General features: G+C 36.1%; 2 protein-coding genes across 2 annotated transcripts; both read right to left on the bottom strand.

Annotated features, from left to right (window-relative positions):
• Positions 1 to 5,584: 5,584 nt before the first annotated feature.
• LOC126817220 (glycerol 3-phosphate dehydrogenase) lies at positions 5,585 to 13,504 on the bottom strand. The gene is made up of 7 exons (XM_050544030.2): positions 13,306 to 13,504; positions 11,671 to 11,824; positions 9,927 to 10,133; positions 9,017 to 9,174; positions 8,198 to 8,316; positions 7,686 to 7,896; positions 5,585 to 6,650 (listed from the first exon to the last, which is right to left on the bottom strand). Exons 1-7 carry the CDS (start codon positions 13,446 to 13,448, stop codon positions 6,407 to 6,409), a joined length of 1,236 nt encoding a protein of 411 aa, XP_050399987.1. The 5' UTR covers positions 13,449 to 13,504; the 3' UTR covers positions 5,585 to 6,406.
• A 7,786-nt stretch (positions 13,505 to 21,290) lies between these two features.
• Positions 21,291 to 48,531, bottom strand: LOC126817219 (uncharacterized). The gene is made up of 6 exons (XM_050544029.2): positions 48,439 to 48,531; positions 45,937 to 47,482; positions 33,523 to 34,620; positions 30,839 to 30,999; positions 25,810 to 26,020; positions 21,291 to 22,111 (listed from the first exon to the last, which is right to left on the bottom strand). The coding sequence occupies exons 2-6, from the start codon at positions 47,465 to 47,467 to the stop codon at positions 21,996 to 21,998; spliced, it is 3,117 nt and encodes a 1,038-aa protein (XP_050399986.2). The 5' UTR covers positions 47,468 to 47,482; positions 48,439 to 48,531; the 3' UTR covers positions 21,291 to 21,995.
• Between the last annotated feature and the right edge of the window lie 23,558 nt (positions 48,532 to 72,089).

The raw sequence follows: 72,089 nt of genomic DNA, 5'->3' as shown, positions 1-72,089 counted from the left end.
AATAACTGTCAGACAAAGTTCATCCGCGATGAACGATACGGATTAAAAGGGAAAAACCAGACTGTTTACCGATTGTGAGTATTCCAGTGTTTCAAGCGAGGACAGACAAATATGCGAGGTTGTGAAAGGAATGTCACCATCCCCTAAAGTGGAGACCATAACTGAAAATAAGCATTTAATATTATCAATTAATATAATTTAATTTACTGCGAGGTAAAACCATTACAATACACATATTAAAGCAGAGATAGTTATATAAACAAGTAACTACTATAAATGTAATTGAAAGTCAGACAGGTAGAATATAAATTTCATTTATTATATAAGATTTTGACAAAGAACATGGACCGGTTGTTAAAAATTCTGTTATTTTAACGATCCGTTACGTCAAACTCTAAAAATAGAGACTTTTGGCAAGCGTAATTTCCTGGTCCGTATCGCGTATCCGTATGGATTTTGCGTGTGACTTCATCAATGCCTGTGTATTTCTCATACGTGATACGGCACACGGATACGGCAGCACGTATGGAACGGCTTTCATACGGAAATGGTCCGTATAACACTGTCGTCTTTTTACCGTCGTTTTTGCTACTTTTAGACGCTGACATGTTGCATCATATCGTTTTTATGAATCTATGTGTATCCTAGAACACGAAGGTGTATTTGATGTGATTTTAACAGTGATAACGACTGCAATTTAATCATTATTTTTGATGAGTTGTTCTCGGAATTTTCATATTTTTCCCGCCTGTCTGCATACTGGTTGATCTACGGGCCAAACTTTCTGAAATGATACATTAGTGAAACCAAAAATTTCTAAAATCTGCCAAAACTCTAAAACTACATTGACGCAACGTATCACGTTTGCATTAACAATAAAATGGAGAAAGTTTAACAACTGTGCAGTCTGTTCACAAAACATGATTGAAGACAAAAAGGATAACTGTACAACTTTTACAGAAAATATTATAAATAAAAAATCTATAGAATACTGTTGTACAATTTGCACTGCAGGTTATTTGAGGTCGTTACTTCCTACAGGTGCCCAAAATTATGTAGAATACTACAGAATTTCGTCCTATAGAAAATGGGACAGCCCCAAACCCACCCCAAAAAACTCTCGAGAATGTTCTACATAATTCTAAAATTCCATTAAAAAAACCTGGTAATCTATACCTTTAAGTGCCTGTGATAGGCATAACGAGTCGTTATTTGTTAGCAGAGCCTTAAACAACCGGTCCTATCGCTGTAACAGTTTAAAAATGGATAATCTAAAATAAATCTATTGAAAATTCCAGTCCAATAGATTTCTGGGCGAAGTTATGGATGTTTGAAATTTTTACAAGAATAGCGTAGTCTCGCTTGGTATTACTACGATAATTGACGAAGTTTCGACTTTACATTTTTTCGCTATCCACTTAAATTGTGCGGGTGGTATAATCCAATTAATATCCAAGCTCTTGGGATTGTCATGTGAGCAAATGTCTAAATAATAATTTAGATAGTCAGAGTTAGCACCGAATCAAATAGGCATTATTTGAAAAGAAGTGTAAAGTAAATATTGATTCATTAAAAGCCATGAAATTCCGTTTTAATGTTATTCTGTATGTTTACACTTACAGGCTACAACAAGGATACTTACCAGCCCAGAAACAAAATAATAACGGTCAAGGCACCGATCCAGATATCAAAATCGACCCTAGCATAATTATAATTTATTGCCATCTAAAGTTAACAAAACTTTCTATAGGCTTCACGTCACTATGAGCAACACATTCGATTGGCCTGTAACCGGTCGACGGATCGCTCATTACTATCCATGTACATCGAACTCAAGAAGGTACCTTCCAAATTACCACCCAAAGAACACTTTTAAGCCTTTATGTTTGTTTATTTGTTTATTATTTAAATAATGAAAAGTGATTATAGTCCTTCTGGCGCACTGCGACTTTGTATTACGGATTCGCAAGCCACAGGATGCAAAATATACAGGGGGCTGTAATAGTAACAATGAGGTAGATAATAAACAGAAGTTTATCCAACCCCAATGCAACCCTGATCCAAGTAATATCTTCAACGCTTGATTCCGAACCCGCTTTGGTGTCAACCTCTTGGTTCGAATCTGAATGACCCACGCGATTACCAGATAAGCAGCAACCGAACCGAGCCAGACAATGTAGATATTTCGGTACTGATGAGTCCAGCGGTCTGTAGTACCAGTTCAAAATGAGAACTGAAAATATGATGGATAGCGAACTCAATACCACGAGAATCAGCACGTACATACCTAGCAGGGATATATTAAAGGATGCTTTGGGCATATCTTCTGAGAAAATAGTGAGGAACACCACGAAGGACAGCATGACGCTAATTGAAAGCGTCATCTTCTCGCCTCCTTCGGGCGGCAAGTAGAAGACCATCACCGTAAGGGCAGACAGAACAAGAATAGGTATAACAATAACACACACGTGGAACACAATTCTCCTTTTAAGTCTGAGATTGAATGTTATTTGTGATATATTCTTTACTTTCAACTCATCCCATGACGTTTTGATTAGATCCCATTGACCATTTTCACTGTATTCATCCAAACGGAAAGCTGGGGTGTCAGCTACAAGCAAAATTTCACTTGTCTCTGAAATTTCTGTTGCAAACGTTATACGGCAAGCCTGTGTGTCGAATAGATAGAATTGTGTGTCCAGTGAGCAACTTGTCGCAAATAATGCACCAGGTCTCCAGGATACACTACCGTCATTACCAATTCTTACAAACATTTTGTCATTTCCGAGTCTGTGTTCAGTGATGACCGTATTCTCCACAATGATATCCGGGGTCCAAATTTTGTCTTGGGTTATCAAAATAGTTGTTAGGTTATCAAAATCACCACTGTTCCATGCCAATAACGGATCAGTCCATTCTAAGCTTAGCCACCCGACTGAGTTCAGTTGTTCTAAGCTCTCTTTTAAATCTGTTACATCAAGAAGCGAAAATGATATTCGAATCTGTAACGGTTCTTGTAAGCGATCAGTAACCATTGGTCGAATTTGTTTATTGTACTTACTGGAAAATAAATCTTGATAGAGTGTATGGTGAACCGTTTGATTTCCATGACAGAAGTAGATGTTTAGGACAAGCACCAGTAATAGCTGGACGAGTATAAGCTCCATTATATTGTCAAGCACACTGGATGTCTCTGTTTAAATGTGAGTAGTTTGTCATGAACATGCTTTACTTATTGGATGATGGCAATCAATAAATAAAGAACAAAACATTTTTATAGTTTGGCCATATATTATTAATGGCTTTTTATCATACATGAAACGGAGCAGAATAATATTCACCTATGGGGAAACATATATTTCGTTTTAATACTGTTACAGTATATTGTTACTTATATTTTATGTATGACTAATCGACAGTCATCATAGATCTTAACCGTTAACTGTCGAGTAATCTCTTTCAAAAGTGAAATATGGTATCCACAGGATACAAATATGAACAACTGACACTAAACGCTACAAACTACAGTATGACCTTTTCATGGATTCTTTTCAATGTTATTTAGTATGTCAAAAGATGATCCTATCGATTTTGATGTCGATCACCGAAAGTTGTGAAATTATGACATTTTCGACTCTGCTGGTTACATTTCTTCGTGGATTCTTTTCATTTTTAGTTTGTAGGACTCCTATCGAAATTTGACTTTAATACTGTCTTTTAGTTCCAGTAAATCCGGACGTACATTTTAGACTTTTAAGGAAGCCTTCAATCTCGATTTAAAAGGCGCATTTTTGACTTTTGGAAGTTTTGGCAAATTGGCAAAACGAACCCACTGACTGATTACGATTGATTACCACCCAAAAAAAAAGATATTACTGTTTATGATTATCACTGAAATCTCAGATCTGTTCAAGACATCGTGGAAATACACTTGATTATTATTTGAAAACGTCTTAAAGGCGAAGAAATGTTTCAATAATAATGTGTACACTTTAACAAATGATGTAGATACAATAAACAAGCGACATTTGGGGCTCATTTTAAAATATACTATTCAAAAAAAGTAGGGGATATTTGATTTTGGGGGCATAATACTAAAATATGCAAATGACTACGAAAAAAATCACTATAGAACCTAACAGAAGAAACATTTCCAGTTACATGTGACGCCCAAACGCACCAATAGCTACCGCATGGAATGCAGGTGATGCTTGGGATCATCTTGGGGGTCCAACCCAAGATTTGCACGACTCTGACTTTGAATGTTACAGTCATTGTGGCATTGAATTCCAGGGTGGAAACATCAGTTTAATTGTTTTAGTGACCAGAAAACAAATTTTGATATGCGTCGGCTTACCCAAAATGAAAGGTTACGTGCCCTTGGCATGCTACAGATCGGCACAACACAGGCGGTTGTGGCGCGGACGATGAATGTTTCTCAGTCTGTCATAAGCAGGCTATGGTCCAGATACCGTGATACACAATCTGTACAGGACAGACCACGCTCAGGTCGACCAAGGGCGACAACTCAAGCCCAGGATCGATTTATCCGTACCTTGGCCTTGAGAAATCGTGTCATCACAGCAAATCAGATCAGCGCTCGTCTTCAAACAGACACTGGTGTGAGAGTGAGTGGCCAGACGATTCGGAATCGACTGCATAGGGGTCACCTTCGCGCCCGACGTCCTCGCGTGATCCTTTGTTTGAGAGATCATCACATTCAGGCAAGACGTCGTTGGTGTAGGGATCGTCAACACTGGGATAATCGACGCTGGAGCAATGTGATGTTTTCAGATGAGTCAAGGTTCACTGTTGATTTTTTGGACAGACGTAGGAGGGTGTGGCGTCGTCGAAACGAGCGCTTCCAAGACGTTAACGTCATCAGACATGATCGATTTGGGGGTGGTTCTGTTATGGTGTGGGGAGGCATCACTGTTGCTGGAAGAACGGCTTTACATGTTGTTGCAGGGCGTGTTACAGGCCAGTACTACCGGGAAAACATCTTGGCAGTCCATGTTGTGCCGTTCGCACGACGTCATGGCCGCCGTTTCATCTTCAAGGATGACAACGCAAGATGTCACAGGGCCAGGATCGTTACAGGTTACCTCCAACAACAGAACATCACCACATTACCTTGGCCAGCACTGAGTCCCGACCTCTCCCCCATCGAGCATGTCTGGGACATGCTTGGACAGAGGTTACGTCAACGTCAACAACGTCCTGCCAATGTCCAAGAACTTGCTGCTGCGTTGCAACAGGAATGGGACAATCTGGACCAAAATGACCTTAGACGTCTCATTAGGAGTATGCCACGTCGGATCAATGCTTGTTTGGCAAACAGAGGAGGATTTACCCGTTACTGACTTGGTTGTGATGCTGTGGTAACTTTGCTGTTTGACCCCGGGTATCATTTTACCCTTATAATGGTCAGTCTGTGCCTTACTTAGTCTAAAGATCATTTGGAATAAATCGATGAATGTGAACTTCATTTCATTTTGTCATTTGTTTCTTCGTCAGTTTCATTAGGTGACTTTAATAACACTTAAAAATCAAATATCCCCTACTTTTTTTGAATAGTATATATGACAAGATTTACCATTAAAAAACATCATTTATGAACAATTAAAGTATTGGTAAGTTGGATTTTTGTGTGATATCTTTAGCCCAATACTAATATAACTATTGTTGAAAATTGACGATAAAAGAAAAAAAAACAATGTGAAGCGAGTATGCAATGAAATGAAATGGGGTTTCACTAGATAAGAATATGAACACGCGACCTCGGTTTTTTTTCGTCTCATCCGAACAATACGTTGTCCCTTGCTATGCTCTCAGTCCTACAACACTGACAAGGGGGAATCACACCTGAACACCCCGATGAAATTTCTAGGCCAACACCGGGATCGAAAACAGGACCTCCGGGTGAGCGAGCCAACGTCTTACTCACCGAGCCACCGCTGCTTCGAGCGAGTGCGAACCGTTCCGCTTATTGGCAACTGTATCAGTAAGGGGTACCAACACTGAACTATTTTTACATACACTACATCTAACTTCACCTGATATTAGTGATAACTTAAACAAAATAATGTAAAGAATTAACCTGTGGATTGATTGCGAGTAGCCTAGGCTAGGCCAATGTAGGCTACGTTTATCAACGAATCCTATTAGTCAGGGGGATAACTCTGAAACTGCTTTTGCGGAAACGCCATCTTTACACCACTACCACTTATTCCAGAATCAAATCAAATTGGTACAAGTAAGTGTAGACGGACTGACGGACGGACAGGGGCGACGACAATATACGACCACATTAACATATGGGCGTTAAAAAAATAAAGTTATTCTGTTTCAAAAGAAATATTCATTCAATCATTCATAGGGGCTATAGTATAACATTTTAAAAATATTACAGCCCTGAGCGGTATTGAGTGCCAAACTTTGTTATCGGATGGGTGAAATCGTATACATTTTGATTCATTTGAACCGAGTTGTTGCCTTTAAAAGACCATTCCATCGGGTCAATAGATTTGACAGGACCGTAAGATGGTTCAATGTTCAAACTGTGACATAGTTCAGTGTTCACCATACTAGCTATTCCAAGACATCCTGATAATCCAGTTGATCTGATACCACCAACACTTATCCAGTTCCTATAATACAAGAGTTAATAGGTTGGCCGTAGCCTTATTGTCAAATAATGCAATAATCTTTATAAGCACGTCGTATTTCTTATTATTTACAAGCACATAAATAAAAAATGACGGTGTAGGCAGGCCTATACTGTCGTCACCACTGTCTGCCACCTGCAACAATGATGCTCAACACTATTGTATTATAAGCTCGATTAGGTTTGGGAGTCAGGTTGAATCAGTGATTTGGTATGTGGCGAAGACAGTTCCCGAGGATTTTTGTGCATGGTGTCCGCTTGTCAGTGGTTCAGGACAGGGGGGCTCAGCAAGGACCATCGTCTAGTTGTTAGAATGGGACGTAAAAGAACCTTTGGCAGTTGGAATTCGATTAATGCATGTAGTATACGCGTCTTCATTATCTCGGTTGGTGCAGAAAAGTAGGATTTGCGCAGCCGAACAGAAATCGGCAAAATATCAAAAGCTACCCTTAATGATTGACAGCTAACTACACGTATAATGGTTCTGACTCATTTATACCATCTCTGAAAACAATACTGTGACAGACCTTCATCTGTGTTACAGTCAGACGAAAAGGTGCGGTTTGTGTTGCAATTTCTACTAGATTATATGCCTGGCTGTGTGAATTCCACTAGGCAGTCCGCCATGTTTTTGTTATTAATACTTCTTTTCAATTTCCAGAGAGAGAGAGAGAGAGAGAGAGATGGGGTTTAACGTCCACTCGACACAAACTAGGTCATTTCGGGACTAACATATGGTTTAATTTTATTTCAATAATTCGCTTGCGCGTAGGGGTCTTTAGCAGTGGGAGGAAACCGGAGGACGCGGAGAAGACCCTCGAGGTTGGACAGGCGACCCTACTCCTTGTCACGTACAACCGGGAATAGAAACCACGCCAGTTGACTCAATGACAGGCCTTATGATACAGCGCGCACGTGCTAACCATTCGGTCATCCAACACCCCGTTTAAATTTGGTGTAACTACATTACATTACATTACATTACATTACCTTACATTACATTACATTACATACATACCTGTCTCTATACGCTTTAATCTGATAATCTTTATATTGCGTAGCTGGTCTTAATCCTGTATAGTGTCCTAAAGGAAAATATTGGCTTAACCCGGGGACTGTTTTCTTGGTATGTGTGAAAAGTCTGCTTGTTATAACACTATCAATGTCAGGAGGAACCGATCTACTTTCTGTATCTTCTGCCGTTGGTCCTACTATTATGTTACCATAAACTGAAATTAAAATCATAGATTGAATTCAGACTTCGAAAAATAAGTTACGATGCATAGTATGGAAGGATAACGTTGCCAATATTATCTCAATGTTCACGGTGCAAAATTTGTAAAACAAAAATACGTATTTAGATTGAAATAATATTGGCAAGGTTATTCTTCCATAGCATAGGAGCAAAGTAAATCTACTTTTTTAAAAGCGGGATTGGGTTGCCGCCACTTGCCGAATGGTCTAATACTTTAGATCATCTGGTCTTTCATCGAGTCAAGTGATGATTTGGTAAAAAAAATAAATACTTGCCGGTTTTAAAAACGATAACACCCTTTGTTTTTTCAGTAGGTACTGGCAATATGCTTGAATTAACCAAATGTGCTGTGTTTTTACCGTAGACTGTAAATTGTCCTTTTCTTGGATATATCCTGAAAAATGTAGAGTTACATATGGTGTTTGGGGAAGTTGTTTGGGGTTTTTATTTGTATTCTGTTATTTTCTATCTTATAGAACTAAAGTATCATCAATCCCGAAGGCCAATGAACACAATATGGGCGTCTTGGTAATATATGACCATATCTAACCACATTTCTTTGCATTATTTAGGCCTACATCAAATATATGCATCCGAGTCTTGAGTATGTGTTAATTTTGTTATAAGTATTTCATCTTACTATACCTCCCGAAACCACGCCAGTTGACTCAATGACAGACCTTATGATACAACGCGCACGCGCTAACCATTCTGTCATCCAATCCCCCCAGGCAAAGGTAGGAGATTCTCACTCTCTCTGAAATGATAATGTACTGATGTACTGAGGGTTGGGGCTGAATTCTGGGAAAACGCGTATTGTCCAGTACGGCGCGTATGTTCGATTCAGGCCCAGATTCGAATCCGTGACATTTCTGAATGTAAAAGAAGGATGTGTCTGTCAAGCTACCACTGTCGGAGTTTAACGCCCGCTTCCATACAAAGTGATATCGCAAACATTGATCTTAAATGGAAATCCTAGGATGGTCACGCACACGCCCAAGCGTGACAGAACGGATTCATTAAATAAACATACACCGTACTCAGGAAACCAAAGGCAAGGAATTACAAAAAGAACTGCAAAACTTCTGATTTACCTAAATGATTGACAACCCGCCATTTTATCCACTAAATCACCATGAAGACCAGAACAATTAACAACGGCTTTGGCAGTGATTGGTCCATGAGATGTCTGCAATTCACAACTGTTGTGGTATAGATGTGAAAACCCAAACATTTCGCATCCGGTTTTAACCTTCAAAATGACAGATTTAAGAAATACTTGTTTCTATGTTATCATCCTCGGTATTCCCGGTGGCATCGCTCCGTTCTAATCCGCAAGTAGAGTAGAACGGAACAATGTCACTGGGGATCCCGCGGATGCTATGATATCTGATGGTAAATACAGTATTTTGTTTATTTGTCGGATGACGCTGTGACAAACCCTATTAAAAATGTATGGAAAATTAAAACGGACTATCGATCCGTGTCGTAGCTATAGAGTTTGTGCCACTCGGGACGGTCCTCGCGTTTTGCCGGACCCCCAACCACCAGACAGATATAACACAACACAATACACATCAAACATACTCAAAATTTCCAAAATAGAAAAAAACCTTTTTATTCAATGCAGCAGCTACCCCAATGCGCTTGACTAGATAAAAGGCAAAATTATGATAGGCAATTCGACATTTCTAAGAATCACTCACTGTGATTACCGACCAAAGGGTCAATGTGATTCAAACATAGATCCTATTTCGTTTCGTTTTTTTTTTAGTTCAAAATGTCGTTGTACTTGTCTTAACTTCATGTAGCGTAGTGGAGACCATCGAAAGTATTAAAAAAAGAAACGAAAATTAGGTCTGTATTTTAATCAAATTGACCAAAGAGTAGGTCGTAACACCGTTGCCAGGGACGAATTTACTCCATAGCACACTTCATTAGCCCACTCGGTACATAACTGTAAGACATTAAACCCTATTTAATACAATTTATGTTATTTCGTACCATTCCAATTCCTTCAATAGAATGTTGTAATAATGACAGTGGGAACAACCAAGGATCAAGAACTGTTTCTTTCGGAATCCATAAACCACCAACCAGACCAGAATGAAGATGGCCTTCACGTTGATATACATCACTAGCTGAGAGTTGGAAGACATCATCAATTCCCTTTTCTATGGAACCTTTATACACTCTATCTAATTTAACCTTCTACAAAAAGAAATGGCTCACATTAAAAAGAAAAAAAACACCTTTCGGCCACGAATCATCGTTCGTACTGAAATGGTCGATACGAACGGAAATTCTAAGATGAAACTGGCGCTTTGACGATTTAACCGTGTATGCCGTTTGACGCCGCACTCTGGTTGGTTAATGGAAATATTTCGGGTAAAGAGTTCCCAAAAATTGTTTCTGGGGGCAAGCTTTGCAGTTCTCCGTGGGAACGAAAATTCGGCCGGATTCACGGTTATTATACACGACTTCATTCATATGTAGTTAATCATCAAATGCGACAGCCGCGTTTGCAGTTGCGGTCGCGCTCAGTATACACGGCCCTTTATTCTACGCACACCATCAGGCATCCCAGCCACATTACCTGTAAAGCATGAACAAACCTTACACGTTCAAAATGATTTGTGGTTGAAGTATTCTCCTATTAACCGCACAAAAAAAAATAATATTTGATACTCTGTAATGAATTCTGTTATAAAAGCGTAAACGAAGAAGTACTAGTAACTCTTTCGACCCATATAAGCAATACCAATAATGGATTGGACACTATTGTTTTTATGAGGTATCAATTATTCAGGTATCTATTATAATAGAAGCAGTAGCGTAGCGCTAGTATAAGTAAGGGGGCACGGTTATTTTATGAGGGATCAATTATTCAGGTATCTATGGTAATACCAACAGTGGTATTGCGCGAAAAAAGAGAGGGGACAGTAAGGCGTTGGCTCGCTAACCAGGAGGTCCCTCTAGCTACGAGAACGTAGCTAAAAACGTTGAGATATAGTGATGTGTTTGTTTTTATCTCTCATTAGATGCCTTTCGTTTCACCTGGCAAAATTAATTTCTTTATTAATGCATGTAACATCTTAAAAATAAATAAATTAATTTTATACTATTAGGACTAATTAAACACACCCGTCCAATGTAGTTGCGGCCCTATATGCGCGAATATCGGAAGGAACATTGTGTTATAAACATACATTTTAAGTTTCATCAAAATCGGATAAAAAGCTAAAAACGTGATTTTTCGTACAGAGGCCATAATCCATGAAGTTATGTTCCGAAACATGCCAATATACCTATATTGGAGGTAAACCTATATTTCAAGTTTCTTCAAAATCGGATAAAAATTGTGAACTGTAGAGTGTCCACAAACAAATTGTGGACGGGCGGACAGACAGGAGTGGCGACAATACACAGTATATAAAAAAACTGACAGTTTTACTATGTGCTTCGCATCGGGGTTCTTCCAGAAAGAACTAGTTAGTTAGTGTTAGTTGTATTTTACGTCCGCTTCCACCGAGGTGATATCGCAGAACTACATAGTACCATCTTTTATCTCGAGACACACAGGATCGAATGGTGAGGTTTCTTGTCTAGGGGGTCCCATGTTCTCTAATTGCGTTGACCGAGAAAGTTCAGCAGGGTTTTCCGATGTGGTTCCCACTTGTCAGTGGTGCAGTATAGAGGGTAAACGACGTATAGTCGTTCGTATGGGACCAAAAATAATAATTTGTACCTGTTGTTGTGTCCAAGCTACCATTGTAGCACCAATCTGTTTATATGGTAATCCTAGGTTTTTTAACAGTGAAAATACTTTCTCCTGACAGATCTTGATGCAGTATGATTCTACACTATTTAACTCGGCATCAAATCCAGTATGTAACATCCCACTTAAACAACCAAACACATATATTATAATAATATAGGCTATATTACCAAAAACAATACCTACATGAGTATATTCACAATTTTATTTATCTAAAGATGTCTCCGAAATACATAATCATCAATTGGTCAACATAGCACCGGGAAAATATATTTCTTAGCAAAGCATTATAGTTTTTACGTTATTTCATTGTTTTTGGCTACAATGTGGCCGCCATTATTTTGTACACGTGCAACGCGCAACAGATGACATGGAACACAATTACTCTTTATTACTGAGTAAAGTTTCGACATGTCTTTTCTAGTCTTTACCAAGCCTGGGGGTCTGTCATTGGGTCAACTGGCGTGGTTTCGATTCCCCGATTGTACGTGACAAGGAGTGGGGTCGCCTGTCGAACCTCGTGGGTTTTCTCTGGGTCCTCCGGATTCCTCCAACTGCTACAGCTAGACCTCTACGCGCAAGCAAATTATTGAAATAAAAAATTCAACCATGTGTTAGTCCCGAAATGACCTTGATTGTGTCGATTGGACGTTAAACCTGATCTCTCTCTTTCTCTCTCTTTACCAAGTCATGATACAATGATAAAGATATTTTGTAATGGTTGAATACACCAGTGGATTACTATGATATACAGTTGTAAAGCTTGTTATATATACAGGCAATGCATGTAACATGATACCATAACTCAACATGAATTAGTTACAGTAACCTAAACAAGGTTTGAAAATGTTAAATGAAATGGAGTCTAACGTTCTATGCAGACTGCACGGACTGGGCTAATGTAGTGTTTTAGATTGACTGGGCTAAAGGAGATAAGCATATGCCATACAGTGTGCTGTGAGGGAAAGTTTGCCTGGACAGCGGCACTACGGCCTAGGCTACTCTTATATCGAATTCCAACTGTCAAGGGTGGTTTTAAGTTCACGCCAATGTGTACACGGGGCCACGGTTTTTAGTCCCCTTCGAACGACTATCCGTTGTCCCTTGCCAGACCCTTTGTCCTGCACCACTGACAGGGGGAAACCCCGATGAACTTTTTAAATTAGGAGAGTGTAGAATTCACGTGGATTGTAAGGGTAACCAGTTTAATTATTCCAAAACCCTGGAACAGAGATAGTTAATTCCACACGCTTAGATCCCACATAAAACCATAAATTGCCACAAAATGTAAGATAGCCGAATTCAGCAATTTTAAGCCGACCTTTTCAGACAGCTAGACAAGTTAAGCCAGCTTAGAGAAAATGTAAGCTTAACATGCTGGGTTGGGTTATTTCTAAATTGTTCGTGTGAAAAAGTTACCCTCGGCCGCTTTACCTAAACGTCGGAACGGCACTTAAAACATTACGATCGTAGAAGTAATTGAAGATTCGTTTAAATTCTAAGAAATATTGTTGTTTATTTTTGTCATCGATGGTATTCCATAACTTGTACTATCCAAAATCACCAAGCTCTATAGTGGTCGGTATAATATCCTAACATAGTTACCTGTTTCCTGAGCTTGCCTCCGACAACACATCTTTATTTTTGTCCAACAGAAGACATTTATAGCCACAGTTTGTAAGCTCAAACAAAGTAGCACAGCCAACAACTCCACCACCTATTATAATAACATCAAGGTCATCCGCCATTGTTATGGTATCACATGTCCTTTATCTTTGCATTAAGCTAGGATTCTATGTGCACGCGATGTGCAGAGTCTCATGCATGAGCACGCAAACACCACACCAAGGGAATGTCCAAAATATAACGTAATGAAAGAGAGGGTATTTCAAGATGCAAATTGAAATGGTGTTAACGTCTATGATATATTGAGTCAACTCGCGTGATTTCGAATCCCCGGTTGTACGTGACAAGGAGTAGGGTTGCCTGTCCAACCTCGTGGGTTTTCTCCGGGTCCTCCCACTGCTAAAGACCCCTATGCGCATGCGAATTATTGAAATAAAATTAAACCATATGTTAGTCCCGAAATGACCTAGTTTTTGTCGAGTGGACGTTAAACCCCATTTCTCTCTATATATATATAATATATCCAAGTGGAGTATGTTATGAACTACATGTAGTTGGCCTATGCTATGAGGGGAAATTTTGACAGGAAATTCGGACTGTCAAGAGTTCTTTTACCTGCCTGCCAACGAGTAAATGGGTGGACCTCGGTTTTAGACTTCTAATTTCCCCACTAGCCCCTCTGACCATGCACCACTGACAAGGGGAAACTTGCTGGAATACCATTAGGCAAATGCAGGGATCAAAGCAAGGTCATACTCCTGGTTAGAAAGCCAAGCACCATTCACATTGAGCTAAAGTTGCTCACTTTCAATTAAATCTGTGTTTCGTTTTAGTTATGGTTCAGACTGTTGTCGGTTTCAATGCATTGGCTAAATTTGATCAGTGATGATGTCTTGGTTTGACTTGAACAGGGACTTTAATTTGGCTCTTTACAAGTAGGCTACACGACAAAGAACACAATGATATAGAGTTCCGTATGAAATATGTAAAGGACTGCAATAGATCAATTCTCTGGTGTTATAAAATAGTTTCCATATGAAAACATGGGTTTCACAAAATATTCTCAGACTTCAGTTAAGATTTAGAATTTACTCAAAATTGTTTGCCTTATTTTAACCAAAATATATCCCTTTATTAAATCATTAAGAAACTATGTGCAAATTTGTGTGTTTCTGGATCAAAGATATTTCTCATAAACAGCGATAGAAAGTTGAGTAAATTCTTAACTTAGGTCTGAGAATAATTTGTGAAACCGAGACCTGATGTTTCACCAGTCAAGTCTCATATATAAGTAATACAGGTACCCAGAAACAACAACAAAAATATTTTTTTCAATTCCATATAAATTTATTTACCTCCTTATAATGTATAGAAGAGACGGATAATCCTACAGACATTCCATATTGAACTTTTTTTTTTAATCAAAAGAAACATTTAATTTTTACATTAAAGATACAAGCAAGGGACATGGAACTTTCTTTTCAAACTAATAAATTTCTAATTAATCGAGTACTAATGACATTCACTCCTCTTAATACGATTGTGTCAATTGGCAGTGGAATTAGTTGCAAACGTTCATCCTTACTTTAATCTACCAGCTGTGTACATAGCCCATACATTTACAATTAATATATCTTGAGTGACATACATGTGCTACGAATAAAAACTCTAATTTCTCAAACTTCGGTGTGAGTATTATTTTGACATTAAAAATATTAATTATTATCAATTAATATATATATATATACAACTGAACACTACCCAACATACCAGTAATAAGTTTGTTTGGTATTAATAGGTTGGACTGCTTCACTGGGGAGGTAATTGCTGTTATTACATTGTGATTCCTCAAAGGGGAGGTAACTACTGTTATTACATTGTAATTCCTCATAGGGGAGGTAACTACCATTATTACATTGTAATTCCTCATAGATATTATCTTATTACCTTGATGTGATGATCTTAATTAGCGTCCATATTGTAAATTAAATCTGAATAATTATGCAACCAAATCCTATCTAATTTAAGAATATTTACACATCGTAACTAAAAAATGCAGGTTTTGAAGAGGCATAAAATATGAAAAAACATTTGGAGTTCAAGTGAGCAAGGTATAACAATGGAATGATAAACATTTCACATAAAATATATGATATAAACAAACAAGAGATCACTTATATAATAACATCATATAGGTTTTTATCATCAAAACAAACAAACAATAAAAACAAACAGAATACTAAATAAAACTAGATATAGCATCAATCACCTTTTCATTAATTAATAAAACACAAATTAGAAAATAATCAACTTACATGTTTATTATATATATATATAATATAATATAGGAATGTCTATATATATATTCAACATAATATTGTGTCAAAAAAACACACAGGAGTTGAAAATAAATTTTCTGGTACATATAAAATATTGCACGAATCATTGAATTAAATACACTCAACAATAAAGCTAACTAAAAATGGAAAGATTTGTTTAAATTAAATGTATTGATATAAAGCAAATTGGAATTCAAGGCTAAAACTTAACTAAACAACATAAAGAAGATATTATGCAGTATATATATATATATATATATACACATGTACAGATATGATCTATTTATTATCTAAAAATTCTGCAAGTATTTCCAGGAATCGAATATTAAATGCTATGGAAACATATCTCCTAGTATTTAAATGTAGATTCCACACCTAAATCTGAAAGAATACGACATGTAGAATCGAGATTAAAAAGGAACGAGCCCTTGTTTTACATCTACCGAACTTACACAGCCCTACGACAATCTATTACACGTACATTATCCACGTAACGTCTATCTGACTGTAAATCCCATCGTAAAATATGCTTTCATCTATTATATACACATCAATATACATATATCATTAATAAGTCACTCCTGATAATATTCTAAAAGCACTTGCTCCTTCATATTACAATCACTAGAAATCATATAGATTTGCCCTATATACTGCATTGATTGTTGTCCCGACATCCATTAGAGAAATATAAACTAATTAATATGTACATAGATTATTTTAACAGGAAATTAATGAAATGACTGAGGAATTCAATTGAAGCCATCAAAATGTTTCATGGATTATCAACATTAATTTGAAAACTACATGTTATTATTTATATCTTCTCTTCTATTTTCCAGTATAGCTCCGGTTAGAATTGTCTCCCCTTTGACTACAACTGATATTGGTCTGAACAAAATAGTGTGCATTTTCTATACACTGTCAGAGACTTTTGTTGAAAAATTTCTCAAAAGTCATTGTGTGATGTGTACCCACACAAACAGCTAGACAGTCAGTTTACCATGTACACACCTGACACTGTCTTGTCCAAAGCAATATTTGTTGCAGTCAAAGTTGAGACAGTTTATGCTGGACTGACAGAGACCTGTATAAACGTCACTGCCTAGTTAAAACATTGTGAGAATAGCAATGAGATTAATGACATTTCAATCAAGACATTTTTATATTTTAAATGAAACTTTGTATGATCATTTAATATTTTAAACATGTGTGAAGACATTATTTCCAAAATACAACAAATTTCAAAATTTTGGAGGCAAAGGTCGGAGACATTGCTCCCATAAAATGAGTTATGACTGGGATTAAGATAAATAGATGGTACTTAATGTTGAAAAATATCAGATTTTTTACATACAATGTAATATTTGACCTCCAATACCTCTTTTAAGCAGCTGATCGTAATTTTTAAGATTTTGAGTAGTCAATGTCTATTCAGTTTTACTTACGTTTTCAGTCATATTTTATAGATATTACTTTTCATTTGTTAAGAATAGTTGGATTTTGAAGATTTGATCAATTGAAAATTTCTCAAAATTCTGCTTCCTCTGCAGGCCAGCACAACCTATAAGTGTTGGTTAAAATCTTTGCTTTTGAATTGGATTAAATGTTAAATAATCAATTTTGAGTACAGATTAACCCGTGAAAAATTAGAAATTGTCCAAAAAATGAAAATGATGATCATGGAATGTAAATGATAAACTGCAAAATTGAGTTTTTGAAATGACTTAGTCGTGGAGCTATATATCAATGACATAACAACACCGCTCACAGTTTTTTGTTTGGAATATTCATGAATTACATAAAATTTGTTATGTAAAAGGGATTTGTCCTATTTTAGAAAGAACTCTTCACATTCTATTCTAGAAAAACTATTCAAGTCCCATTTTAGAAAGAAACTCTCCACTGTACAGTTAGTTGAGCACTTTGTTTTATTTTTTTTAGTAAAAAATGCCTTATTTTGAAATACCCGCCATCACCAATTGAAACATCTAGTCCTATCTAACTGGAATATATAGGTATATTTATATATATTATATAGGTATAACTCTCTATGCTGCCTACTGAGCATATAAATAAGCACAACCAATCCTTGATAACCTACAAGTAGGTATAACATATCTATTATATATATACACATACTGTACAGTTATATATACCAATATAACATATTACTGTCTACACCATATAAATTACAAAATGCAATTTTGCCATCGCTCTTAAACTGCAAATTGCAAGATGGTTATACATCAAAAGTTATATTTATATTCACTTCCCATTCAACTTAATAAAAGTTTTTTCAATTTGTAAACCAAAAAAAAAAGAACTTCTTATGGTTTAATTTAATCCTGGATTTGCACAATTTTTAAAAGGCAACTTTTTCCATTTGAGCAACATTTGATAAAACTTTTATTTTGATGGTTGGGAGACAAATTTAAATACAGAATTGAATAGATATAGAGCCATAACTAGCCATCTGGCAGGGACAGTTGTCTTAATATATAAAACACTTTCTTATGGATATTAATAGTTACATATACAATAATTATGTATAAAGTTCTGTAGTCTACTGTATATATAAATTACTTTATCTAATTGAATATTCATGATTAGTCCTATTATAATTAGTATGCAAATACTGAAAAACATTCAAAAACATTACAACTCATACTTAATCAATTTCTAGACTTTCTCATCTTCAAATCACAGAAACAATCACATAACCCATCTCTTTATTCTAGACAGGCTTCTTTCAATTGGCTCACTTTTTAAAACAGGTTAAAGGTAAAGGTGAACATCCACAGAAATAGTTCTCTGTCAAAACTACCATTCAATTTAATTCATAGAAGGCACGCATATGGCATTTAAGGTGCATTCTAAATATTCTGAATGCATTCTAACTGCATTTTAAATATTCCTACCATGTCCCAGCACTGTACATTGGAGCTGTATTCAAGAGCTAATACACCCAGAATGTGCAAGAATCATTGAAGGCGGGCTGAAACCGCATTCTAAGTATTCAATAAGTTTAGGTCAATATGAAATTCCCTCCTGAATATGACACGAATTTTGAGAATTCTCCATTCCAGTTGGTTCCTACTGATTCCGAATAAGTGTGACAGGGCCTTTATATTTAAACTATTGTCTGTATTAGTGCTGGGAAGTTATACTGTTAAATCAATGTAACTCGATTCATCTTTCACTCTCATGATATATCAACAGAATATTCTAAGTCGACTCACAATAAAATACAAACATCAATGTATTGCAGATCTAAGTTAAGTTTTATTTTTAAGTTTTATTTTTAAAATTTGTAATCTGACTATCTATCACCCGATACCAAGCTCTAGTCTACAGCAGTATCAATGAATTTTGCGTTTAGTTGACCTGATCTGACCTCATCTCTCAATTAGTCAATGTAGAAAATGTTTTTAAACACAGTATTATCCGGGGGTTTATGGACCCTTGATTATGTAACGTTTATAGATGGATTAGATTATCTCATTACTACTATTGTCTATTATCTCTGTCATAGCTGACCATTGTTAATTTACTTTAGATAATCCATCTTGGGTGCCCAGTTATGTGTAAGTCCCTTAATATTGGGTGAATGGCTGTGTTAAATACTACCTGGTCATAAAAGTCAAACTTCAAACTGATTAGAGAACGTATACAGAAGTGTTTAGATCTTCATCGGAAGTTCATATACATGTAGTTTTGACCAATAACAATAACTTTACTATTTTTATAAGTGAGCCAATTGAAAAAGGGTCTAATATTGCATTGTATAGCAACATCACACAAAGAATTTATACAAAACTTTGAATTTTGTAAGCATTAACAGTATTGGTAATTCAACATAAACAAATACTAACAAAATCTGCAGAAAATAAATAATTATTTAAATTAACATAATGTACAGTTCTTTTGTTATTTATGGATAAACATTGTGTAAGCAACAGGTCACATCTACTACAACTACAGGCATTTCGTTGTTATTCTGTCTCTTTAAGAGCCTGAATATTTAAATAAAACTAAGCCCAGCGAACATGTTTTAAATAAATGGCATATTAAAGGAGATAGACAATCTGATTTTACATTCTATAAAATAATAGATATTAATGACAGCTACTCATATCATCTTTAAGAAAACTGTAGGATTACTTATTCCTAGACAAATAGAGTCTAGTAATAATGTGTTTCATACAATGATTCTTCGTGTAAGTTTTTATTTATCCTCAGATATACTTAAACATACATTATGCAAGATGTAAATCTGCCTATTGTAGTTCTTTCTTTAGGCATGAAATGTTATATAAACTATTAATTAGACATTTATTAACAAAACAAGACAATAATCGACTCTCGATGGCATCGGATACTCGAGATCTCAAGATTTTAAATAGATTAGAACGGTGTTTAATTTAAAAATGGGAAAGCGAGGCCAAGTCGCGAATATACCAGTGCGCTAGTTACCACTATGCACACATCTTGTCAAAACTACAAACAGTGAAAATTTGGCTCAGAATGAAGTAATTTGAATGAAATTTTCAATATTTTCTTTTTTTTATCATATATTTTTGAATTATTATAGCAAGAATGACGAATTCTTTATTAAACTCTTAACTAATGTATCTTTAATGACATGAGTATAATTGCTGTTACATCTAGATTGTTGTGCCTTTGTCTAGAACGTTTTTAAAATATTCTTTAAATGGCATTTAGTAATTGGAACATAATTAAATAGAACACTATTTATGGATAACCATAGTAATTGTTATCCATAAATAGTGTTTTCTTTGAAAGTTTTTAAAAGTTGATTCTATTAGCTGTCACCAATATTTACTTATTGTTAGAAATAAGAAAAAGGTGGACCATCTCCTTTAATAGATAATGACTAGACCATCTTAAAACTTTTCTTCATTAATATTTTTAAATCTCTTGGACATTCTCCAATCTCTCATCTATAGGGTTAACCAGTTATTAAGAGATGTAAAATTTAAAAAAAATGACTAGGATCAGGTCTGACTAGGATATATTTAAACTTTTTACAAAACATAATTTTTAAACACAGAAAAAAATAATATTTTGAGAACATGCGATAAAATATCACAGGCAAATACTAATGAAGTCTTTACTATGTGACAAACAAGGTCAAGGGTAATCATTAGGCAAATTATTCAAAGAATTTTCATTTAAATAATCACTCATTATGAATTGCTGGGATTCTAGTCATGAATAGAATACATCATTAAATCGGACTCAAAAGTATAAAGTTCATTTTTTCGAGACAGCACAAAGATGTATACATACTGAACTTTCGGCCTGGTTGAAATTTGATTGAAAATTCCCAGACTATTGTTAACATGGGTAACAGATGCTACTAGTATTCATGTTAAATCTATACAAGGTGTACACTCTTTCTGAGGAGTATTTTTTTAATAGAAGTCTAAGAACGTAAGAACACTAACATTTCAGTTACTATTTATAGTTCTTTCAAGACAGAAATATGGAGGAAAAAAGACACAATAATATCTATTTCATTGATTATATACACTGATTGCTACAAAAATAATGTTATATCATCTTCTAAGCAGTTATAAAATCAAAAAAATGTTGATGAATTGTCTCCCCTTAGTCTTCAGAGGGAAAAATACTACTAAATTGTCTCCCCTTAATCTTCCAGCTAAACTATACTTTAAATATGAACTTTGGTATTTCTTTTACTTTAGAGATAAAGCTTTAACACTGCTGCCATTGAAAACATATGTAAAGCACAATACAGAACAAAAACTACTGTCTTAATCTGATATAATGCTGTCTAATTTTTCTACAATTATATAAGGCTCTTCTATAAAACAATGAACTTGTTATTTTGACTGACAGTCTCTTTTATTTTGTTAATCATTCTAACGGCTCTAGATGAAGTAAAATCCTTTAAATTAAAATAGACCATAAAGTAAAAATTACTGAAGAAACGTATAAATTATCTAATTATGATTAAAACCAAATGACTGAATAATTCCAATGCAATTTCCCCAAATTAGAACAGGAATTATTGTGGCTTTGAAAAAGAGCCCATCAAGTCAGGCATAATACTAATCAATCATAACTAAATTTAAAAAATGTATTAAGGATTGGAAATAATGAACTATTAACAGACAATATGAAAAATTATTTTATGAAATGAATACTCACAGAAGTTATCTATATATAGAAATTATCTATTAATAAATTTGTGTTAAGAATATTTTCCAATATAATTTATAAATAATTCTATGTATCATATATTGCTGTTAGATAATATAAATTAACTAATTTTATCTAGTATTAAGATTCAACGTTATCTGTTTGTTTTTGAGCACCATCAGGGGAGTCGGTTGTCTCTGTACCCGATTTGGTATCCACAGAAATAACTGTTTCAGCTGTTGGAGATTTGGACAGACCTGAAAAATATAATACAATACATTTATTTTAACCCATTACTGATTTTTCTATAAGAACACCCAATAAAAAATGTAGACCACTTTAGTTTATATACAACTTTAGACCATCTTATTGTATATTAAACAGCAGACGACCTTTATTTATATACAACTTTAGACCACCTTACCTTATATACAATAGTGGACATCATTTGTTTATATACAACAGTAGACCACCTTTATTCATATACAACCATAGACCATCTTTGTTTATAATATACAACAGTAGACATCATTTGTTTATATACAACAAAAGACCAGCCTTAGTTTATATACTAGTGTTATAAATAATGTTTTAACATATAATTATTTGACAGCTGCATGTCTACAATATCGAATTTTTCTCTGCTCAGTCTGTCCGAGCTAAGATATGCTCAAATTGATATTCACCATTTAATTGTGAAATGAAATGGGGTTTAACGTCCTACTGTTTTGCTCCGAACTGGGCTAATGAAGACGGGCATACACCATACAGTGTGCTATGAGGGAAATTTTGCCCGGACAGCGGCACTACGGCCTACTCTTATATCGAATTCCAACTGTCAAGGGATCTTTTACGTGCACGCCAATGTGTACACGGGACCTCGGTTTTTCGTCTCATCCGAATGACTAGACAGCTGTCCTTGTCAGGCCCTCCGTCCTGCAACACTGACAAGGGGGAACCACGCCGGAAAATCTGGATGAACTTTCTCGGCCAATGATAATATTTTTAGAGATTCAACTTTTACAATATTGTACCTAGAAAAGGATTCAATATCTCTCAAACGATGATCAGATTACTTAATGCATGACAATTTAACTTTATTCATTTTACTATCGCAATTTATTTTTATAATATAACAATTACAGCAGAGAATAACACAAGCCAACACGTTATTCATACAACTATAACTGCAAAGTGGGTAATGCATTGATTGGAAAATACCACATTCACGTCTGCCTGTATACATACACGTCTGCATACATACTCCATTGTTTAATAAGGTGATGTAATATCCCATTACATGTAGTGTTATATAATATGATGATATTTATCTATAATAGGATTACCGTGGTGATATAGTATACTCTAGAGAATATAGATTCTAACTGATTCATCAAATCAATGTGGTAATGAGAAATCTCTCTATTATTATCACAATATCACAATTATATCATATTTAGTGCTCACACAAATATTCAGATACTTGTATTCAAATAGTTCTTTCAAATCATACATGTCTATAAATTGTATTTTAAATCTATTCAGATACATGTATTCAAAGAGTCTTTCAAAGATATTCAGATACATGTATTCAAATAGTATTTCAAATCTATTCAGATATCTGTATTCAAATATTTTTCAAAGCTATTCAGATACTTGTATTCAAATACTGGCAGTTTGTCAAAGATATTCAGATATGTGTATTCAAATAGTCATTTCAAATCTAATCAGATATGTGTGTTCAAAGAGGTTTTTAAAGCTATTCAGATACTTGTATTCAAATATTTTTTCAAAGCTATTTGGCCTGAATTTGGAGTATTTGCTATTTAATGACAATTAAAAGTAATTTATACTAATAGAATTTGATATACTTTTCTCCTACAGGAAATATTTAATAATATTAATTCAATGAAATAAAGAGAAGAGGGAATTCTATATTCATTTCAAAACTTCCCAATCTAATAATGAAAATGCACAAAAATATTTAATTGGATTGGACATTCAATAATGACTGTGATATTATCTTTGATATTATCTTTGACATTTTTGTTTGTTGGTGGTACTCTGTGTTTTGTTGTCCAGTTATTACTGCACTGTTTGTTAGAAATGGAATGTGCTTTAATATCTCATCATCACAATGAGTAATATATTTTTGATTTCAGTGGTCAACACAATGTGAGGGAGAGAAGTTTGTCTGGACAGTGGTGTTTAAACTTATTTTTCATCAAATTCAAACTGATATGGGTTCTCTTATGTGCTCATCAATGTGTACACGGATGAACCAGTGTTTTTCGTGCCATTTTAACAACTACACACACTTTTTGTGTCAGCTCCGAGAGAACCACACCTGACCTGTGACTACCGGGCTCGAAGGTTCTTCTGAGCCCACCTTCAATGCAAACCCAGGATATTCTGGTTAAGAGGCAATTTCCTTACCACTTAATAATTGCCACCCCTTGTCTGTAAGAATATCTGAATAGTAACAGAATTGTTCAATACAACCATTATTTCTATTTCTGTCATATGATAAAATCTATTCGTTTAATATAACGTGCATTGTGGAGCCACTGTAGCTGACTGAGTATATGGCGCTGGTTTGCTAACCTAGAGGCCACAGGTTCGATCCCGGTGTTGGCTGAAAATTTTTCCGGCATTGGTTTCCTCTTGTCAGTGATACAGGATGTAGGGCCTGGCAAGGAACATCATCTAGATGTCCAAATGGGATGAAAAACCAAGGACAATTTGGTGTGCACGTAAAAGAACCCTTGATAGTTGCAATTCAAAATAAGAATAGGATGTAGCATTGCTGTCCTGGCAAAATTTCCCTCATAACACACTGCATCAAATATGTCCGTCTTCGTTAGCCCAGATGGCTCAGAAAAGTAGGATGCTAAACCCCACTTCATTTATTATAATGCATGTGTATGTAATATTAAAGCCTTACGATGGTGCTCTGTGATTTGTTAATTACCTGTTCTTAGGTCTTTTTATACCATATACTATCCAACTAGTACCCATTTACAGCTGGGTGTGCTACAATATACGGTTAAACTAGTACCCATTAAAGTGTCTTTTACAAGGACATGAACTGACCCCTTGGAATTATCTATGCAACAAAGAGAAGCTCTTTCTAGCCAGCTCCAGGAAGAATCAGTCTCTTGGACTTGGAGAGTCATGAAATATATTTGTAAAGATTTGAATGAAAGGACTGGAGTATAACATCCCATTAAGACAATACTGTTATTTATGTTTCTATAGTCAAGTTTGATAAAGAGGAGAATTTTGCTCAGAAAATAGCGTTTCCACCTAAACAAATTTAAACTATAAAGGGTTCTTTAATGTGTATGCCAATGTGTCCCCATCCAAATGACTAGACACTATTCCGTGGCAGGACCTTCGTCCTACATCACTGACTAATGGAAACAATACTTTCTTCTCAGCATTGTAGCAGAATTTTAGGAGGTTGTAGTAAAAGATTTTGGAGTTAATTACGTCTTACACAGTGCCTCTTTGGTTGGTCAATTTCAAAGTTAAATTTTCCTTCACATCTCCTCGTCATGTTGAAAACATAATACCCTAGATATTCTTTGTGAAGACATCAAAACAAACACTAGCTTCTACCTTTTAAAAGATTTTCTATGGAGCAGGCAAATTAAGCCTAGTCAATGATATCAATCGTTGAATCAAAATATCACGATCAATTTCACAGATTTCTGGTACAAAACGACTGCATTGAAAAACTTTTGCATGACAAGTCATCTGAATATTTCACGTTTACTTTAAGGAATATACAGACATTAATGGACTTAGGATCTAAGTTGGGTTTTCTTGTGGAACTTGTATAGCCATTTGAATCGTATAGTGACACGTATGATAACAGTACTACTAGTCAATAATTTTGAAATTATGTCAAGAAGTGACTGCGTTAATTAATTATTAATAAAAAAAAACTTACTACTGCTACTACTTTCATCCCAAATTTCCAGCAAATATTTTAACACTTCAATATGTTTCTTGAAATCCAATGCAGCTTCATTAGAGGTGATAGGTGAAGGACACAGCAGAACTGGACCAAAACAAATGGCTAAATTATCTAAAGTCATTTTATTTTTATCACTGTGAGCAGCTACCCGTTTTAGATGGTTCAGCACTTTGGTCATAGTTTCCTACAAAACAACAATAAATTAATTTTTTGTGTAGGTAAAAGCAAATAATAAACATATAGAAACTGGATAATTCATTTGTACATGTTGTAAAAAGGGCAGAGTCAGCTCAAAAGTTCACAGCCAAAGTCTGTTTTAGTGAAATGACTACTACTTATTAAAATAGGTTGCCAGACAGTAAGTCATCTCTAAGCAATCTACAGGTAATATAGGAGAGAGAGAGAAAAGGGGTTTTATGTCCACTCAACACAAACTAGGTCATTTCGGGACTAACATACGGTTTATTTTTTTATTTCATTAATTCGCTTGCGCGTAGGGATCTTTAGCAGTGGGAGGAAACCGGAGGAACCAGAGAAAACCCACGAGGTTGGACAGGCGACCCTATTCCTCGTCACGTACGACCGGGGATTCGAAACCACGCCATTTAACTCAATGACAGGCCTTATGATATAGCGCGCACGTGCTAACCATTCGGCCATCCAACCCACCGGTAATATAGGAGCAATCAAAAGTAAAAACTGATGAAGATAACAACTCGACTTCTAGTTCTTCCTAGTGCTAACATTTACTATACAGGACATGTAGGGCTATGTAGGCCTATCTGTAATAATACATTAACATTAACTGTTAGATTTATCAACAACCATTGAAATCCATCAACTACTAATAATCCAAGAATTAGCCTACTTATCAGAAATCTCTTCTGTTGAACCCATTTCTCTCTCTGATCTCAGATGGAAATAAGCCACCTGTTACAGTAACACGCACAAATTCATTATTTGAACCATGGACCTTATAATATATAAGGTCCATGTTTGAACTTAATTCATTATTTTTAGGCCTGTCAGCAATGGAGTTTGGTTCATTTCAAATTCTGCAACGTATTTAATTTGACTCCACACCTCAGCCAAGAATTCATCATTAATGTCTGAATTTGATTAATGCTAAACTTTATATATTCGCATATTATCTTATTTATACAATAAATGACATTTTTCAATTGTCATTTTTCAATTTTCAATCATCATCCCTATCACAACACCTGAGTAATCACACAAACAATAACAAATACCTGGATAAGGTAATAGGATAATTAATGTTTCCATATTAAATTTGATAGCAACATTATTTAAAAAGCAATAAATGTTCACATTGTTATCAGCAAGTTGAGAAATCTAATATAAAAGATAAATAGACCCATTACAACACATTATTAAACACTTATATCGAACATCTGCTGTTTTGGAAAATCAATTTATCAGAAAATAAGAGTTTGCTTTAAGTCATATACATGTACATGTAGTCTGTTACGCCTAGCTCACACCGCAGATTTTCTCGTTAATTATTAGCAATTTTAATAGCCCCCACTACTAGAAAAAGAAGGAGTTGCCAGGCAAGATACGCCCACATGTTGCAAGAGATGGATAGAGAACAAGAAAAACCAAAAAAACAACACAATTTTTCGTACAATTAGGGGTCATAATCCAATAAGTTATGGTCTGAAATGCGCAAATATCAAAAGGGACTGAGATTTTGGGGATATAAAGATACATTTTAAGTTTCATCAAAATCGGACAAAAACTGTGACCTCTAGAGGGTCCACAACCTTCATATTACATACTTTTACACTATTTACGTATAAGGAATGGTCATTTTGTCTGGCAGTTTGGGTCAGATTTTTACGAAATTCGAACTCGTCCTTCATTGATGTGGAAAAGTGATATATTTAAGCGTTTTTTAAGATTGAATACAAATTGTGACTTCTAGCGGGTTCACAAGCTAAAAATAGTACACAATTTGCATACAAATAGTGGCCAATCACAAGGAGCAGCCATTCTGTCGGGCAGTTACGGTCCGATTTTCACGCAATTCCTACTCAACCGTCATTAGGGTGTAACGGTGATACATAGAAACGTTTTTTTAAAAATCGGATAAAAATTGTGACCTCTAGAGGGTTCACAAGCTAAAAACGTGATTTTTCGTATAATCAAGGGCCATAATTCAGGAAGTTACAATTCGATATGTGCGAATATCAAAAGGAACCATGATCTTTGGGTTATAAACATGTATTTCATGTTTCATCAAAATTGGATCAAAATTGTGACCTCTAGAGGATCCACAACCCTGGTATACCATATTTTTACACTATACATTTTGCCCGGTAGTTTTGGTTCGATTTTCACAAAATTGAAGCTCAACCGACATTACAGTGTAACGGTGATATATTCAAACGTTTTTTTAAATTGGATAATAACTGTGACATCCAGCGGGACCACACGCTAAAAACGTGACTTTTTGTACAATCATGGGCCATAATTCAGGATGTTACGATCCGATATGCATGAATATTGAAACGAACCAAGAGTGACCACAAGCTAAGAACGTGACTTTTTTTACTATCAGGGGCCATAATTCAGGAAGTTACGATCCAATATGCGCGAATATATCAAAACGAACCAAGAGTGGCCACAAGCTAAAAAAGTGATCTTTCGTTCAATCGGGGGCCATAATCCATTAAGTAATGGATTGATACATACAAATATTGAAACGAACCAATATCTTTGGGATATAAACCAATATTTCAAGTTTCGTCAAAATCGGATAAAAATTGTGACCTGTGTAGTATCCACAAACAAACTGTGGACGGACGGACAGTGGTGACGACAATATACGTCCACATGATAATGTGGGCATATAAAACTGACCTATGTGAAGATCATTGCGAAGGAAACAGATATAGAGTTATCGTTGCAGCAATGAGTTACCTAAGAAAGAATGATGTTCAGGGACAAAGAATAGTTTGTCACTCTGAAATTGTATATCAACCACTGTGTATGCAGCAGCAAACAATCAGAGCCATGATAATGTATGTATTCAATAGTAAATTTCAAAATTTGAGTGATTTTGAGGCATTATTCATCAGAATATATTTTCAGAATGCAGTCTTTTCACTGGCTAAGAACCAAAATGTGCAGTAGAATGTTAACACTCAACCAATGAAAACACTGCATCCTTCTTAAAATATTCTGATTTAAAGTTTCATGAATAAAGTCATTGTACATGTAATTAAGATGGTGATAATAAATATTTTCACTATTGAATACAAAACAAATAACCATAAATTCCTTGTGCTGATGAAAAAAGTCCAAAATGTTCTCTATACATGTATAAGAGGAGCTGTGGTGGCTCAGTGAGTAAGACATTGGCTTGCTAAACTGGAGGTCCCATGTTTGATCCTGGTCTTGGTTGAGAAAGGTCATTGGGATTTTCCAGGGAGGCCCCCCACCTTATCAGTGATACAGGACAGACGGCCTAGCAAGGGATAATGCATAGTTGTTTGAATAGGACAAAAAACGAGGTCCCATGTACTCATTGGCGTGCAAACATTCGGCAGTTGCAATTTGCGGTAGCAAGGCTGTTTGGACAATTTTTCCCTCGTAGCACACTGTATGGCATATGAGCGTCTTCATTAGCCCAGTCGAAGCAGAAAAGTAGGATGTCAAACCCAATTTCATATCATTTCTTTTTTCTATATAAATTATTTATATCTCCAAGAGTTTTGTTTAGCTTGTCGCTAGAGATTATGTTTTTTGAATTTACAATATTATATGCAACAGAAAAAAAAATTCTACTGCATAAATACATGTATAAAGACCTCTATTACACTCATTATTATAGTGGTTTAATTATTCACAATAAAATCAGCATAAATACACTGCTTGAACCATAGAAAATACCAGGTTGCATTAATAAAACAGCTGGTACTGCATCATATTAAACTATATGTAGTTGAACTTACATTCTTATTGTTTGTGGGGGGGGTTGGATGGCTGAATGGTTAGCGTGCGCGCGCTGTATCATAAAGTCTGTCATTGAGTCGACTGGCGTGGTTTCGTCTAGTTATTCTAGTCTACATAACTCCATTTGATTTGGTGCAATGTGTCTAGCCTCGTTCCTCGAGTCTCTCAATACAACTGGGGCTGAAGCGCATTATGGTACACGATTCGTGTACCAATGTTAAAAAAATTATTTTATCTTAAATATCGGATATCAGAAGCTCATCTTTTCCCGGTAAGTTTACATCATCAATGTTGATTTAAATTGACCAATAATTCGTGTTTTCGATGTCGAAGATTTTGGAGGATTTTGAGTTACGGACTTAGTTCCTTTAAATCAAAGCAGAATAATATCAGAACAAGAGTGTTGTCCAAAATCAGTACCGACTTCAAAAAATAAGAACTGGACCTGACGAAAATCATGTCTGAGTAATATCCTCTTAATCTTAGCTCTACTCTAGCATGGAAATTCAAAATTTTCTAAACGGAAAAATAACTAACTAAAATGGGGTTTGCCGTCCTATTGTTCTGCACTGACTAGGATAATAAAGACTGACATATGCCATACACTGTGCTATGAGGGTAATTTTCCCCAGACAGCAGAACAATCTCATATCAAATTCAACGGTCAAGGGTTCTTTTATGTGTACACCAATGTATACACCGGACCTCGATTTTTTATCTCATCCGAACAACTATAGGTTTCCCTTGCTAGACATGCACCACAACAAAAAATCCTGATGAAATTCTCGGCCAACTCTGGGATCGAACACGAGACCTCCAGGATAGCGAGCCAACATCTTACTCGCTGAGCCACCATGGCTCCTATACTAAAGGGCTAAATGTGATTAATAGTATGATGTCATGCTGTGTGCATTACTAAGCATAAGCCATAAAGTGAACCGTATTTATATAAGCAGCGTAAGTTTTAACTCTGATGATCCATGTATTCATGCTTAGACATTAAAATACAACCTACATTTACCTGATTGGCTTGAGGAAGGCACTCGAGCACACTGAGCATGAGCGTTGCACTACCCTCGGGATCACCAGGCAGACGCACACTTAGTGCATCTAGTAGCATTTGATAGAGGGCGTTGGTAAACAATGGTTCAGGAAGCTCTCGTAAATAATCTTTCAGAACACCTGCAAAATAAAGAATTAAAGAATCGATTAAAGATTATCACAAGATTTTCCAGAACAAGTTTTGTAGTCGTGTCAACTCCTAGACATTTTATGCTGCATCGCTGTATTTGTGATGTTTATGAAAATAACGTCAATATTGTTAGCAAGTAATGTGATTTAATGTATTTTCAAGTTGAAGTAGGTATCTCGAAAATATGACTGGTAACAATTAAGCTTCCAGAGTTATTTTGAAGAAGGAATCTCGAAAATATGCATTTATTCAAGTGGAGAAAACATGGACGTAAATAATAAACACTGAGTAAAATATTGTTGTACAATCACAATGGAATTTAGTTTAAAGGTGCCTTATGTAAGAGCTAAATCTGTCTCTAGGTCTTTCTTTTGGCTTCCAATTAATCAAATGTTACATAAATCATTATTTAGACATTCATTCACAAGGCAAGCCAAAAAATCAACTATCTAGACCACTGAATGGTCAAGATTTAAATGGATTTGAATTTAAAAATTTGACGATAAAATGGATAATTGAGGCTAAGTCTTGGTTGTCAAGTACCATTGCTACGATAATAAACAATGTACACTACATGTACATGTTCAAGCAGTCATAGCTTCGCCCAGAATAAAGTAATTTGAATGAAATTTTCAATATACATATATACAATTTTCATTATCTAGTTTTGAACTATTATAGCAAGAACGGTCATCCCTTTAATCCAAATCCAAATCTTACATACATGTAATGTATCTTTATAAGAAGAGAGAGAGAGAGAGAGAGAGAGAGAGAGAGAGAGAGAGGGGTTTAAGGTCCACTGACACAAACTATGTCATTTCGGGACTAACATATGGTTCAATTTTATTTCAATACTGTGCTTGCCCGTAGGGATCTTTAGCAGTGGGAGGAAACCGGAGAACCCGGAGAAAACCCACGAGGTTGGACAGGCGACCCTTCTCCTTGTCGCATACAACCGGGGATTCGAAACCCCGCCAGCTAACTCTATGACAGACTTTATGATACAGTGCGCACATGCTACAAGTTCGGCCATCCCCCCCCCCCCCCGGTAGGTATGGCACTGGCTCACTAACCAGATGGTCTTGGATTTGATGGATGGTGATGACGGATACTCAGGATTTTCCAATCTGGTTGACCCTTGTCAGTGGTGCCGGACAGAGAACCTATAGCAAGGAACAGGAACTAGTTTGAATGGGTGGAAGGAAAACCACCATAGTCCTGTGTAAAAGAACCTGTCGCGGTTGGAACTCCATATAACAGTAGGCAGAAACGCAGCTGTCCTGGCTTACTGCATGATTTCGTATTATCTTCAATAAACAAAACTGGGATCAAACCAGCAATCACCTCATTATTGAGCCAGTGCCATTCTCCCTGAACCACTGTGGCCCCCATGGGAGTTACGAGCACAAAGGGTTAATGAACCTGTACTGATATATATCCATTGTATTGTTGTTATGTAAATGTATGATATACATGTATGAGTGAGTGGTTAAGCAGACAAGAATGTATAAATCAATACTCTATGCAGAAGGCAACTAGCAGAACAGGAATGTCAAAAATTTAATCATTTTACAATTATCAATGAAGCAGAGAGGATGTCTTTCATGAATCAATATTAAAACTATATATCATTTCCTTTAACTTCATCATCCATGATTTATTTACAAATTACTGCGGAATAGTCAAAAATCAATACAGAAGGTAAAAGTCAACTCCTTCGTGAGAAATTTGCCATAAATTACAGAATTATTTCTTATCATTGAAGCATGATATCTTGAAATATTACGTTACAGTATCCACTAGGGTCCTTCCCAAACATCCATTTTGAATTATAATAATTGATTAAATGCAGGTTTTAGATCAACATTTTTGATACAGTAATTAAGTGTGTTATCGTTTAATCTCTTGTTTCCAATGAAATCAGTTATATATTAATAAAATTTTTGACACTTTTATCATTAATTCTTTGATTTAACTGGGTTGATTGATTGATGTGTTACAGAGTTTAATATATTTTTTAGAGCTAATTACCATAAATTTCATATCTCTAGATATGTTTAAATCCTGATAATTTGGGAGCTTTTTGAAATATTTTAAAACAATTATATATTTTTTGGCATTTTGGCATCAGTCGTTTATGAGAAGATTTTTGCCTACATGTAACATCAGCGATACAGTTTACTTATATTTTGAATTCCAACTGCCAAGATTTCTTTTACATTTACATGCACGGCAAAGCGTAGACCTACACAGGACCTTGGTTTTAAATCCTATCCAAACAACAAGGCAATTTTCCTTGACCAATATCGAGATTGAACCCAGGACCACCTGGTTGGTTATTGTCTTATATAGGGATTGTAGCTACCTTAAGGTTATTTGGAGACTAATTATTCTATGCAATTGGTTATTCTATCATATATCATGCTGGTATAAAGATAGGTTGCCAGGTAAGGAACCATATTACCAACTAAAATGCAAATTAGAGAATATAATATATACTGTCATACACATACCTGTAATAACATGGATGTCTGAAATATTTTCAGCTGATAAATCCACACCCTCTGCATTTTTTTCGAAAGCCTCCCTCAACATGGCTTTCCGTCTGGCTGATCCACATAAACGATAAATACCTATTGTTTCCAATCCCCGTCGTTCAACCTCATCAATACATTTCCGCACAAGAATTGGAACACACGGTGCACATAATCCAGTACTCTCACGTTTTATCACGGTTTCAAGTTCCACGCCAAATAAACCATTTTTCCGAACAGACGGTAGTCTTTGTAAAGATATAGCAGGTTCTTTATATAACAGAGTTAGAAAGAGAATACCTTTGGGTTCCATCTTTATTGCCACAAATTTTTTCTGCCCACTTTGTACGTATCCGGGCAGAAGAACGGAGCCGTGAAAACACAGACGATGTTTATAATTAGGATCCCAATGGTAGATCAGAAAAGAAACTTCCTTGGAGTCTTCCAAATCCACGTCAAAAGCCTCGTCCCAATCAAAGTTGATAGCACCAGTGCGAATCATAGTCCGAGCTTTATTTACAGAATCTACAGCCACGACACAGTATAGATCACGTAATGTGGTTTTTGAAGATTTTAACCCCTGACCCGACATAATATGAATCATGAGCAGCCCGTCTAATCCAGATATTCGACTTATTTCCACACGTTTTCTTATATCTGCCTTGTACGGCTCAAACTCGCTATAAGGTATATGCAGAGGTTTTTTGGTGAATTGTAAATCTTTAAAACGCGATGGACGTATGACACTGGTGTCAACACTTTTAGAACGTTCACTAAAACTAGCTTGTGAGGTAGAAAGCGGCAGACCCCCGCTTAATATTCCGCTACGAGAGAGGGGTAAGACGTTTGCGTATCGTGGCTCCCCACTGTCTGTTGAATCATCCATTTGATATGTTCTATAAACCAGCGGGGAATCCTGACTGGTTTTGCGTTGTAATCGAGGATGTATACCCGGAGTTTGAGTGGAGGCAGCCCTTCGTGATGGACCAGGTGACCCTCGACCAGAGGTTAAAGGTCGTTGTAAATGATCATCTGATAAATTTGCTTCAGGACGAGGCAAAGACATGACTGATGTTCCTGAAAAGATATAAATAATATATTAGGATGTAAAAAATTTGTTAAATAATTAATCTTGAATTGGACTGTTGTGTTCCAGTGTCATAACCAGAGCCAAACGGTCTGCCAGTGGCATACACAACTCCTGTGCTTCTTGTCCCAAGGCAACTAGACGCATTTCCTTGGCAGGTAATCTTTCCTGTACCACTGAAAACAGGAGATTCCTGAATTAAGCTTTCTCAGCCAACACTCTATAAAAATCAGAACCTCTTTGTCAGTGAGCCACGCTAATTAGTGCTTGGTTTTGCCACTGCAGTCACAAAACGATACATATTACGATTCATGTGCTACGATACGATTCATATCAAGATTTATAACCAGGTCAATATTTACCAAGAAAACAACAGGATAAACGAATAATTGATATTTTTAGTCCTGTCGATGTTGAAAAAATCAAACTTGTCTAATATCACAATATTGATGTGGATCAAAATAAGGACCAAAACAATTTAAGAGTGTTTGTGTACCTGTGGATAATGTTTGATACAGATAATTAAGAGTGATGGGTTACTTACTGAAGGGACAAAAAAACATAAAAAAGAATCACAATACAACAATTCAGTACGTGAATCATGAAAAGGTGAATTGCAATACATTGATTTAATGATATATCGTGCCAGCATAGTAATGGTACCATTTCATTTCATTACATAGAAGCATATTAGTGGTACATATACATGTAGCTTTAATCATAATTTAGGAAATGGAATATTTTTGTTTAGTGCTATACATGCATTTTACTGTAAACTGATAAATGAATAGATCTGGTAAATTTATTGATTTCTGAAAAGTTCAGCAGTTGAACAAAGTCTATTACAATTCAAATCATCATATCAAATCAAATAAGAGTTTAACGTCCTACTGTTCTGGACCAACTGGGTTAATAAAAACAGGCATACGGCATACAGTGTGCTATGGTGATGGGGGAAATTTTACCTGGACAGAGGCACTACGACCAACTGTCACAGGTTATTCACGCCAATGTGTACATGGTACACCTCGGTTTTCCATCCCATCTGAACGACTATACGTTGTCCCTTGTCAGGTCTTCTGTCATGCACCACTGACAAAGGGGAAACACACTGAAAAACCCTGATCAACTTTATTGATCAACACTGGGATCCAATATGGGACCTCCAGATTAGCAAGCCAAAGTCTTAATCACTGCGCCACATAGGCTCTCTGATCATAGCAAGTAATGACAATATTGTTGTACGTATATGTCCATTATTTATTATGAAACTACATGTATCCTGTATTTATACAATACTGGCATATATATATGTTAGCTAAAACCTTAAAGATGTACATGTACTCCCTCAAGCTTAATTGGGTCATCTGTTCGACCCCCAAAACTTATTTCTATCTGAAAATATATTTCTAATGATCAGGAAAATTATCATAGAGTGTTAACCACAGAGTTGGTTTTGCTATCTTGGCCTACGCATTACTTAAATGTTACTCTACATGTATGTAACACCGGTTACTACAGGTAACCCCAAGGTTGTAATACATAATTTTCACTACATTAAAATTTCTAAACCGTCAAAAATGTTTCCCTTGAAATATATCAAAAGATGCATTTATTTCTTTGGTTTAAATGTATTTAGAATTGCAACAATCAATGAAATATAATTCCCCCACCTAAATCTTATATTTAATGTCTTTATAGACCTTAATGTCTTCTATAACACATGTCAGTAATTCTAGTAATGTATGAACTTTAATAATAAAGAATTATGGCACACAATATTTTGAAAAGGAATCCAATAATGGCATTGATGTACATGTACTCTATGTACTTATTATTCCCCAGTCTAAATCCTCTTATATACATAATGTCTTTATTGACCTTAATGTCCTCTATAAAATTGACTTTCACTAAGTCAATGGTTCCCGTAAGTTTAATAAGGAACAAATGAAATGGGTTTAACATCCTATTTTTTTGCACCTACCGGGCTAATGAAGATGGGCATACGCCGCGTATTGTGCTATGAGGAAATTTTGCAATTGAATTCCAACTATCAAGTGTTCGTTTATGTGCACAGGATCCTGCCAGGTCCTTCGTCCTGCATTGCTGAAAATGCGGAACCACACATTAAAAATCATGATGAACTTCGTGGTCAACACTAGGAAGGAACAAAAACTCCAGGTTAGCAAGCCAGTGCCTTACTCACTGAACCACTGTGGCTCTTGAAGTGTAATTTGTACTTACACACATGTACATACATGTATGTTATTTAATTATTAACTTGTCGTGGTACATGTAAGGCTATTCTAGGACTATACTTGTAACTAGTACCAGTAAGATTAATAAGGACTTATATATGGTACTACTGTATAGTAGTACTAGTAAACTAGTACAGATAACTTTAATAAGAATGGTACTATAGTAGTAACTAGTAAATTTAATAAGGACTAAGTACTATAATATTAACCAGTAACTTTAATAAGTACTATAGTATTAACTAGTAACTTTAATAAGGACTATAGTATTAACTAGTAACTTTAATAAGGACTTTTTACTATAGTATTAACTAGTAACTTTAATAAGGACTCATAGTATTAACTAGTAACTTAATAAAGACTTATTAATATAGTATTAACTAGTAACTTTAATAAGGACTTATATCACTATAGTAGAAACTAGTAGGGCTAACAATACTCAACTATGAACTAACCACAAATCACCAATATGGGAACATTTTGCATTAAAAATGCCAGATGGAATACCTGTGGCTAATAATTTGACGTGGCACAAATTAATTAAATCATGTACTTGTTTTGGTTTTTTTAATGTAAATTTGGAAAGAAAAAATACAGCGATATGTATCATATGGTGAGGTCCATACCGTGATACGTATCATATTGTCAGGCTAGCGTATTGTTGCAGCCCTAGTAACTAGTAAGTTCAATAAGGATTAATAATAGTACCGTAATAATAATAATTGTAATTTAATTAGCAAGTGGCCTTCCAGGCTGGGTAGAAAACTATGTTAGACCACCGACAGACCCACTGTGAGCCTTTATATCCAAAGACTTTTTAGACAATTGATGCAACCACGGGTTATTGTCCTCCATCAACTTCTCCATGTACCTGTATCATATAATATCCGTCAAAAAAAAAAGCTTTGGTGGGAAAAATCAGACATTTGCCATTAAATTAAAATTTATTCCAGGTTGATGGACAGGTATTAGATTCATCATATAAAAATCTATTCAATATTGATTTCTGTAATAAATTTATTATGTCACAGTGACTTAGCTCACATATATGCATTATCACTTTCATCTAGAAAATACAAATCTTTATAAAACAAATAAACACAGACTCCTCCGTCTTTCAACTATATATATACTTATTGCAGCCTACGGGCATTACACTGGCATGAACATATATATCATGTCTTTTGTACATTCCTGGCATATTTTAATATGATCGCATCTGTATCATAATAATACTTTCTAATTCTACACTTATTTAATATAAAACTATCTGATTTCATTGTATAGTCAAATAACAAAATCACAATTGTTCCCCTTTAATTAAACAAAAAAAATAAAGTTTGAAATCAACACCTTTAAAAGATGTAATGTCATTGCACAATTGTGATGACTCATTTACCTATTTAAAGAACCGGGACCTCATGTCTGTATTCTCATTCATCCAGTACATTTTTGTAACTGAATTAGCTTGATTATCTAGTTTAGTCTCTGACGTCAAGATCTGTTTAGTAATAATTTATAGGTAAATCAATGATTCCATAGCAACCTAGTAGAAGTCTTGTACAACTAATAAAATTTTCTACATTAGATAGATTATCAAGATAATGCCAAATGCTTAAACACTGTTAACTGATGTCCGAATTTGTCTGTACACCGAACCGGTAGTCGGATTCTCAGCGGCATGTCAAGATTTAATACGATAGAAAAATACGCTGATCTCCATTGAGAACTATAAATTATTAAATTCCGTTTGATGAAAGTATTATTGGTCGCTCATGCTGTGAATTCTGATTACAATCAATAGAAACATAAAACTCAATTTAACTGTATGTGGGTGATTTGTTCTAACAAAACAAATCTTCAATCACTGACTCATAATCCAAGAGTTACAATTTATACAAATAGTCATTTTTTGTATTCAGGTACTGTATTTGATACAGTGCTGGAATTACATACAGTATAGGCTTGACAGTCTTAGAATATTAGATGGGAAGAGTGCTCTAGGTCTTTGAGTCTGTTCAAAATTTTTCCCATCCAGCAATTAGAAGGAGTGACGATGTAGTTAAAACGACATAGATGTACTATGAACGGAATTGATGTACAACAGAATTGTTGTACTTCGATCCTACTAGAGACGTTTTACGACATGGCACGGTCGAGAAACAATTTAGCAGTAGTTAGAAAATTATTTTTTTTGTGTCCTTATAGGCCTCAAGATTTTTGTTATAGAGGACTTTAATGGCCTTGAGCTACATGTATTCCACCATTCCTTTTTCTTGTTCAGGGGTGAGATGCGTGTGAGTCTTTGACGTCTTGGTTTTCCTCAAGGACTTCTGCTGCTCTCCATCATATACTGAGGCAGAAGAGTGTGGAGATCTTGAGGGTCCGGGGACAGGCTCAGCAACTTGGGCCTGATCTTGCTAGCCTTCAGAGCAGCTCTAGATTGGGGATCTTTGGGTAGTACTAGTGGCGGCTTTCCCCCAGGCAGTTCTTCTGGAACTTCTCTTTGGAGGCATGATGAAACACACAAAGGAATTGTAGTACTATATATTTAAATGTGTTTATCTGCGCAGCTTGAAGCATTGAAAGGAAATGAGGAAAGGTACACCCAATAGGAGATGATGATGAGTTGGACTGTCCCTGAACGGGGTGGTCGGGTTACAAACTAGTTAGAACTAGATAAATACAGTTGTGGATGTACATCTATTGGGAACGAGGTAGAACTAGTTACCAACAGGATCTGAACTTGAAATGATCTGACTGTGGACAGGGTACAGACGAGATTGACGTATCGAGGACTGTTTGTGAACGAACTAGAATCGTATTTTAGACATTATTTACATTCTACTCCTACCACAATCTATTTTACGATTTTCAAGCATGGGGTAGGGTGTTTTTTAGAACTTGTTTGGTGTGATGGGGGCTTTAGAGAGAGAGAGAGAGAGATAGGGTTTAACGTCCACTTGACACAAACTAGGTCATTTCGAGAATAACATACATGTATGGTTCAATTTTATTTCAATAATTCGGTTGCGCATAGGTTTTTTTTTAGCAGTGGGAGGAAACCGGAGGAACTGGAGACAATCCACAAGGTTGGGGAATTGTGAGGGGCCTCATAAGTGAAATAGCCTAGGGTCACTCTTCATCTAAATCCGGTTCTAATTTGCGGCATATATATTCGACTCCTTACCAAATAATCACTACATATACTAACAGATCTAAATCAATTAATGTCTTAATTTTCTGCACCAACCAATCAAATGTTCTTTTACGTGAAGGCCAACAAGTATACCTCAGATTTTTCGTAAAATCCGAACGACTAGACCCAACATCCTGCACAATTGACTTGGGAAAACCAGATGGGAAAATACTGTACAAGTGTATTCTTGTGTATCTTATTGAGTGTTTGTGACTGAATAAATGAAAACAGCCTAAACAGGAATCTTGTTAATAGTTGGTATTTCTACATTCTTTGGTTAGCAAATAATCAACATAAATTACAGCAGACAATTAATGTAACAAATATTAGATAAGATCCAATATGGATATTGGAATTGACATAAATGTGTCTCCAAATATCCAAATACAGGTAAATCAAGTCTGTCCTTAGAGATGTGATCTGAAGTTGATCTAATTATGACAGGTTTGTAGAATAAAGGTACTTCCTGACTAACTCATTTGAGTCTATATATCCCATGCGTTACCTATGGTATTAATCCCATAATTTATTGTGTCTATAAACAATATACTATGGTAACCAAAATGCTAGTTGATGTTAACTACAATTTATAAGATCAATTGAAAGTGTAAAACAAAGAATAATGGAGACAGGCGATAAGGAAATATAAGACAATATGAAATATATATAAATGGGGGGTATTTAAGGTGGAGTAAGATCCATTAAAATATAGCTTAATGAATTAAGTAATACTGTGTGGATAGTCCATATGCTGATTACACTATTATGCCTGATTACACTATTTTGCCTATACCGTTTTATTAGGACTTGGTTTTATTTTTTTAGCATGACATATTAATCAATTACTAAGGGGTCGAAATTCACCCTACTCTACAATACCATGGAAAAACCCATACTCAACGAAGTGTTTCGTTTGATTAGACCTAATCCCACTCAAACACTGCAGTAATGAAAGCAAATTTCTGTTCCAAATTATGACTGGTCAATTGTCTGATTAACAACCAACACCTAATTAAACAGGTATGTTTACATAACATTACGTCATGATTCGCGAAATTTATTATGCCAAATTAACCAGTGCATAGCAGAATATTGCAGAAAAACTAATTATGTGACAAACAAGACTATCAAAACAGCTACTATGTAAACAATACTGCTTGGAGACGAACAATAATTTCGCCAGTTTTAATACCTTAAATCACTGTCCAAAGTTTTAAGCAAGACCCCAGATTAAACGAAGGGCTGTCATGTTGCTGTACTTGGGATAGATTTGATTGAACGAGAAAAATAGACACACTCCCTCAAAAGCTCATGTATCAGAAGTCAATCCAGCAATGGCCTGAGAGGGATTTCTCGGCCATTGCTTCAGGGATATGGGAAAACACCAAAGTCCTGGACACATACTAGCGTGAACGTACAAGATCCTTTGACAGTTGGGATTCGATATACATGTAAGAGTAGGCCGTAGCTCAGCTGTCCGGACAAAATAGACACACTCCCTCAAAAGCTCATGTATCAGAAGTCAATCCAGCAATGGCCAGAGAGGGATTTCTCGGCCATTGCTTCAGGGATATGGGAAATCACCAAAGTCCTGGACACATACTAGCGTGAATGTACAAGATCCTTTGACAGTTGGGAATCGATATACATGTAAGAGTACATGTAGGCCCTAGCTCTACTGTCCGGACAAAATTTCCCTTATACATGTAGCACACTGCATGTCTGTCATCATTACGATAGCCCAATCGGAGCAGAACATAGGAATATTAAATCCCATTTCATTTCATTTCATATTAACTTCATACATGTACTAGAGACAGAAATCTATACAAAGAGACCATGAGAATGAATTCCAAAACATTTCTCCATACATCAATAGCAAACGCCAACCTGATACCTGTTTCTAATTTAGAACGTCTCTAGAGGAAATAGCCTGCAAATCTGATGCATTGACCGGTTAATATACTATTAAATCACAATTCAAGAAATGAGCCTAGATTCGAAATCAAATCAAGCAAAATGGCTTAAGAATTCTGGATATGATTACTTGAAACAATTGCTGTACATGACTGACGACTACTAAAACCCATCATAATTGAATAGCTTTACTTCGTCACAAGCGAATCTACGTCTCTTTGTACGTGCTGTGAAATATATTGGCTTGACTAGCAGACGTATTGATTTATAAGTTGAAGCAAGGCGCGTTGAAATTGCTAGACTGTCAAGAAAATGACCAAATCCTATCTGCTAACAGCAATGCACATGTAGCACCTTGCTGCACAAATTCCGGATGAGACTGTAAGTCTATTAATCTCCTTTTCTCTCTCAAGAGACTTACGATTCTACTTCAGTCATTCAATAAACCAACAAAGTTCACACATTTATCTTTACGTATTGTAAATATTATATAGCCAAAGCTTATCTTTAGAACTCAAATGTTATAAATGTAAACGTTAAAAATTACCTATTAAGAAAATATTTCCTGAAACTGACAAGGACTTCTGGTGATCTAATTCTGGTTTCTGTTAACCCCAACTAAATATGTCCCACGTACAAAATTTTCAAACAACATCCCTGATGGAATGGAAAGGGTTTTACATGTACATTTAAAGTCTACTATCTTTTCTGTGGGTTCATGTGCAATTTGTGAGAGAGATAATCTTGCCAGGACAACAGCATTCTTTGAATTCCAACTGCCTAGGATTCTTTTATACAAATGACAATATAACACTTCTACTAGTGGACCTAACTTTTTCACTCTATCTAAACAACTAGGAACTCACTATCAAATAATTCTTACAGAAATTCCAGATTTAAATTAATATCTTTTCAAGAAAAAAAAGTGTGTATGTATTTATTTCTACATTACTGTATATTACTCATAACAAATTAAGGACAATTTTAACGCTCAACAACTGTTTGCAAATACAGGTAGGTAATTTACATACATTAGAATTAAAATATTCAATATCTAATTTTTTTATTTTTATTTTTACATTGACAGATGTACAAGTACATCTACTTGAATAAACTTGAATTAAAATATTTGAGTCATGCAAAGTTGTACACGTACTCAACATTTTGCCATGTGGTTAAATTTTCAAAGAATATGATAATTCTCAGCATTTTAGCAATTCATTAATCCATTTTAAAATGTTTTTACCCAGAACAACTATACAGTATTTAATCTTTAAATATGAATTTTAATTTATAGCATGAAGTATAAATGATGGGTAAATTCTCTAGCTGGTACTAACCAAATATAGCCTTTGGTCAGTGGTCACCTTATTATCAACATTTCTAAACTGATGTGATGTTTTGGACACAATAATTCGGGATGCATATTTGGAAAGGAAATGGAATGAAATGAGGTTTAACGTCCTACTGTTCTGCACCAACTGGGCCCATGAAGATGGGCATACGCCATGCAGTGTGCTATGAGGGAAATTTTGCCTGGACACCGGCGCTATGGCCTAATCTTATTTCAAATTCCAACTGTCAAGGGTTCTTTTACGCTCAATGTGAACACAAGACATTGTTTTGTTTTTTTTGTCCCATCAGATCTCCGTCAAAAACCACTGACAAGGGGGTTCATGCTGGAAAATCATGATGAACTTTCTCAGATCTCTGTTTCAGGAAAGAAAGCTGTGTGACAATTCTTAAAAACTCTGAACCCTCAAATGCCACACTGAAAGCAAAATTGGTTGGGGTCACCATAATTAACTGACTGCATTTACTATTATATGTATATTGTAACATCAGATCTGAAATGCATTCATCAGTATTCAAGAGCCTTTGAGCATTCACAAGGTTTGGGGATCAAGGGCCATAACTCTGCACAACAAAATCAATATGCAACTACATGTACACTCAATAAAGGTCATCCCCTTCTAATAATATATGGTAATACACAAGAAATATCAGGACTAGTATTTTTTATTTACCCTACCTTATCTGAAACAAAGAACTGAATACTAACTCCAATGACAAACCATTATAGATTTAGAGTGAACCATGAAGCTTAATCAATATCAACTCTGTAACTATTATTTATTACAATGTATTTGTCTTATAATCTATTGTACATTTTATCCATTAGATATTACTGTATTGAGGCAGAGAGAGAGAGAGAGAGAGAGAGAGAGAGAGAGGAGGTTAACCTCCACTGGACACAAACTAGGTAATTTTGAGACAAACACATGGTTCAATTTCATTTCAATAATTCACTTGTGCGTAGGGTTTTTTAGCAGTGGGAGAAAACCGGAGAACTCTGAGAAAACCCACGAGGTTGGACAGACAACCCTACTCCTTGTCACGTACAACCAGGGAATTGAAACCCCGCCAGTTGACTCAATGACAGACCTTATGATACAGCGTGCACATGCTAACCATTCAGCCACCCAATTAAGAATTATAAAGTCAGTGTTACTACATAAAGTATACACCTGAGAATTGTATATTTGTCAGTTAGAGAGTATCATTATATAATTAGTGAGACCTAGGATAGGTAGTATAAGGTCCAGGCCCATAACAGGAGAGATGTCCGTCAAATGTCTACTGATACTCTTTATGAACCTTTAGCTTTAGTTTACCGGTATCGTACTACATACCGTACTGTATGTTATTTATATCATATGTTCCTGTAAAGGTGAGATTTGCAGTATGAAGAATATAGAAGTCAAACCATGAGTTGCTTTGTATACAGTCTAATACTCCAACTGTATTATAGGCTGTGTACGTATACATGTACCCTATCATTGGAGAGTACATGTAGATAGCAAAGGTATCTGGTTTAGGTGACCAATGATAAACAATATATATGTACCTTGACAATTGCTTGAGGTATTAATTGTACAAATAGCATGTAACATCATGGAAAAAGAAGGAAGGGTGCAGAAATTGCTTCTACATGTAGTTACTAGATCATACAAGTCCTTTGACATGATTCATTTCTTTTTGGGCCATTAAATTGTATCTTTAAACCACTTTAAGAAATGTTATCTTCATAAATTGACATAAATTTGCTATTTTTAGAGTCACAATAAAATTTAGAACAATATGATAGCCCTACATACATGTACATGTATAGGTTCAATTTAAAATATTCGCATGCAGCAATTCATTCTCAATTGCCCTTAAACTCCCAAATTATACAGTTTAGCTAAAGAAAAGTAACGACTTTTGGTTTTCAACATCCAATATTTTAAAACTAATGGATACACCCAAATGGTTGGTGTTGTAATACATGTACATGTAGGCCTAAATCATTCAATGTTTAATTATCTCTTTATAACAATGCTACATGTAATTATATACATACATGTAACATGTGTGTCTTTTTTATAATGATACATGTACATGTATATAAATCTTTTTGAATTGGTTTAAACACACAGATATAATTTCGAGAAAATGAATGAAATAGAATTTAGGAGTAGAAGGACACATTCAAATTGTGCTCAGAGTAGTAGTATCTGGTGGTTTAAGTTGTGGTGCTCAGAGTATGGTAGACGGTAGTACGTGTACATGTAGGTATAGTGGTTTAAGTTTGGGTGCTCAGAGCTTTCTACTAGTACTAGGTTACATACAGACATACATGTACATAAAAATGTATACACGCCTACATGTAGATGTACATGTCAACATTAATAATTAATTTCGTATTCTGAGCAAACAATGAACATTCCAAGGCCTTTATATATATATATGATTAAATATTGATTAATGAATGAATGCAGGAAATTGTTGTGGAAGTTTACTATTTTAATGTGCATTGGAGCATGGTGAGAGGTGTAAATAATTAGGTACCAGGCATTTTGGTAAATTGCAATAGAAGAATAGAGAATACTTACTGGTCTTATCTCTTGCTGAAAGTTGTCGTTGAAGTTTACTTTGCTCTTGTTGTAGTTCCTGAGATAGAGTAGTAAATTTTTTTAATAAATGGTGCAGCTCCGAGCTGCTACTGGCTGATATATGTGGGACAGAATACACAGGACCATCGTCATCACTTATTGCTCCAGTATAAGCTTCATAGTCTGAGGCAAACCCACGCGGATCAACTTGTCGAGGATGAGAGTAAATGACTTCCGAATCTGAATTATAACACTCTGGCGAACGACTCCTTAATAAACGTCCATACCTAGTTTTGGAATGAATCATATCACGAATTCGTTCTGGGGGTTTCTTTTCTTCGTGATAACCCCTATATGACACATAGTCTTTATGATGTGGATTTGTCATTCCGTATATAGCATCTACATTAACATAAATAGCATGAGGATCTTCCTGCTGCACCATTCGTGGTTGAGAATGAGACACGATGGGTCCCCTCGAAGGAGATTTTAACGGAGGTTTTCGTGCTGTAGTCTCTGGTAATAAATATTTGTAATATTCACGATCACCTGTAAAACTGTATTGTCCCAAAATAGTGGATGATGGGCTGATGTAAGAACCAGGACTATCTATTGATGCTTCCAATGCTGGAGTAGGTTTTTGTCCATGTCTATTAACGGGCAAATCGAGACTCCGAGGCAACGATCCATCACTCGAACCCCCACTATCCATACCCGATTCATCCGGTACAAGCCTTGCTTCTGCTCTTTGGGGTGAAATATAAATACTGGCATAGCGAGAAGAGGTAGGCTTTTCTTGGCAAGCATCTTTTTTAGATACATGTTCACTTTGATGAAACTGATGGGGGACTGGATGAGCATAATGATCAAAGGCATCAGGGCATTTTTCAGTCATTTCTAAAGCAGATGCAGAACTGGAGCGTCCTTTCTTTAACACAACCACAGGTGGGTCCTCTCTTTCCGATAAGGCCAGGGATGGACATGATTTATTTTTATTATTGCAATTTCTTCGAGTTCTTATAGTTAAAACTAATTTTTTAGGAATTGACATTAATATGACAACATCATCTAAGGACATGTGTGTAACAGCCACAGTATTAACTGTCACAATTTCATCACCCACATGAAGTAATCCATTACTTTCTGCTACTGTTCCCATCTGAATACGTGATATAAATACTCCATCCTGTCGATCAAACCCATTTCCCTCGCGTATATAAAATCCGAGAGTTTGACCGGGTCTTTTAATTATTTCAACAGTCTGAACAACGTATGAATCATCTAATACTTCCATACTTTTTATTCCCATTTCAGGAGCTCCATTGGAAGGCCTTGATTTAGCACCGCGGCTACCTGGAATATATTTTCCTTTAGTTGCCTGTGCAACTGTCACTGACGAAGAAATACTCCTAACTGCATGTGGCCTCTTCAATTTAGAATCGTCTGCAATGTGTGTGGAGGAAGATGCAACTTTGTCTGAACGTGTTTTTTCTTCTCGTGTATTTTTATGCCTGTCAGGACTTTGTTCCATCGACTCTTCTTCCCCCTACAATAAATTAAAGAGAGAAACCATCATTGAAAGGCAAAGTTTCAACATGAATCAATTCTACAAGCTTCCATTCAATCGATATCAACACATGGGTCAGGGGTTAAATTATGTACTATTTCTCTCTTTATGACTGAAGAGTTATACAAGGGGCGCTACTATGTTGTTCTTCTCGCACGAGCACCTGCGAGAAAATCTATAATAATTGATATTCTTTGTTAAAGCACGTTACGGTATTTTCTGGGTCAGGTTTTACTATAATTCTTTATATGGATGGTTAAATACTCTCATTAAGTTCTATTTATAACATCCGACATCAGGCGAAAAATCTGTGACAATAGATCACCATTGATTTACTCTATGATATTAATTGATTCCAATTTCATATTCCATTTGCGTGCCGTGAACATGAATATTAACCAATATAAAAATTTAAAAAATGGATAAAAAATGAAAACAGAAAATAATAAAAATGAAGAAAACATACTTTTTTGTCTTTTTTTTTTCTTTTTGTTATGTTATAAATTAATTTTATATTTTCAAAACTTTTTTCTATTTTGTTTTCTTTATAAAATAAGAACTGTTCATATATCATAAATGGCAACAGAAGCGATGTCCACAGAGAGACATAATGCACGCTGTGTGTAGGCAAAGATATGCAAATCAGCTTGTTGGATACGATTTAAAATAACTAAAAGAAAAACATAAAAAAAACACAAACAAATCGCATATTGCCAGGATTGTTGTGCGACGGTCATTGTTGAAAATGGATTCGTCAATCAAATAGACCAAAGGTTGCATGTGTGGAGACTAAAATATCGAACCATACAACCTGTTTCAAAAATGGCATGGATCTAGCATATTATCTATACCGTACAATTTTGTAGCCAAATATAATTAAAACCACAAAGAAAAAAACATAATAAATTCTGTAGACCTTAAAACCCCAGTCTTACTTTTTTCGGCAGTTATCAATAACTGTTGTGTGTTTTTTCCAAAGGTATATAACCTGTTTAGACGAGACTCAGTCTAATTTATTACTAACATCGTATGATCTACTTGTTCCATATATATTCGCCCATGAAGGATGACGTAATCGGCTGAAAAATGTCACATCGACATTCCAAAGCTCCACATAAAATGGCTATGTCTCAACTACTTGTATGATTATATAAGGCTTCTAACAATTCGATGACACACTGGCTTGGTTGTATATACGAGTCAATTTTATATTATCGCTTCTAGATTTATTTATTTTATGGGAAACTATAATTTACTAAGAAACCTTTTAAATATCTGACCATTCTCCTGTTCTACAAAACCACGATGGTATGGGTGAGATTTGTCATTGTGTGTCATCGTTCTGCAAATTGATGCTGCAGGCAAAATAATAACTACTTCCCCTATCAAATTGAAATTTGGAATGCAAGTCAAATTTGTTTATGGGGGAGACAGTTGGCAGGATTAGTTCGAGTATTCCGATACTTAATAATCAATTTTTAAATTATACTAATATCGTAATGTGTATCAGAAGTTACTCCCATAATTTACACAGCAGAGATATTTTTCCAGAACAGCGGCGTCAGCAGGCTACCATAGTTTCTTTGAACACGACTTCGTTTTTGTCCCGTGTAATGTAACTGACTGAAAATGGAACCCGATCAGGAAAATTCACAAAATAAATTACCGCCTGCGTACAATTTAACAAATTAGTCTCAAGCATTGTTTGGCTAAAACTTCTAACTGAAGTTATGTCGTTTCAGTTCATTCACTCATGACGAAGCTCGAATCAAGAGCTTTTACAGGGCAGTGACGTCACCTCCCACCAATTTCACGCAGGGTTTTCAGCGTGCACAGCAAGGTTTTCAACGGAACCTTATTTTTGTCCATCAGTCTTTTCCTCGCATTATCTTACCCGTTGACAAGGGTGTGTGAATGGTGCTGGAAGAAACTTATATTGCATTTCAATATAAACTAAAATCTAGTTCACCATCTGAATCACAGCCCTAACCAACCCGCATCCAACGTAAAATACAATAATGGAACCTTTGGTTCACATGATCGCGTTATTACACACAAGGCCAAAGGGGGTGGGGTGGCTAAAACACCTTCTCAATCAGGACCGCACGATTAATTAGAATTGAAATATCATATACACACTATACTCCCCTGACCTTCCACTGAGAAGGTTGTGATTGCACGTCACCAAAACAATCTTGCACTTGACTGTGAATGAGGGGCCCAGTTTGAAATAATAACAGACCAATATTTTTAACAAGTGAACGTGACTTCATAGTATGTCCAAATGTTTCCTAATACGACAATACATCATCGGAGATTACATGTTCTGGGGTAAACTATATTTTCGAAAATGTCAATGGAAAGATAAGCGGCAAGATTTACGCTCTTCGTAACCTTGGCGGAAGACCTTCTGAAGGTCGCCGTATCATAGTCAATCTACGAGTAATTTGAAGGTTCGCTCTATAAGTATCTTGACTACCTAATAATAGCCTTGGATGGAATCACCAACTTAATGTGTTTTATTCATCAATGAACCACGAGAAGTTCATCCCTCCCCTTTCGATATGAACAAATTTCTATGATGTTTTATAGACTGTAAGACTCCCTTTGCTTCAGGCCTGATTTGGTCCAGCAATTTGATATAATTAGCCTTGCCGATAATCGACGTAGAAACTGCGAGCTGCACTACTTTATTGATGAGCATTATTTCCAGTTTGCCGGTTAGCAGGTATTCTCGTAAACCAGGATTGTAATCCAAATGCACATTTCGATCACTAGACGACTTGAGCAGGCGATAAATAATGACTTAAGAAAATGCTGACATGTTCTCTTAGCCGGGTTTTAGTATAGATTTCGCACCATTCCTATACAAACCGTGTCGTGTGTGGGTGGTTTCTATTGAGAAATGCCGGTACCAAGAGTAATAGTGTTTATTGATCGAAAAGTACAATGTTAAAAGAATTGATGGATTTTTACCGCTAGCGATGATAAAATCCACACAACGGCGGTAAGAGATTGCGTAAAACAAATAGATCCGATCATTAGAAACTAATATACGTTGACTCAATATTGGTAATTACTGCCTCTTTCAGAACAACACTCTAAAATAATCGCGTTCAAACTTGATTAGGAAATGTTCTACATGTTGATAGAATAAAATACTCGTCTACTCCCCACAAGCCGGTTTATAAATTTGAATTGTTCTCCTGCTCAGAAAATCGAATTGTTCTCATGCTCAGAAACCCAAACCTGTTTTTTAATATTTATATCGTGGATGTATATTCCAAGTTTCTCTAATAATACTTCCATTGAAAAAGTTACCCCTCGAAAGAATGATCAATATAATCTAGCGAATTCAATGTCGTGGTTAAGCCCGACACCTGGTTTTTCTCGGTTTCTTGCACATGGGACTCGTAACTGTCTAATTATTTATTTTTTTCGTTGTGATATGGTACCTATCACATCATAATGCTTCATTTTTTTTACCAATGTCTTTATTTATTGTGTATGTCTGTACGTGTTTACTTTGAGAGGTTTTTCTTCTGAAGCTAAAAAAATAAGGTACCGTTCCAAACCGGGTACCTAGTCAACCCTGACACAAGTCTAAAATCACAATGCAACATTGTCCATGCGATATACTCTATGTAACAATCCCCTCGCCATATTAACAGACTTCTGTAGATGATGCCATGTCAACTGTAGTAGACGGTATCATAGAAACTCTATGTAGATGTCACAGACTTACTGTACTGCGCTAAAAGGTCAAATTTCTATCGTGTGACAATTTCAGAAGCTATATCTTATAATGGCAATGCGAGGGAGTTTGACTCGACACGAAACTAGCTTCGTCATGAATCCTACACGATCTTTAACAATGGCAACGTGGGGGATTTTGGAACTTCAGACTTTTGAATAGCTGCTTATCACGAGTATTATTAGTAAAGGTCTCGTATCTTTATTTTATAAAATGTTCTGACCTATCGGGGTGTAATTCTCCCCATTAATGTAATATCTATAAAAACACGACAATTGTTGATCAACGCATTACATAATCAATCTTAAATTGATTGTGCCATAAAAAAAATAGTTTACTTTATGTGCAGACATAAATGTGTCTGCATTTAAATCGATTCTTCTGATTTATTTCAAGAGACTCGCAGATATATATAAATTAAAAGGTAAAGGAACGCCCTAATTGTGTTACTGTGTGATCTTTAAAATTATTAATTTTCTGTCAAAATGTTCTTCCTATTTTTCGAAATCATAGATAAGGTCGCACCATAAGACTCTTCCCGTGTCCCCTCATATTCCTATACACTGAAGAGAATCAAAAGCGATAAATATTGCCCGATTATTACTAAGAATAGCTGACGATAGCAGACCGAGGGGATGGCCAAGATGACAGTTCAATGTCAGTTCAAGGTCACCATGTGCTCGAAAGGTGTAAGTACGCCCTTCTTTGCGCACTTCACCTGTCATATATTTTTATATTTTACTGTTTGAGTATAAATATGAACGGTTACAAACAAACCGATTTAATACGAAAAACATAGCGCCTGCAAATCAGAAGGCCCTTTCTCGGCTTTATCTTTTGGGAGGAAGCTATGTGTGACATTATATTTACTAATACTATTAAAGGCAATAGTTACGGCCTAGATGGCAATTGTTACGGCCTCGACAGCAATAGTTTCGGTGTCTCGATGGCAATAGTTTCGGCCTTAATAATTTATCGCACGGAGCCCAAATTGATTTGGCTATATTTATGGTTAGGGAAATTCGCTATCTTCCTGACCCGGCCCATTGTTTGAAAAAAGTGCCAATCATCATTCGGGTTATTTTAACACTGTAATGTTGCTTTGCCCTTCAAGCGTTCTGATTATTTTTGCACAATCCGATTAAAACACAGATCCTATTTCGTTTCGTTTTTATAGTTCAAAATTTCGTCTTACTTGTCTTTACTACAGGATCTGGAAGAGTTGTTTTCATTGACGTGTTCTGAATGGTGTGAGAGATTAGCCAATGAAACGGTCTGTTACGGCGAGCTTTAGGCGTGTTTCGCACGGAACTGTGGGTAATCCACTAGTAACATCAATGCTGATTGGTTAATCAAATGTTTGACGTCATAACGTCAAAAGCTGCTCGTATGACCTCTGACGCGACCTATCGCTACAACCGGTCAGATCTTCATGTAGTGTAGGCCATCGAAAGTATAAAAAAAACGAAACGAAATATAAATCTGTATTTTAATCAGATTGATTTTTGCAGCATTTTGGATTTCGACAAAAACATCACATAAACATTTCCTCTATATTGTAATCTGTGGAAATCTAACAAAATGGTTGTCTATCAAGAATCCTCATCAGTAATTAAACGAACTTCGCTTTTCCCAGATCAATAAATCAATTATAATTAGAAATACATTAAACCCTTCAGAATACATTTTGTAACACTTAACTAGCAAGAATGGAAAATGAAGTGGCCATTGTCTCTAGATAAAAAAGTTGAATCCGAGAAACTAATTTAGGTCATATTTCTTGATAATCATTAATTTAGTCATTAAATGAGGAATAAAGACACGGAAATCCTTTATCCGCTAATAGACTTTAATAATTAGTAATAAACAAAAGACAGAAAACACCAGCTCTTGTGTTGCTTGTAATCTGCGTTTGAGTATCGTACTTATATTAAAGCTTGAGTGACAGAAAATTTTATTTCTATAAATGTATAAAGTTTCATGCTGTAATATACGTATTTATATCAATGCTTGGGGGGGGGGGGGGTCTTACTTTAAGAACAGTGTTTATACTTTTGCTTAGTAGAGTATAGCGTTTTTTTTACTGTAAGAACAGATTTTAGATCTATGCTCTGAGGATAGAAACGTTTCTAACTGCACAAACGGTATTTATACAAATAGTTTAGGGACAGAAACGTGTATACTTTGAGGGTGGCAAAGTTTCTTACTTATATCTAGGCTTTGGGTATAGCTTCTTACTGTAAGAACAGTAGGTATCTATATGTATGCCCTAGTGCATAGCAAAGTTTCTTACTGCAAGAACAGTATGTATTTTTATGTATGCCCTGGGGATAGACAAATCTCTTACTGTAACAACAGTATTTATATCTTTGTTTGGGGGATACAAAAATTTCTCACTGTAACAACAGTATTTATATGTATTCCCAAGGGATAGGCAAATTTCTTACTGTAATAATGCTTCGACCATAGAAAAGTTTCTTACAGTATTTATATCAATGTTTGAGCGATAGAAGGGTTTCTTACTGTAAGAACAGTATTCGTATCAATGCTAGAGTGATATAAATATTTCGTACTGTAAAAACAGTATTTATATCTATACTGGGGGAATAGAAAAGCTTCTTACTGTACAAACAGTATTTACAACTATGCCCGAGGGATATAAAAATTTCCCACATAAGGCGTTCACGGTAGATGTTTATTGACTAGAAAAGTTGGGAATCCAATCATTAAATTGATGCTTAATTGATAATGAATTTTCTTAATTTAGGAATCCAATATTTTAATTGGTGCTTTGGGACAGTGGCGTTTCTCACTCAATGTGTTATGGACCTAGAATTGAATCGATTACTTGAGGATGGAACGGTTTTTAGGTTAGTAAACCAATCATTAAATTGTTTCTGAATAGTCAAGGAAATTCTTTCTTCAACAGTTCAATCTTTAAACTGATGTTTGAGGGACAGGGCGAGAGAGAGAGAGAGAGAGAGAGAAGAGAGAGAGAGAGAGAGAGAGAGAGATGGGGTTTAACGTCCAGTCGACACAGACTAGGTCATTTCGGGACTAACATATGGTTTAATTTTATTTCAATAATTCGCTTGCGCGTAGGGGTCTTTAGCAGTGGGAGGAAACCGGAGGACCCGGAGAAAACCCAGGAGGCGGGGCAGGCGACCCTACTCCTTGTCACGTACAACCGGGGATTCGAAACCATGCCAGTTGACTCAATGACATGTCTTATGATACAGCGCGCACGTCCTAACCATTCGGCCACCCACCGCCCCCAAGGGACAGAGCAGATTCAAAATTTAAGAATCCAGTCTTCAAACGGTACCTCTACATTCAAACAATAAACAAAGACTCCTCTCTGTTACAGTACAGACTTGGCAAACTATCAATATTGTTTTTTCTCAGGAGTTGGAGAACAATTAAAGCTGCCAGAATATGAGATATAATATTTTCACGACAGCGTGCCTTTGGAAATCAAGGATTTATCCGATCGACAATAAGTAGATTGTCAATATGTCTAGAAAGGAGATATATATCTCAAGACCCTTATCATTACCATACATATTATATTCAGCTAAAGATATCGTATCAAACACGGGTGGTTACAATAACCACCATAAAACCTCGGATATAAAAACAACTGATGTTTGTCTTTAACAAAGAAGGGATGACGAATGGTATTTTCTGTCATACGGCTGGCATCGTAATATTTATATTTCCAGTTCAGAGAGATTCCGCTTCCATCAGCATTATTTCACCCCAGTAACGTTTTGCCAATCCCGAAGGCTTTGAGTAACACATCAGAAATCAATAAGAAGGATTAAAAATAAACCACGATAAGTTGGAAGTGGTGAGAGTTTGGGCTACAACAGAACACCGTCTTCTGAGTTCTGTGTTTTCTCAGACCTATAATCATGTATAGGAGAGACCTTTCTGATGAATTATCTTTACTTGGTAATGGTTGAATGATCGATAAATAGAAGTTAAATTAATTACGATTGTCCAATAAGCTCTTAACACTCTACTATTTTATAGCAAATATATCATTTATGAGTATATAAACTACCCAGCATTTATATACTTATATAGGGCGCCATGGACAGTAGATCCCGTTTACCAAAGCCCATATAGCAGTATGTGCAGGAGGACCGCGTAGCACATAACAAACAGAACAGAACTCCAAAAGACAAACATGTGTATGGTAAATAATAAAAGTACTATTAAATCAAGTGAATAGATCCCATGTAAATAAACCATCCATAGAAGTACTGAAACTTTTTATTTGCATTGATTTAGCAATTAAACACGTGTTCCTTGGGGAGCGCTACCCTCTGCTGAACTACCAAGTAGTTATATCGCAACATTTGTCATTTTTAAATACCATACAGATATTACGTCACACGTTCCCTCTTACTGTCTTTGATATTTACTATAATATTTCATTATATAATTTCAGGAATATAATCTTTTTTTTCCTGGTTGTGGGTTCCAATGTGTGACCTAATTAAAATCAAGAGGCTAGTTCTTTAATATAAGGAACGATGGTTGAAGTCATACAATGACTTTAGAAAACAAAATAAAAACATCAACGTCAGATAATGTCCCGGCTTGGAAATTAAATGAAATGAAATGGGGTTTAACGTCCTACTGTTCTGCTCCTATACTGGGCTAATGAAGACGGGCATATGCCATACAGTGTGCCATGAGGGAAATTTTGCCCGGGCAGCGGCACTATCGCCTACTCTTATATCGAATTCCAACTGCTAGGGATCTTTTACGTGCATTCTAATGTATACACGGGACCTCGGTTTTTCGTCTCATCCGAAGGACTAGACAGCTGTCCTTGTCAGGCCTTCCGTTCTGCACCACTGGCAAAGGGAAACCAAGTCGGAAAATCCAGATGAACTTTCTCGGCCAATGCAGGGATCGAATCCCGGCTTGGAATCAATCAGATTTAAAACAGGTGTACCAACAAATTTTCGCAGACAACAAAATGGCGGCGGGCTTATTACATAGAGAAGCAGCATAGATCGATGAAGAATTTCAATTCCACATATTTTTTATCTTTCGAAATACTTAAACGAAATTGAATTTTCGTGGACAACAAAATGGCGACGGGGCTATTGCACAGCGAGCAGCATAGATCGGTGAAATTTTAGTTACATCTTTAAAAAAATCCAGTTCATTGACATTTGCTTCTGAAACATTAGGCAACTTAGCTGGAGTGATAAATAACATAAGTCCTATTAGGTGAAGTGGAAAAATCAACTTTCTCTGCCTTTATTTGCCGAAATAAAAACCCAGAGGCAACTTAATCCACCTGACCAACATATTAATCAAACACACTAATTGTGGTGCTAAGATTTAATCAGTGGTCTGAAGCTACGGATTAAATAAGGTTGGCCAAGATTCCAAATTAATTGTTCGATCCATCTATACTGACCTACGCAGTTTTCAATCTCTTGAACACAGCCATGCCTTTGCGTACAAGCCTCTTTCAAATCCTACTTAACTGGCCATTGACACGACAGATCACGTGAGTAGGAATAGCAGACGTGAGGATGTATTGTGGATGACATATTGATATTATATACGTCTCCTAGATAATAATTTTTTCGACATTGATTGATAAATTCCCAGTTCGGCAAGGACCGCAATGTCTTTTCTTTGTCGACTTCAGAATAAGAAGACTTTTAGGAAATTCCAATTTGTACCGCAAGGAGATATTGGTCAATTGCAATCGTCTCCATGGAGAAATAGATGACCATAGCTGTAAGTGTTGTCATGTAGCAACACAGAGATAAGCCTAGCAACCGTCTAACATTGTTCATCAGATTGAATAAATAAATTGCGAGCATTAAATAGATATAAATATTTGTCATGTAAATGTCAACTGCATGTCTTGATTTACTCAAGCTTAGCTAAAGTATCTTTAATCAACCTCTTCTTACGTATGGGAGGTTTGTTCTCATTACGCGACTAAAGTATAATCCTGACTTGCACAATGTCATATTCTGTAAGTCAAAATTGTTTAGTGATTTGTTTAAAAGCTTTACTAGGACTTTTGATAGCTCGGATGTCTTTTTCGATAATGTTTCTAATCTCTGTGGTTGTTCGATCATATCGTTAAAATTTTCTTAATATTTGGGATGTCTAGTTCACTTCATCTTGGTCTGAAGACATTTCTTTTACAGGGCGCGTTCAGTGACGCCAATTTGAATGGCAGACGCCATATCAGATACCCATGATGAAGCAAATTCCGCCGAAAGAGCCGTTATCCTGTCGTCGTCACAGTCTGAAAAGCGTCTTTCTTAAACATGTCGCTAGAGCAACCAACAGAATAAACAGAATAAAACCAACAATTAATGTAGTTTTAATTTGATGGTGTGAGCTACAGATTCACTGCTATAACTCCACAACCTGACACGGGTTTAAAACAATCCATGGGTTGTGTGAGAGAAGGAAGACACGCAGCTCAATTAGAGATTTTCAAAAATCAAAATAGTTTGATTCTTATCAATGAAGACTATGACCCTGAAAGTGCATGTAAGAGCTGTGAAGATTTGTTCGAGAAAATTCGCGGGATTATTGAATTAAAGATTATGTCTATGGTGGTGATTTTTAAAGCGATAATTTCATATTTTTAAGTTATATTTTTAAAATGTATTGAAATAAAGCCTTAAAATAGATGGTATCTATAAACAGTTTAAAGAATAATCCTATTAATCCTATAATTCACTATTGCCAGTTGAGAAATTGGCAAAAATATCATTTTTCAACTTCAAACTCAAACGTTTGAAGATAGCTATTCCATGTGTGGAATAGAAAAACATGGGAGATAATTGTGTTATTATTTCCGAGGGTGAATAATTTTTAAGTGTGAAATGATACCTATGGTGGTATAGTAGTGAGTTAACAACCTATTGAGCAAAAAACATAGAAATAATTATGTTTTGACTTTCTTAGAAAATATGAAATTCTCGCTTTAAGGAAAACTCTCTTTGGTGTTTCGGAAAGATTACTCACTGTATTGCGTTATGCCCAAGACATTCAAGTGTTTCAGAAACTATTAAAGTGTTCAACTATTAAATATTGATGTACATATCAAAGATGATTATTAAATAAAATGCTAGTGAGATCCTCGAAGATTCACCTGCGACTCTTAAATTTTTTTGTCGAGTATTTTGACAGCGCATTGCCAACAGTTGTTCTGTACAGGATCCAGGTTGTTTGGTAAGATCTAAATGCCAATTTCTAAACAAGATGAAAATTATACCTCCCTAAAGACTACTGTCATTTTCTGTCTTAACAGACGAATTACAACTAACCGTATAATTTGTCTAGGTTTCATCTGATAGTTTCATAAATGTGATCGGAACTCAAACATTATCTTTCAGTCTACAGTATAACCAGATCTTGTGAAATACCGTTGTGTGACTAAACTGAGTCTATTTGGTTGCTGTCTCCACCTCCATAAGTATACCAAGATAATAGTTACCTGGATTTAGTCCAAATAAAATAATCATGGCTTCAGTTAGTCATGTTTACCATCCTTTGTTATTCATTTAGTCATGTTATCTTTAGAGTCTGGCAAAGTCAGATCACTTCCATGTCATTGGCAAGAAACATCCGATAGATCAACGTTTGTAGTAAGTTCTTAGCGTCACCACCGGTAATCTGGTGATGCAGATTGTGCTTCCAGTAAACACAAAGGTTGGTGTTTCCAGTTACATAATGGATTGGGATGTATCCAGGTTCTTTTCGATCTGTTTGCGTTGTGTTTGAAGATGTGTTTTCGATGAATCTAACACTACAGACCACCATGGCCTTCTAGTAATACGATGATTGTAGACAGTGACAAACATAGCGCAAGGGAGTGAAATCCAAAGGTGAATACAGACGCCAGCAGCAGTAAAAACTGTACAACATACAATATCCTCAGTGATTTATTCCCAAGCTTGCAGTTTTCGCCTTATTGGTTTTTTGGGGAAAAATAGTGGATACGGCGAAGCTACACGCCCAACGATAAAATCAAATGTGGGGTAGGGGTGGTGGAGTTGGTCTGAAGGATTGCGTTGTTCGAGGTGTCCACCTACCCCAATACTAGGGCGGGAATCCTTGCCACCACGGCCTCGCCCTTCTAGTCAAGAATGAACCAATGCACAACTGACGCATGCACATAAAACCATGTCTATAAACCAGCCTTCAGAACTACATTAATCTTCATCAGGGTTGTGTACCACTAAATGATTTTTAATTAATCTTTGTCTAGCTACTTTAGACGTCTTATTTTTCTAATACGGGGGGTCAATCAAAGGTCAGCTAAATTTTCCATCACAGCCACTGATTTAAAACTTACGACACGTCGCCTGCATGGTCGATTGCTACCTTGATCAATACTGTCAGTCCAATCATATTACGTAATACTTGAATTGGCTTTAAATAGATTTATATTTGAGATAAAGCAGAAGGCCAGACAGACTTATTACCTGAAACTGAGTCATTGCTCGCTACATTAAATTTGTATGGAAGTCAAGATATATTCCCAGCAAATTGATGAATTGAGACCATTCCCAGACACACAAATCACGGTCGTTTGTATATTCAAGATTATTATAGTAACACAAAAACATAACATGATATTATTAGCTATGTGAACTTTCCAAATAGATAAGGTGTTGTATCGGGTATTATAGGTGGAGTAAGTATATCCTGAATCGTGCGCACGACAACCATCACTACTGATCGTTAATAATTTGAATGACATTTTAAACTTTCAGAAATAAATGTTATTAGGTCGAAAATCCCCAGCTATAGCGCTATATAGCCAAGTTATGTAAACACAAAAATATAACAGGGAGCCACGGTGGTTCGTTGAGTATGGCGTCGGCTCACTAACCAGGGGGTTTTGTTTTCGATCCCTGTGTTGGCCGAGACATTTCATAGGTGGATCTGATAAGGAACAACACGTAGTCGTTAGAATGGGACGAATAACCGAGGTCCCGTGTACATGTTTGGCATGCACGTAAAAGAACCCCTGACAGCTGGAATTCGAATTGTAGGCGGAAACGCCATTGTCCGGACAAATGTCCAAAATAGCACACTGAATAGCGTATGCACATTGGTTCAGAAAAGTTGGACATTATTAAGCCCCATTTCATTTAATTGATTCATTCGTTCAAAAATTCAGCAAACGGGGTAACAAATTATTTCGCAGGGTTTGGTACGCAGGATTCATATGTCTCGGAAGATATAAGCCCAACCTCATTGAACACGATTTCAGTTGGTTGAATAAGAAATATAAGTATATACAGATATATATCCTTTTTTTCTATTTTACATAAAAGTTTATATGGTCATCCTTCAATCGGCTGGAAGAGAGAATTTTATTTTTAAGATCAAAATCACGAAGGCAATCGGGACTGGTGAAGTTGTTTAAGGTAGATGGAAACTGGCAAAAAAAAGAAAAGATCATCTCCCAATAAACAATAAACAAGAGAGAGAGAGAAAGAAAGAGAGTGAGAGAGAGAGAGAGAGAGAGAGAGAGTAACGTCCGCTCGACACAAACTAGATCATTTCTGAACTAACATAGGCTACGGTTCAATTTTATTTCATTAATTTACTTGCGCGTAGGGGTCTTCAGCAGTGTGAGGAAACCGACGAGGTCGGACAAGCGAACCTACTCCTTGTCACGTACTAGTGGGGAATCGAAACCACGTCACTTGACTCAATGACAGACCTTATGATGCAACGCGCACGCGTTAACCATTCAGCCACGCAACACCCCTGATTACCAAGAATCTTGGGAGAACAACTTGATCTTTAAAGAAGTTATCAACAGTTAAAAAGAGTACTCCTATATTTAATACAGAGCTTACTTTAAAACGGTGCTCTAAACTCTACTCATGGCATCAACAATCATGAGTTTTGGACAACAGATCATATTTAATATGAAAGTTACTGTTAGTTTTATCAAGGATGCAGACCACCCAAAATAAAACTGAAATGTGTTAGCAGAGAAACTTCATAAATGTAACAAGTAGGTCGTCTTTAGTTGCTTCTATCGTGAAAAGCTTTAATCAATAGTAAAACTGTACGTGTAGAGAGATTGCTAGAATAGACAGTCATTATAAAGTCCATGTAGTTAGGCTGTCCACCATATTGGTATTGATCCGGACTTTAATTACTCGCTACCGGTCACCTATCATTGTATCAATACCATCATTAGTGGTGGCGTTATTGACACGATTCCGTTTATATTCCAAAAGGTATCTATATTATAAATACAGTATAAGATCTCGACCTATCTATATAAATACAGTATAAGATCTCGACCTATCTATATAAATACAGTATAATATCTCGACCTATCTATATAAATACAGTATAAGATCTAACCACCACCTATCTATATAAATACAGTATAAGATCTGTATCTGTATAAATACAGTATAAGATGTTACCACGCCTTATAAATTCATGTACAATATAAGATCTAACCACGATCTATGTATATAAATACAACATAAGATCTAACCAATAATTCGCTTGAGCGCAGGAAACACGGATTGAAACCACAACCCTTGCACCGACAACAGACCTAATGATCTAGTAAATCGCACGCATTTGATCTCTCGACAACCCCACCGCCATAACATTAGAGCAAACTATTTTATAAATAGAAATAATGATGTATATATAAAAATACTAGATATTGATTAAGATAAATCAGATAGAAGCAACCACTATAACATCAATTATACCTCCACTCATATGTCATATTGTATTTCACACAGACATATTCCTGCTTTTAATAAAAAAATTCAAATCACATTGACATTACATAGGGCTCAATCTGTCGGTCGGCACAGTCAGAATTTGCTATAAAAAATGAAAGTGGCGATTAAAACATAATTTTGGCGATAACCTTTCGGGGTCCTGGCGATTCTTTTTGAGAAGTGTCGGAAAAAATCTTAAAATTATATTCGTATTTATCCTAGGGTCCAAATAAACCTGTCATACACGCACTGTGGTCTTCAACACCATTCAGCATTCCCGGCTTTGCTCAATTGAGTTTGATACACACTTTCATCTTCCTCTAGTCGTGGGGGATTGGGTTTGGCATCATTCGCAGGGGCGGATTGGGCCATCGGGCGATCGCCCGAAGGGCCGGTCGGACAAAAAATGAAAAAAATATTTTTGTCCAATTCGTCTAAAAAACCTTTTTTCTGCTGAACATTATATGGGAGGGGGACGATGATGATCATGTTGTATATGGCCGGTGGCTTTAACGGGCCGCCACGCCATCACTGGAGTCTGGAATGGGCTGGTATAATAGACTTTCTGGGCCGGGTGTGCTGGGTGTGGGCCGGAATTCGGAATCTTGCAATGGGGATTCCGAATTTCATCCGAAAATTTCATCGGCCAGAAACGTCTGCCAATGGTTCGTATATCCCAAAAAAATCAATTTTAAGGCCTCAGCAAAATTTGGTGATAGCTAGTCTGCTGGCTGAATTGAACAGAGACTATAATCAGATATGCCACCAAATCGCATATTTGGGGTTCATTTTTCAAAATTTTCCCGGGGGAGAGCACCCGGACACTTCCCCCCCCCCCCGTCCGGGCTCAACGGCCAGTAAAAGGGGCCGCTCCGACACGGGAGCCCGGGCCGGTTCCCGGCCCCAATCCGCCCCTGATCATTCGTGGAATAGCCTAGGGCCTCTCTCCATGTGATTCTAGTAAAGATGACCTTGTGCATATAATACAGTACACTGAAGGTAAAAACTTAACCTTACCTCAGGTAGTTTCCTGTAAAGCTACCCAATGAGATACGATACTAAACATTATTATTATGGGTTGACTTCTGTATAGAGTGCTGCATTACAACCGATTTTCTAAACATACATGTCTTTAAACTAGATCCGAAGGAACTAAATGATACACTTTGCCATGTGACTTCAGGTAGATTGTTCCTTTGGTCCATAGACATTTATAGCACGTCGTTCGCAGTATATGTTGTTGCTAAGCATGGAAAGAATTGTATCAAATATCGCAACATTATAATATTACGAATGGTCACACAAATACAAAATCAAAACACATCCAAACACAAGTATCCCTTCTAATGCATTTATAAGATAATTCATACCGAAAGGGGTTTTTCATTAACTGATATAAAACAAGGAAAGCTGCAGCAAATTAGTTACAACATAGTGCCGTTACGCAAATAATTAATAGCAAGGAAATCGTGTAATTTGAACAGAATCTTCATCATTTCCTAAGGCATGGGATTAGAATAAAACTGGCAGTTTTCTGTTTAATTATTAAAGCGTGGATTGTGTGACTCACAAATCAAATTGTGGCAGAATGCATTACACAATTTAATCAACAGCTGTTTGAGGTTAATTTTGGTTGTTCAAATAACATGCAGTGTTGGCCATCCAAAAATGTGTCAGACACGGAGAGTGTGCATGTTTAATTTCAACAGCGCACCGTAAAAAATTCGATTTCATTTTGCACAGAGCAAGTCGAGTCAAACACCAATGGGTTGTTCTAATAAAGACCTACGTAGATTAAATACAGACGCTTCGGATATAATCTGTACTTGGTGGTGGACAGTACGTGTGTCACCGGAAACAACCGCAACATGACCGTGACTTAATGATGCACCGGGTTGTTCAGAACGGTGTTTACACAAACTTACAGCATAAATGAGTATATGTAAAACTACTATTTTGTTTTGTAACAAATTCGACTCTGTTGACAATTCGATTTTATCTCAGATCTGGCTTAATAACATTAGTTCCAATAATATCATACAGTGACGCTTATCCTTTTTAAGAAAGACGTCAGAGGCCATTACCTCGGGGTTATCTTGTTCCATTTAACAAGCTTATAATAGAAAAACTATATATTGGGAAACTGTTTAGCTTACGTCCAACAGAAATAAGCGTAAAAGCACCCCGAAAATCACCAAGGAACATTAGGTGGTCTTCACAGTCAGGTGAATATTAAACTAGTGTGGTAGGCTCGGGGGCTCCTAGAGAGTTAATGCCCTCACCTAGTTCGGATGTCCTTTTTTAGTCATAATTATAACAATGTAAAGGGGAATATTTGATACCTTATTGAAATCATTTCTTGGTATCTTTGATAGTTTGCAGTCATTGGAGGCTTGGTACTCAAGACATCCTTTAAAAAGTACCATCTGCAGTCAGGTTTTCAGAACCCCTCCGATTGGGTGACCTTCACGGGTGCAGGCTCCGAGGCCTCCAGTTCATCGCGGAATTGAAGTTTAGCTCTGGATTTGCGACCTTATATTATTATTAAGACATAAATGTCAGGATAGATGTTTGATAAGTGATATTTGTATAGAGAGGAATGTCGATTCAATACTCTCTGCAAACAGAGGGTATGGCACAGACTGTAGGATACATATACGTTATAAAAACGACCTTTAGAAAACCAAACAATATCTAAACTAAACCCTACTAACATTATCTGTCAGCTAAACCATTTATCACCGCACTGGACAATGTTCTCACAAAGCTATTAGTAAAGCGAAAACCCCTGTAGGCATACTGGTCCGAAATATGATTACATTGGCTCATTTTAGCCGTATACAGGCGAGAGTTTTTAATAGTATATCGATCATAAGTGACGGCTATATATGGTCGTACGTGTCCATTCAATATATGTCTGGGAACTGGAATTTATCATGAAAATGCAAAACTTTTCATTTCCTTTAACCTTTTAAATGATTGATATGATTATTTTACTATGAACATTTATATTATTGGACATTTTCCTTAAAGAACAGTGGAAAGTCTACGAAAAACATCTGGTACCGAATGCATCTTGTGGGGGCGCCATTTTGAAGAATACCAAATTAGATTGAAAAGGATTCTAGATTTGAAAAAAGAAATCAATGATGTCTGACATTTATTCTAGTTCTGATGGGTCATTTCAAGAATCCGATTCATTTTATTATTTTACATTGCAGTTTAAATTCGTGGATAGATCCCGATTGTTTTAATTTGATTAATATCCACAGAGAACTTCCGCTCTCCATTATTACTGATTGTGATGGTAATCTCCAATTAATCCGTACAGAAACCTTCCATGTGGAATGCAAACATAAATGATGATCGTAGTGAAAAAGGTAAAGGCTGAACCAATCGATAATAAGAACTGCCACAGACAACATGAAGGACAATTAAAATGCCGGTATATTAAAATGATCTAATGACTGTACTGCACTCGCAGGCCTAGTGGATGATCGTGTCCAAAATTATGCAGTCACAGACTGCTGAAAAAAATGATAAAAATAGAAAGAAACGGGTTTAATATAATGATAAAAATATGCACCTACCACGTTCTATGTCTGCAGATCTCGGCAGAAACTTAGGTGAACGCGAGAATACAAGGATCGATCTCGCGAGACTGAGTCATTCGTCTCATCACTCTCAGATTGCCTTCAGGTTGATGTGATCAGTACAGCTCTACACGCTTACATCTTTGCGTGTAAGCGATCTGATAGAATAACTCTTATTTCTGGCATTTCAGTTCAACCCGACCAGAGAATATCGATGCTAATTCACGTTGGCTATATACACATAATCAATAACGGCTTCGATCTAATGACGGCAAAGAAACCCGGGGATTTCCAATATCATTTTGTAACACGGTTTAAAGACAACGTATTTTCCGTCCAGTAGGGGGATTCTAGAACTGCCTTAACCTCCCAAATAGTGTAAGGAGATTCTAGAACTGCTTTAACCTCCCAAATAGTGTAGCCCACTTTTAAACGGTGTTCTATTAAACAAGATGAATGATACAGTGGTACGGACATCATGAGATATTTGTAACAGCAAAATGGTATCCACAAGGAAAATTACAAAAACCATCAGTTATTGGATGACCTTGGAGAATATTTGGGGGCTGCAACTAGTTTATCCAAGTCTTAACATGCTATTTTTATATCATTTATAACAGACATCGTTCCCATTTAACACGCCATGCTAAATCCTCATTTATTCCAAATTTTCAAAGAGATGCTTTTGTGCCATGCAAGGTGGACTGGATATGGGTCATGGTCATGCCTTATTCCGACTTCTGTTCGTATATTTAACATATGGGAAGTTACTAAAGTTGGATAGTCGATTGGGCTAGTCAACGATTCTTTTTTCAAATCAATTGCCGTCTCCAGGGATTTGGTACATACTCTAGAAAGCATCATCTACAGTCAGTTTTTCAAATTTCTCGCGCCAGGAATGGAGAGAGCCCCCAACCCCACTCCACCCCATAGAATATGTACTCCTAGCCTTCCCTGTACAGACACCAACTAAGAAGTGGTATCAGGTGTTCATATCGCACTTCCTTACACGATGACACTACCCGTATATATTTAAATTTTATTATGTCGTCATTTATTGAATCTCAGTTATCTGTATCGGGGAAGAAGCTGGTTATTATTAAATGTCAACTAATATTTAATTAGTGAATCATAAACGGTAGCTTTATTTAAAAAAAATATGGCTGGCATGGTAACAAAAGGTCGACAGACTATTATTCCGTCGTTAATCAGCATTTATTTACTGATGTCCCATTAATCACATAGTTGATGCAGCCTGACAAAAACTCGGCAATCATGGCCCGACATGCTGTTAATGTGAAAAATGTTTCACTTTGTCAGAGATTTCAGGGGAACTTTGGTCATTTAAGAGCTAAGCCGTTATCATTTCGTTCTGTTCGTGAGGGTGTACATGAAAAAATACAGAAACTTCTGAGCTCTATTTACAGAAGCTGTTATTTATGCTGATATACTGGCTTCTTTAATACCTTAAAATTCTAGCTGTTCTAATAGTAATATCAGGATGACCGCACTATCCAAACAAAACTAAAGACATAAATCTGCGGATAAGACACAAATTACACAGAAATAGCAAGAAAAAAAAAACAAATATCAAATCATGTCAATGGATCTGGGCAGTGCCGGACTGGGCCAACCTGTCGACCTGCCCGTGACAGGTGGGCCTAAGCTCATTTAAAAAAGTGGGTCTAAGCCTATAAAGAAGAAAAAGAGAAAGGAGAAAGAGAAAGAAAGGAGAGGGGGGGGGAGAAAAGAAAGAAGGGGGAGAGGACAGGACACAGGACAGGAGAAAGAAAAGATAGGAAAAAAATGACTGACAAACAACACAAAAAAAGAAGTGTACTACAAGAAAAGAACTTTATGAGTTTGACCTCATTATACCGAGAACCGTGTAATTCATCTTTTGTTTTTGACACTGAAGAGAATTCTCAAATTCATCTAATGATAGTGCTCTTAGGTCATTCTGTTATCTAATTGTATCAGGAAATCATAAATTTGCCTTCTTTTGCTTTGGCCTGAAATGCTTGGAAAATGGGTTTGCGGTTGTCAATTTTCAAAATTTTCCAGAAGGGGGGGGGGAATCCCCCAGACCCCTCTCGGACGCTCGTGCGCCTTCGGAAACGACTATTAAGGCGCCTGTAATTTTAAAGAACTAGTCGGCATTATGCTACCCCCGAGGGATTTATCGTCCACTCGACACACACTGGGTCATTCTGGGACTTCAGAATGGTTTTCCTTTTATTTCGATAATTCACTAAAGCGTCGGACTCATGAGCTGTTTGTCTCCTGAGTGGCGTTTCTTGATGGCGATAGTCTGCCAGTTGAGGTCATGAGTTAGAATGTCAAAAAATAAACAATAATAAGGGCAATAATCCGGATAAATAAATAAAGTGTAGTCATCAAACAAGAAAGAAACAATTTGCAAATAATGCATAGCCATTCGGTACATCTGTGACACCGATTTATTTCTCATTTCGGGTTTTTCATAATAACAAAACTATACTACTCGGACGAAAGTAACCCAGCAGGATTACCAGAATTTTTTCTGAAGTCTAAGCTACTCAGGCGAAAGTCACCAAGCAGTGTCACAAGCTTTAACATTGTTTACCACGGTCAACAATATCGTATTAGATCCTTCAAACCCTTGGATCAGTTTATTGTGTTATCTTAGTGCTATTATGCTTTGTTTTCATAACATTTTGTGAATGTGGTTTTATTTACAAGACCGTGTGTTTATAAGCTCTATCTGTTATATACTGTTTGTTTAATGTATGGTTTCCCCCTAATCATTTTTCTTTTTCAATATCAGGGTGGTTTTAAGGTTCATGTACAACTATATCCTTGTCATCACACGGTGCTTTTCAGGTCTTTGATGTTAAATATGTCTGTTAATTGGTTGAACTCTTCTAATGATTAGTAATAAGAATGGTTTCGCATTGTACATATATATAGACCCTCAAGTTTACTAAATGTCATTGTGCTTGATAACGATAAGAGAATACTTATCGAAACGTCGTGCTTGTGTATAATAAACCAGTGATTGTTGTCCCATATAACTGTATAGTTTTGTTAATATCGTATGATGAAACAAGGGATTGATCTATCTAGATCTAATTATAACAACCACAGTGGCAGTACATGAGAGAGAGAGAGAGAGAGAGAAATGAAATGAAATGGAGTTCAACGTCCTACTGTTCTGCTCCTAACCTGGGCTAATGAAGACGGGCATACGCCATACAGTGTGCTATGAGGGAAATTTTGCCCGGACAGCGGCACTACGGCCTACTCTTATATCGAATTCCAACTGCCAAGGGATCTTTTACGTGCACGCCAATGTGTACACGGGACCTCGCTTTTTCGTTCTATCCGAACAGAGAGAGAGAGAGAGAGAGAGAGCGAGAGTCAACAATATCCCACGAAACAAGAGATTGATGTATCGAGATCTAATTACAACAAACACACCGGCAGTAGATACTATATATACTACCGCCATTACTTCTACACTACTGACTTCAATCAATGGCCGGCATGTTGAACCAGTCGCCCAAACTCAATATAGATTTCCAAAGACAGGAATTATCATCCATGATATTTAGATTGTTGGGGAATTGATGGTGGAGAAGAATGCTCTCGTCAGTAGTCTATAACCTGATACAAAATGCATTCTTTCAAATATTAAAGGATATTTATTTATCTTGTTTAAGAGCCAGCGAAACAATACCCATTATTTAGCTAGACTTGTTGGAATAATATAGATGTATTTAGCTAACTAGTGCAGACGTAAATGTATCACTATATATAGCATCTCTGTAACAAACAGAACTGGTCCAATTTATTCGACTCCTGGAAGATATTTATGTTGGTATCTAAATAGACAATGTGATAAAACTTCAAAAGAAAGCATCAACTTCATCGATCACTTTAAGACGCACAATCTTTAACTTTGAAAATATTTCCAAGGAGATGCGTCATGTATGTATATATATGTACAAACATAATCGCTCCGGTTTTCTTCTCCTAAGCTTTAGTTCACCGCCAATCACAATCCAGCATTATTCATCCGTCGGTTAGCTAGGGTAAAATGGTGACTTTAGCCTCCCTGGACATTAAGATCCTCGCACCGATCACCAACCCTGGAACTGCAAGGGTCAAGCCAAGACTGTAACCTTAGCTGCAGGAATGTACACCCGTCACCCACCTTGTTAGCTCTAGGATGTTAGTTTCTATTAAAAATTTTGACTTTGAAGGATTCATAATTCCAACAAATTACACTATCATAATATAGTTACTAGAAGTTGGCTCGGCGTTGCACGTGCAGAGTCCTGAACCGGAAGTAGTATAAAACCGAATAATTTTATGAGAAAAACTTTTATGAGAATATTCTCACCCATTAATTAGCACCTTAGTTGTCAGGAGATTAAAATTGTTGATTGGGTAACCAAGTTTACTTTCTTGATAATCAACGAAACCGTCACAGCTGTACGTGTGTTCTGTTAGCTTCGTCACACGACTGAATTAGAATAAATTTTAAAGTTGCAAAAAGGTCATAAGGTTTTTAAAACGAACCCTGTGCATTGAATTCCCATGATATATTTGATTCACTTTGAATTTACGTGTTAAATAGACCAGAAAATGGTGTCTATCTGATAATTTCAACCGAATTTAAATAAGCTGAAGTTTCCAAATCAAAAAGATGTCGGTGTGAATAGGCGACAAGAAAGTCACACGTATCTGCCTATTTTGGATTATTTTCTTCGAAAGATATTCATAATGAAAACGGAATGAATTTTTGTATTATTTGTTGACTAACTGCCAACTATGTTTTAAACAATGCCTGATATGATGTCGATAATGGACGGGGACGATTGAATTGCGGGAATGGAACCAAGGAAGTTGTTTTCTGTTTGAGAATTCCGAAACATTCAATACAGTTATGCCGTAGACAATAACAAATGTTTATTGCAAATCACCGTTGACAAATCAGGATTTGAATAATTTACAAAAACAACCCACCCTTTACGTAATACTTCGTGCCACCTTTCTAAGCGTAACACAATTCTCGGTCACACAATTAAAGATAATGCGGCATTAGCAAATGTACTCTAAAATATTATAATCCAGTCACAAGTTATAATCTATAGCAATATTAGAACAAAACGACCCGTTGTTAACAACGCTTGTGTTAATTGAAGCGCATCGTCAATCCACACCAGCTTGTGTATACAGTGATAAGATTTGTAGTCCCTGTGACGTCACTAAACTAGATTGAGACTGTAATAGAAGAATTGAGAAGTGTTTTACAGGGTCTGACACATAAATGATCATATATCAAATCCTTTTAATAAGATTGGTTTGCAATTGACTAAAGTGTTTATAATAAATAAAGGCTTCAAGTACATACAGCTTTTATTTGGTGTGCTCTTTAAGACTTTACTCAAATTTCAATCACTGTTTATGAGAAATATCTTTGATCCAGAAACACAAAAATTTGCACACGGTTTCTTATTGATGTATTTGATACATTAAAACAACCAAAGTTTTATAAAGGGCTAAATTTTAGTTAACATGAGACGAACAATTTGGAGTAAATCTAAATTTTAACTTAAGTCTGAGAATGTTTTGTGAAACCGGGGTCTAAAGTGGTAGTGCAACCCGAAATGTCAGCCTCATTTCAACCAAACCTGAGCACATAGACAAACGAGTCACAAATATATATAAAGATATACAAGTATGGAATCGATCAAAGACATAGTTGCCTTCATTAAAATACTGTCATAATGGTCACTGACTGATTTACATTCCATGATCAGACCAGACTCCAAAGGATTAGTAATTAGCTAAACTATAATTACCTAATCCCTAGGATATCAGTTAGCAATGAAGTATTGACTGGGTTATCTGTTTAATCCTTTTCATAGATAAGCATACCTTATTCTATACGATTAATTAGTTTATGTACGTGGTAACCAAATCTAGTATATATATCCCAGTCATCCAGAATACGATATCACTTCTATTCTGGATATTGGGTACTATGACGCTCGCAATGTAGATAATACAATCTAGTATCTATGTACGTCAATGGATCCCACGCTTATACGTGACAAGAAGTGTGGTTGCGTGGGGTTTCTCTGCCTACTCCGGTTCCCACACTCCTTAAATATTGAAATAGTCAATTGTTGAGCCCGAAATGGCCTGTCTCGACCACCTGGTTATGCAGGACAATTTATCAACCACTATTGTTATCTGGGCCTAAAAGGCAAATTAATACGAGTTATGTCAACCAGAATAAAGTTGTAAAAAAACTAAAGAAGCGTGTAAACTAATAAATCTCTCAAGTATTGAGTACCATCAGCCATTGATTGTAGTGATATTATTCACGTATTTATCCGCTACAAAAGACTTCCGGTATCCTTATCATTCCATAACAACTTCAGGGATGCAATTATCCTAATGAATTGCTG

The sequence above is a fragment of the Patella vulgata genome, chromosome 4 (assembly GCF_932274485.2).
Source record: "Patella vulgata chromosome 4, xgPatVulg1.2, whole genome shotgun sequence".
Taxonomy (NCBI): domain Eukaryota; kingdom Metazoa; phylum Mollusca; class Gastropoda; family Patellidae; genus Patella; species Patella vulgata.
The sequence above is the reverse complement of the archived record's forward strand: the minus strand, read 5'-3'. Positions and strand labels throughout refer to the sequence as shown.

What these genes read in the sequence shown, in the direction of transcription:
- LOC126817220 (XM_050544030.2), bottom strand. Translation starts at nt 13,448, where the DNA reads ATGGCGGATGACCTTGATGTTATTATAATAGGTGGTGGAGTTGTTGGC. An exon ending in GAGGCAAGCTCAGGAAACAG is followed by an intron (nt 11,825 to 13,305) that starts GTAACTATGTTA and finishes TGGTTGTTTAAG; the next exon opens with TGGGATGTTACATACTGGAT. An exon ending in TGTTATCGTTTTTAAAACCG is followed by an intron (nt 7,897 to 8,197) that starts GCAAGTATTTAT and finishes TTTTAATTTCAG; the next exon opens with TTTATGGTAACATAATAGTA.
- LOC126817219 (XM_050544029.2), bottom strand. Translation starts at nt 47,467, where the DNA reads ATGGAACAAAGTCCTGACAGGCATAAAAATACACGAGAAGAAAAAACA. An exon ending in TTCAGCAAGAGATAAGACCA is followed by an intron (nt 34,621 to 45,936) that starts GTAAGTATTCTC and finishes ATATCTTTTCAG; the next exon opens with GAACATCAGTCATGTCTTTG. An exon ending in GCCTTCCTCAAGCCAATCAG is followed by an intron (nt 26,021 to 30,838) that starts GTAAATGTAGGT and finishes GTTGTTTTGTAG; the next exon opens with GAAACTATGACCAAAGTGCT.